Here is a 72,089-nt window from a genome sequence, read left to right as displayed (position 1 = left end):
CAAGCGGTTTTTCGAGGAATCACAAACAGTGAGACGAAGATGTTTGTGACTTCTTTATCTTTCCTATCGGAGAACTCTCACGATCTCAAGCCAATCAATAGATTGTACTCGTACGATAAAAGATGCAAGATCACATCACACAACTATGATAAAAGTAGTATCGGTCTGGCTTCACAATCCCAAAGAAGTCTTTAAGTCGTTAACCTGGTTTTAGAGAAGAAAACCAAAGGTTAAAGGAGAATCGACTCTAGCGAGCGCACTAGTATCACACAGACGTGTGGGGATTAGTTTTGCACAATGCTAGATGTCTCCTTTATATAGCCTTCAAATCATGGTTTTTCCTTAGTTACAAAGCAATCCCTATTCACCGTTAGATGGAAACCTGATTTAGATTCAAGCTAATATTTCTCAACCGTTAGATCGAAAACTTAGCTTGTCACACACACTTGGGTAGACGTTTACTGGGTTTGTGAAAACCATGCCCAAACGTGTACGTGTATGTTGGTTCAACATAGTAACCCAAAAGGTTAACCATATGATCAATTCATATTAACCTAGTTCTTCTTCACCATAACTAGTTCAATTGACTCAAATGAACTAGTTAGAGAGTTGTTCAATTGCTATGAGATCTTATGTAACTACACAAGACACAATTGAAACAAAGATGATTCGATTCGATGAATCGGATCATGAACTTTATAGCCAAGGTTTGCATAAAGCATTCCTTAGTAATTTAAGTTTCATGTTTAGAGCACATCTTTAGATCATAACCAGTTAAGCTCACAAACAAGTTCGCGGACTTAAGGCAACCGGCAGTGTTTTCCAAACTCAGCAGAAAATCTCGGCAAAGAGACCTTCGCCAGTTCGCGGACTAAACACGCAAACGAGTTTTTGGAAAATCCCAGTAGAAATTCTCGACAAGAGAACTTCCGTCAGTTCGCGGACTGGATTCGCGGACTTGGAAAAGCCAATTCCTCCGGTTTCTCTCAATCAACAAAGTTCGAAAACTTCGGATTAAGGAATACATGGTTATGTAATCTAAACTCTCATTCCAATCATTGAGACATTCTCAGAGGAAGTTATATAGCCGTTATTCACAAACCGTTTCACGTCAGAGCATTTATCAAAGTAATTGAAACTTTTCATGACTTTCGTTACTAGGTGAAGATAAACTTGATCAAAGCGAAACGCTTTACCAACACACAATTTCGAGAAAAAGATAAGTAGTGAATACTCATCTCGAAATGTCAAATGTGTATGATCTAGTCTATATAGCATACAACTTTTTGTCTCATAAGAAGTAGGAGATAGAATAGATAGACTTTTGAGTGATAGATAAGTTCAAGTCTCCACATACTTTTTTGTTGATGAAGTTCCACGGTTCCTTGAGTAGATCTTCGTCGTTGTATGATGAATCTCCATGAAGTCCTTGAGATCAACTACACTTTTCTATCCTAGTCCGAGACTTAGCTATAATAGACTAGAAATCAAGACTCATAGTTTTGATCACTAACATTGACAAACATGCTTGATATCGCAACGCATGCGAGGTCGACCGAGCGAATCCCATCTAGAACATCCACAACGCTTCGAACGATTGACCCTAATGTGGGTGATCGTGTTGTTGGCAAAACATACTCAAACGAACTAAGACCGGAAAAAACGGTCTCAAAACCCATTACATCCGTCCAACTTAGCCAGCCTAGTTGGACGGCGTAGATCGCATCTCGAACGATCAAAGAAGTATTGGCGTGTTCATTGGAGGCTTAATTTATCCCTTAGTCCATCGACCTTCCCACGGCAAGTCCCGGGAGTGTTAAAACGTTTGCCCAAACTAGAGCAAACGCGCTATTCTAAAACCCTAGTATGGGTTGCGACATCATACAACTGCGGGAAGTTGATCGTGTCCGACCATCTTCGCCCGCTTGGTCGGACGACCTAGATCCAGTTTCAGATGGCCAATGAGGTGTCGTCGCGTTCGCCGTCGACCCAACTCAACCCTTGGTCGATCGACTTGCTCATGGCAAGCCAAGAGCGTATAGAATCGTTCACCAAAAGTAGGGTGAACGCGCTGCTTTGAAACCCTAATTGGTGTTTGCGGCAGTATGTTACTGCCGTAAATCGATCACGACCATCCATCTTCACCAGCCGAATCGAGTGGTTTGGATCTAATTTTAGATGGCCCAGGAGATGTTAGCATATTCATCAACGGCTCGTTTTGCACATGGCCAATCGGCCTGTTCGAATAAGTGCCTAACGCTTTGATTCGACTAGCCAAAACAGGGTTGGCGGCGCGACCCCTAAACTTTAAAATTAAATCAATGGCAGTATGATACTGTCGCAAATCATCTCCACCGTCAAACTTCGCCATACAAGTTGACCGGCCTAGATGTTATTTCAGGTGACCAACAAGATATCGTTGTGATCACCATCCACTCTTCTTTCATGAGGGACAATCAGCCAAGCAACAACTAGCTCATAAGGATCCCAAACGATCGCCCAAAGGTAACTAGTTGTGCTGCTTGCATGTTATTCAACAACATCCATTAACTGCCACAAATCGCCTCAGCCACTCAACTTGGCTAGCCGATTTAAGCGGTCCTTTTGAGACGCTCAATCCGTGACTGATTCGATCGAGCTCTAAAACAACGATGCTCCATGCACATCGATTATTTGGAGCTGCTTGTTTAAAAGCGATGCTTTATGTGCATCGAATACATACGATATTTTATGAATATCAGCTTCACAAATAACTTAGTTATTTAACCTAAAGCGCTACGTGTTGCTTTCATCGGCAAGTCCCACGACTTGACCCATTTACTCGAGACATCAAACATGTCACAAACTGGGGGATACTCACTGGGGTATTGGTCTGGCGGTTTACAGCGTGCGGCATGCAACGTGCCCATTACGAGAAAGTGTCAGGAAATAAGAACGGTTAACGACAATGGGAGTAGTGGGTGAAAGTGTGATCAATTCTCCCTCATAATGGAAACGTGGTGATCACCACTCTTTACACAACCCCACTTCTCCACTGCTTAATCATCTCCACTTCCTACGAGATCAGGGCATGCGCTCAATGACTTGTATAAATAGGATTTCAACCTATTTCAATAACAAGACAAGTGTTATCAACACAAGTATCCAGAAAACACCAAGAACTGATAGCTTACGTTCTGCAAGCCAATTCCAAATTCTGATACAAGTCATAAAACATCCACACCTTCATAATTCAACATTCTGATCTCAAACACGTTCTTCGCTTCCCTCCTTAAGATCAAACCTTCTCCTTCACTTTGTGACCGAATTGAATCTGGAACGGCAATTTCTTAGTTTAGGCCAGAGTCTTACATATTGATCTCTCGAACTCAAAAGTACTCTTGTGCAGTACATTTGTTTAGATTTTGAATTCGTTTCTCATCAACACACCCAAATTTACCAAAAACAGCAGAATCAGTTTTTGCTCTCAAACACCTTCTTTCTTATGAAAGTAAGGTCGCTCTTGTTGTTCTTTCAGGAATGATATTTTATGGGGGAAAGTTCTTAATTAAACTTGTGCTTAATTTCCAAATATTTGTGGGGAGTGCGGATGTGGAATATTATAGGGGCTATCTTGTTTCTTTATAAACTCCTTGATGAAAGCATTTGGCTTCGGCTATATGATTGCATCTAAAAAGTTGATATGTACTTTCTTTTGGTCATGAAGTGTCTCTATGGAAATTTCATTAGGATCTCACTAGTTTTAGTACCTTCGCCAATTTTATTGACAAAAAGGGGGAGAATTAATGTGTAGTTCACACTACAAATACATATGGTTTTCGGATCATTATGTAAGGGGGAGTGGTTTCATGTGAGATGAAGTATTGACTAAGGGGGAGTGATACATATCACCATAGTATTTTGTCAAAGTTGTGATGCAATTGAACTTTGATGTTGTGTAATGATACAATGACACCGTGTAACAATGATTGAGAGCTTTTGTTTTCTCATTATTATGGCTACGGATCTTCAACAACGATGATGTTGCATTGAATATCTTTGGAATCATTGGAATACTTGGAAGTGACGAAGATTTCGTGTAATGTTTAAGAACCAAGGAGATCATGCATGTGGAAGAGAAGCTGCAAAGTTTATTTATTTTTTATTCCATATGTATTGATAGTTGTCACTAAAATTGACAAAGGGGGAGATTGTTAGAGCACTGCTCGGTCGAACTCGCAACCGTTGCTATCTCAAGCTTGTTGTCAAGTTTATTTGCCAAAACTATAAGTCTTGATTTCTAGTCTACTCATAGCTAAGTCTCGGACTAGGATATAAAGTGTAGTTGAGCTCTAGACTCCACGTCGTTCATCATGCAAAGACGAAGAACTACTCAAGGAACTGGTGGAACTTCATCAACAAAAAGGTATGTGGAGACTTGAACTTATCTATCACTCAAAAGTCTACTTTATCTTCTATCTTGAGACAAAAGTCGTATTGCTATATAGACTATGATTATACACATGTACTATTTCGAGCTGAGTTTATCTCTCTTATCTATTTCTCGAAATATGTGTTGGTAAGCTTTCTCTTTGGCCAAGTTCATCTTTACTAGTGACGAAAGTCATATTTGTTTCAATTACTTGAAAATTGCTTTGACGAAAAATACTTTGTGAAAAACAACTATAAAACGTCCTCTAAGAATGTTTCAATGATTCAAATGAGAGTTTAGAATATATAACCACGATTAGATATAAGCATTGTGTGATAACTCATACTTGTATAAGTCCAATATCCTTGAACCAAAGTATGCGTACTTTGTTGCTCTGGATAACCGGAACTAAAGTCCGCCTACCAGTACGCGCATTGTCGAAAGTTCACATCCCGTGAATTTCGGCTGGAGTTTATGAACTGAAAACAAAATTATTTCGGGTACTTAAGTATGCGTACCAAGTATGCATACTTAAGTGGGTTATTCTCTAAAAACAGTTTAATTCGTGAACTAAGACATTTACATATTAAGGAATGCAATCTTTGCAAACCGTGGCTATAATGTTCATGAATCGATTCGAGCGAATCAAAACTGTTTTTGTTTCGATTGTGTCTTGTATACTTCTATGATATCTAAGCAATTGAAAAACTCTCTAACTAGTTCGTTTGAGTCATTTGAACTTGTTATGGTAAAGAAGAATAAGGTTGATATGAAAATGCTCATATGGCTAACCTATGGTTAACTACTGTTGAACCAACGACTTGTACACGTTTAGGTATGGTTACTCAAACCTAAATGAAGCTACATTTCATGTGTGTATATGATCGAATTTTAATAGTGGTAAGAAGAGTTGTCGTTCACTCGGACTTTGATGGAATTGATTTTAGGCTTAAATATAAAACGTACTCAAAAATAAGAAAATATATCTACAAATATTGACACAGGATGAAGAGACACTAGGACGCAGGATTTCACTACTTTTCATATTCTTGTGGTTCAATCATTAACTCTAGACAATATATCTCAAACAAAAGAAGTTGTGACTCTAATTCTTTGCCAACAATAGATTTCATAAAACATCAATTGTAAATTACAAGCATAGTGTATCTAAAACGCCTAAGACTAAGCATACACTATCTAACAAGATAACAATTGATTAATAGAAATCATAAAGCAATTAAATCTATGCAAAAAGTCATATAAAGAATTAATTCATTTACCACAATCATGAAAAGTTGCTTCCTCCGTTGTCCCAGTGATGGGTTCTATCTCCGCATGATGAAAACACGCTCAAAGGAATTTTTCATTTCTCAAAAAGGTGTTCACAATAATGAAATGGGAGAAAAATAATAAAACCGGGTTTGTAACAATTATATTTGTTACAAACCGAACTGTTACAGAGTACGATAAATGATAACTATCACTGTTACTGTAGCTTATAAGACTGCTCTCTGTATGTCGTTTCCACTGTAGCAAATACGACAGTTGTGGGTGGGTCTTATGTTCTTCGTTCCTTCTTCAGCAACAACAATGGCAGTTTCCTGCAACTCGATTGTTTGCGTCTCTGTAGTGTCCTAAACTATCCCAAACTCTCCATCCCTCTTCTAATACATCCCACGGACCTTTTTATACCTCACCAGCATCAAATCTTCCGTATTAACTCCATATAATCCTCTCTTCAATTATGTGCAGATACGAGAATATTTCTTTCCCTTTTTCTTTTCTTCACGCGTTCTCCTGTGTTATCTTGCAACTGGCACACTCCAACATTCTGCTACTCATCTCGGACAGATTTAAACTCATTGCAGGGAACAACTCTGCACGTAACTTTCTCAGAATAAACCCAAGAATCCTGTGAATACCTCCTCTTTCTGTTATCCAACTTGACACGCATACAACCCAAGTTTTACGATTCAAAAACACATACTAATCCTGTTGTGACTCAACTGGACCATACAAGTCCGAATCCGTGAAAATATCCAAGTAAATCTCTTCCCAATCTTTCCCAGAAAATCCGAGAAAACTAGCTTCTCCTATTTTGCATCCCAACGGATTATCCAACCCAAATAAATTCATTCGAACACCCCTACCAACATTGTTTGGGCCTATCAAGATCATCCCAATTGAAATCAGTGATTTAATCTCACCGTAATCCCTCCGAAAATCCAACATAATAGTACACAACAAACTGAAATATGTTCCCGCCATTTTGCACTGTTTAAACGATGAAGAAGGGTGCCCCTTATCCAGAGTTTGGGTGCCCTAAGCAGGTGACGTCCTGGGGTGTGAATCATAAAGACGGTGGCCCTTATCGAAAGAGGTGCCCCTTAGTAATTGAGTACCCCATATCCAAATGTGAGAGTCCAAATAACACATGTCCTCCAGGTGCTTTAGATAGCTTTTCGAGCCCATTTTTCCAAAAATATTTATTTCCAAAAAATACATACAAACACACAAAATACCATAATAAGTACGAAATCGAGTACTAACAATGCGGAACATTGAGGACAAATTAGACACATAAATGCGTCCATCAAATACCCCCAAACTTATTATTTGCTAGTCCTCGAACAAAATTAATCTAGAAAATAAAACCGAGTTAATCTCGGGAGGGTTTACCAGAGGTGTACCCACAAAACCATGACTTCTAATTGGTCACAAGTATCCAAAGATCTATGAGGACATACAAATTCTCAACCTATCTCCAAGTAACTAGAATGCCATAGAAATTAAAGGTGCCATCTCTAAAGATGACTAAAGAAAAGGGGGGACACATCCGCAACACTGCTAGATAAAGAGATATCCGCTACACAGCTAGATAAACACTGTAAGATGCGTCCGTTGATTTACAGCTGGATAAGATTAGGAGAGAGATAAATATGAGAGGGACATCTGCTACACAGCTGGACTAATTACGTGTGATGAGTTGAACCAGTGCTGGAAAGATCTTGTGCCAAATTGAAAGCGGACTAACAAAGCAACCAATATGCATCTCTCTTCGACTCTCTCATAGTAATCAGTAGAAACAACGTCTTCTTCGGCTTCAACTGTTGATGATAAACTCTCGAACCTCGTAGAACCTTGAAAATTTAACTTTTCTCCTTAATTTCATGCTTAAAACTTCCTTATAGATTTCTACTTCCCTATGGCCTTATTGAACAAAACGTAACGATGATTTTTTTCATTTTTTTTTTCTTTCATTTTTTTTTTATTTTTTTTTTCAACACAAAAATAACAAGACAAAAATTTAAATGACCATGAGAGAAGGACTTTAGAACTAAGATCTTCGCAACTTGTGATGTCTTGGTATCATGAACTTCAACAACTTATATCATTTTCTCTTATAACTTTTTGTAACTAAGTCTTCAGCTTTGATTTTTGAATTATTCTTTTCTATTGTTGCTTCTAAACCTTAAACGTTTTCAACTTTGTTCATAGATTTTGATGTCGCCCCGCTTGTTGATGATGATAAGTTTCTACTGAGAGAAAGTCGTAATCCAGTAACTAAGACTACATTGTGAGGTTGCTTTGTCTTTCTGGCATTTCCTTCTGACCTACTTGCCTTTCCATCATGGATGGTTAGGTCCATCACGTTTACCCTCTAAAAGGAACAAGTTCTATCCTAAATTTCAAAGATCTCAATGTCTTTTTCTATAATGTCTCAAAAGATTGTTATCTCTAGCATTCCAGTTTATATCTTTTCGGTGAGAAACAATATGTAAACTTAGCTAACCGGATACTATGTGACGCTAGAAGTTTCAAAAAATGCGACTAAAAAGTTTCTCCCATACCCCCAAACTTAAATCTAACATTGTCCTCAATGTTCTATAGATGAAATTAAAAGCATGAACAAGGAGAAACTGTTACCAATAGAAGCAAAAGAGATAAGGAAAGATATTACTGTGTCGCATGAATATTGGGTTACCTCCCAAGAAGTGCTAAGTTTAAAGTCTTCAGCCAGACTAAGAAAGGATTAGTTACCTTATAAAATCATAAAGTAATAGCCGGAATAACTGCGGATCACCAAAACCAAAAAGGGCTATCACAAGTAAAAGTAATCTGCAACATGCCAAGAAAATTAACAGATAAAGCACACCCTTGTCTAGTTTCCTGTTTAAGACAACTACATCTAGTTTTGGTTCAGGTTCAGTTCTATAACTGGGTATAGATAAAATATTTTCATGGACTGCATTTCCTCGTAGCTAAGGTCCGATTCAGGTATTAGAGTCTGTAAAAACTCAAGTAAAAACTTGGAAGCACATAATAATAACCTAAATAATTGCGGATCCTTTAAGTCAATCAGTTGACCACGATGAAAGTAGTGGTCTTCCTTAAACAAATGTGTCGACCCTAATCTCCTAAAGTAATTAGGTTTAGTCTCAAAACTTAATAACCGACACATCTGAAAATCGTATGTTGCCACAATTGGAAGAAAGTTTTTGGTGGGAAAACAAAGTCGATCTTGGTATCATAGCCTGGCTAACCACATCAACTAGAGGATGGGTTTCTAGCAACTGAACTTCTTCCTGGACATTATTAGGTTCGGGAGAGCCATGAAGGTAATCTGGAACAATGGTTAAGGTACATATATCAAGTCCCAAGTGAGGGACCTTTCTAAGAGTTAAAGCATATGGAGAATGATAATCACCCCCAAACTTAGAGTTTTCAGTGTCTCTAGAAAGACTAGTCACAACTTCCCTAATTTCAAGGTCATTAGATTCCTGAAAATGGTCAATTGATTTTTCTAAGTCTGGTTCATCCTCACTCATCTCTACAAGTTCATTTTCTTTGTCTAAGACTAATGTTTCTAAATCGCTAGACTCTAAAACAATATTCTCAAAAGAAACTCGTTCCTCTAAACCATTATTAGCATCGTAATCAAAAGGAAAAACTACATCGTCTAAAACGGGGGTATCTCTAGTCAAATCCTCGTCCTTTGAATAGGTGAATAATTATTAAAATTATTTGGATTTGAACTAGAAATAATATTATCGTTATAAAGCTCAATTGGAGTAACAAATTCCTGATCACTATGCCTATATGTGTCTGATTCTTCATCAACACTATCCTCATCATAATCATCATTATAATAACATGAAAATGGTTGAACCTTATCTAAACAAGTAGTGTTACCAATTATAACCTCGTCATCTTGATTATGTGAATATTTATCTTCATGTTCAAGGGTACTACCGGAAACACTATATTGGAAATTAAGATTATTTCGAGCAGTTCTTTTCTGGGCCTCTAACAAAATTTTCTGAGTCGACTCACATGACTTACTGATTTTATCTAGAAAAGAAGGTTCACAAGTTGCATTGCTTTTGTCCATGACTAAGTTATTTATTTCTGCTAACTTACGTGTCGACTCAGCTAACTTACGTGTTGACTCTAGTAAAGAGGAATTATCATAATTTTGCTCGTATGACCGGTGGGTATGTGGATAGTAATTGGGCTCACAATGGTATGGACCATAACCTTCAAAAGTTTCGCGTTCCCAATCACTATTCACACTATGGTCATAAAAAGGTTAATGTCCAAGCTGCTCAGTCGGATACTCATTGTATTGGCTATTATAATAGCAGTTCGACATCCTAACTGCAAGGGAATTCTAAAAAAACACAAAGAAGGCTGACTCGACCACAACAAGCCTATTTTATCTAGCAAACAAAAAGCATGAAGACTCCACTTAGATTGTTTCTAGACCAGCTTCTAATCCTTCGAAAGGGAATTCGTTACAATTTAAACAAACCCCTCTGGAATCAATCCGAGTCAAAGTAAGTTGAATAGAGGCGAGGGAAGCTCGGTGGAGCTTTGATACCCAAGGCCTCACCGGTATTACAAGGCCGCGCAGTCACGCATTCAACTCAAAGAAACCATCATGAACTTTGAAGTATGCTTAAAAGAGTAACCAATATTTTTCGAATGACTTTCCTATTAAGCTCGTTACCCTATCAGTCTCGTTCTAGTCAGTATTTTAAGCTTAGGTTCGCGTAGGTCACGTGTTCCTAAGGCGGGCAAGAAGGAAACGGTGATGAAATCCGAGTCCTTATCTTGATTTGGCCAGGCCTTGCCCTTTACTAGAAAATTAGATCTGATTTCAGGTCCTCAATATATATGCATACAAAATCATCCAGTAAACCCGCTGACAGGGGATTCGCGGGTGTTTAGAATTCTTACCTCCCGTTCTAGACGGGGGATGAACCGTTGAAGTCGACTTGGGACACGACTCCTATGTCATGTACGAACCCGAGGGGACGAGGTGATATCATAATCGCCGTCCTTCTCTGCAAACAGTTTATTTAAAACTACCCTTCCGTAGGGGTTTTAAAAATAGAATAAAGTCCAATGTCCAAAAAAAAATTACAAAAATATAACCCTAATTACAGTTTCTAAAAAAATAAAATAAAATTATTTACAAAATCTTCTTCTTCACTCCTTTTAGTTTTCTCTTTTCTTTCCTTTTTGGAATTTTCCTTTCTTTTCAGCACTTTCTTTTTTTCTTAAACTTAGCTCCAAATATGAAAGCAAACAAAAATACCAAAACGCGTAAAAAAGAACAATTAAATAAAACCTAAAAACAAATCTATAAACAAATCCGCGTCGGCGGCGCCAAAAATTGATCGAATTTTAATAGTACTCAAAAATAAGAGTTGTCGTTCACTCGGACTTTGTTGGAATTGATTTTAGGCTTAAATATAAAACGTACTCAAAAATAAGAAAATATATCAACAAATATTTCCACAGGATGAAGAGACACTAGGACGCAGGATTTCACTACTTTTCATATTCTTGTGTTTCAGTCATTAACTCTAGACAATATAACTCAAACAAAAGAAGTTGTGACTCTAATTCTTTGCCAACAATAGATTTCATAAAACATCAATTGTAAATTGCAAGCATAGTGTATCTAAAGCGCCTAAGACTAAGCATGCACTATCTAACAAGATAACAATTGATTAATAGAAATCATAAAGCAATTAAATCTATGAAAAAAGTCATATAAAAAATTAATTCATTTACCACAATCATGAAAAGTTGCTTCCTCCGTTGTCCCAGTGATGGGTTCTGTAGGATCAGAATTTCGCGACAACGATACGCTCGCGAAATTCTTAACAACGCATTACAAAAATGTCGGAATGCACTTTGAGAAATGACACAATAGGTGATATTATCTTAAACATAAGAAAAATTTAATAACTTTGCGAAGATTAGAAGATCTGCGAAATTCACATTTGTAAGCTTGCGATATCATCGCAAGCCAGATCCGAAATTAGGGGAAATCTTAGTTGTATATGAGCTGTCATCCACTAGGTAGCATCCTATATAAAGAGAAAGGTATGAGAGAGAAAAGTAACTGGTATTATTATTATCTTCTTATTCTTCCCCAAAAACCAGAGAGAGAGAGAGCTCCAAATACTCATTAATGGAGTCTCAATGTAATTCATATGTAATTCAATGATCATAGTGAAACCTAACCCCGTGGATGTAGATCATATTGATCGAACCACGTAAATCTTGTGTCTTATTTTCTATTTTCATTATCTTTATCTTTATTTTCATATCAAATAAGTTTATATCTAGAAATCATAGTCATGATAATATAAGGGGTGTGTTGTAGGATTTCCTACAACTACATTTTTGGCGCTAGAAACAGGGACAGTAAAGGATTTATCCGCCCGCAACTTGTTAAATTCAAAGAAAAAATCCAGAGATTTTCATGAAATTTGGTCGAGCAAGATCCAGCAAAGTTAGTTGAAGCAGCAGAGAAATCTCGTTGTCTCAGCCAGCATATCCACTTAGTTAAAGAAACAGCAGCAAAGAATCAAGACAATCTCCTCTCCTAAACCTCTCTATCTCTTCAATTTTGTTGTCAAAAATTCAGATCTGGATATTTACAAACAAATTTTTGGGAAAGAGTTTCATAAAATCCTTAATTGTTCTTCATCAAAAATTGATTTCATATTAAAAACAAAATTCAAAAGGAGTTTTCAAAGCATTCTTGATACAATCAAGCTCCATTTTACAAACCCATGTGATTGATTTCAAAAACACTGTGTATCAGAAATTTATAGTTGATTTGGGGTTTTCCCAGTTACGAAGTTGTAGGGACTATCAGTGATATATTATAACTCACGACCTGAATTGCTAATTGAATTAACTTAGTTGATTGCAGCGAAGAAGGATAGTCTACGAAGACAATCCCAAACATAACCTTGACGAAGCAAAGCAAGTATACAAATGTGAAGATGAGATTTGGATGAAGATCGTATTCCAGCTGAATTTACAACAGAGATCAATTCGAGGGTTCAGGCAAAGTGATATCAAGTTTACAACGTGCGAAAATTGCTTCAGCAAAGATAAGTCCTGCGAAATTATCTTCGTGACAAACCACCACCTCGTCAAAGGGAATAGAAGTTCTGAGAAATTCTCTTCGTCGCCAACCATTACCTGCGAGATTCAAATATATCATTTCGTCCAATCTTTACCTCGTCAAGTACGGGATCATCGCTTCCATACGGAGAGACAAACTCCTGTCACTGCAAATTGAGACAACCCCAATCGAAGTAAAACAGCTCAAAGCAAATTAATTTGGAAAGGTCATCTCACAGAAGTTAACAGTAATCTGAACAATGTCTTAACTCAAGTTTGAATCGTCACTAGTAAATACAAAGGAACACGTACAGTTATCATACAATGTTCTCCATCAGATCAATTCCGGGGAGATGATCTTCATCAGCAATTCTTCAACCAACTTCGTAAACAATCAGTAAGAAACAAGATAACTCGCAGATACGTAGTATCTCAGGTTTAACTCGCCGGTTTGGACAATCAAGGATCAGCAATAATCACTTCGTCAGTTAGATATGGAAACATTACTTCGACAGAGGCTCCAGCAAAGAACAACTTTGTGATCACCCGCGAAGAACAAGATCATCACTTCGACAGTTCACCATTTGCGAGATGATCAGTTATAGTCCAACCAAAATTCAACTTTACCCAACGAAGAAGCAAACTTACTTCGTCATCAACGTCGAGAGCAACCAAATAAGAATGATAACTCGCAGAAACAATCAACAAAAGAAGAAGCAGTTAGACACCGGACAAAGAAAATCGAAGAGGAGAAAATGACATCTTCGTAACAAGGCAACGAGATTGAAATGAATCCGCGAAGATGAAATCTTAAGTTAGATTGCCAGGCAAATCAATTCGAGGGCAAAATGCACAAAACCCAACAAAAAACGAACCTCAACCAGTTCCAAGAGATTACGATTAAAAGAAACTACTAATCTATGAATATCGTTGCTAAAGGAAAAGCAATCAACACAGAATGGAGAAATAAGATCCTGCGAAGAGATAAGACCTTGCGAAGTGACAATGTTATCCAAACTAGAAGGACAGTGAACAAAGACAGAAGTTCGGAAACAAAACTTTCTTCGTCAACAAACAACTTTGGCGAAAATAAAATCGGAACTAACCAGCGAAGAAAAGAAATAAAACATTCAAAATTTACTTCACAAGACAGACTCAACGAATCAGCTCGCACAATGATATGATCAGTGTACTTCGCTAGAATGCTTTTCTTCATCATTTATCCAGTTCGGAACATCTATCAATTCAGAGAAGAAAATCCATTCAAATCATTAGATTTACTTGCATACGTAGCTGGTTCACTAGCAAAGATCAACCACAAATCCGAAGGAAACGAGTAGAACGACTGAGAGGGATGAGCATGCATATATCAATAGGAGATGAAAGAAAAGCTGAACAATCATATGGTTCAATAACGGAAACAATTAAAGAGGACATGCAAGTCCAAATGGAGATAGTTGAAAGCTAAAAGTAACAAAGATAAGTAGAGCAGAAGTATATTAACTCGCACCAAAACAACCATATCACCAGCGAAACATCAAGAGAAACACAACTTGGTCAAGTAGTAGACAAAGTTCACCGTCAGCTCAGTAAAGATTAATTGGCAAGAAAAGGATTATTTTTGAAGAAATAAACTTGCGAAATAAGCACACGGAACAGCTCATCTCGCAAAGAGGGACAACTTATAAAAGGAGTCAGCCAAATGAGCTATGCGAATTTCACAAAACAAAATGCAGTAGATTTCTTCCATGAACAATCACGCAAAACAAGATGCAATAGATGCTCTTATTTCATCATCACATAGACTTATACCATGAACAGATAAGGGAGGAAGAGTTTCAGCAAAGAAAGTTCATCAAGGAAGCACGGGAAGTTAAGGGAGAGAAAGCAAAAGAGTAAACAACTAATGGAGAAATATCACCCACACAGGAGAAGAACAGAAAGACGAAGACAAAATTTATACAAAGAGCGATTAAATAAGAATAAGCTAGGCGAATTGTACCTTCCAATCACAACCAGAAATTCGCACAGATGGTTTGAGTTGGAGAAAGGAAGCAACAAGTCACGAGTTCGAGTCCCTTCATCAAGATTAATTTTTCGCACATTTTTTAAATCATAAAGGCGAAGAAGTACAATACAGTTATAGCATTGTGTGTTTCTTTCGCAAGCAACAAGTAGCGCAGATGGTCAGAAAAGGAGTATGCAAACTAGAGGGCATGGGTTCGATTCTCCCTGCGACCAAATAATTTTTGCTTCATACATATTCATTTCGCAGAGTTGGTATTTGATTACTTCGCAAGAGAGGCTTAGCACAGTTAGTATGGTGCGAGAAAATCCAAGACGTAGGACAAGGGTTCAAGTCTCACTTCTCACACTTCTTTTTGCTGCGCGAAATTCATACATTCCAAAGCATTTATTCACTTCTTTGACAACAACATCGACTCACATGAAAGATAAGTACCACTTCCTTGCACATTTTACTTTATACTAAGAATGAATAAAAATATTTTTGATTTGATTTAAAAAAAAACGATTCAATCGCACGATTACAAAGATTTCAAAATTACAAAAAACCGAGAAAATCCAATTTATATAATTCTCTAGGATATTTCTTTTACAGAAAATAAAAGATTTTTGATTTGATTTACAAAACGCGATACAATCGCAGAATTACAAAGATTTCACAACTACAAAGATTTCAGAATTATAATATATTAGAATTTCTCTTGAATATTTACTTTGCTTCAAATGATATGATATTATGAAAATGAAAGAGTGGATAAAAGAAATGACAGAACTGAAAGAATGAATCAAAGAACAAAAGAACAAAGAAACGCGAAAATTTCGCAAGAGACAATCTAAGATCCATAAAAATCTAAGATTAGAATGGGGCGAACCTTTATGGCGTACACCCTAGTTCCCGAATAAAATTTCGCAAGATGCAAATGTAAGACCTAAAGTACGTCATAGAAGGGGGTACCTGTAGCATGACTCAGGGAAAAGGTTACACCGCCCCTGGAACCTGAGTCATGGAGATTTGGGGTCAATAAAGCCCATCCGGGAGAGGCACCTTGGATTCTCAGCTTAAGCATATGACTTAGGTTGGGCGACTAAGGTAATAAGGACTCTCCCAAGGAGTGCGAAATCTGATCAAGGCGCCGAGGTACACGGTTGAGTCAAGAGTTCCAGGGGCTTCTGGAGCGTACCTTGCCATTCTTGACAAGTCTTGGCTTATACTGCACTCGGCCCGAAGAAAACCCCACTTAGGGTGCAGTCTCGTAACCATAAGCCCTATAGGCAAAAGGGATAAGAGGCTGCGAAAACAACTGGTTGTTGTTAAGACCGGATGGGAGGAGCTAACCTTGTATGGTAGAAGTACGCCTCCTTGAAGGGGCAACCAGGGGGGAGATAAGGGCGGCACCCTCCATTAGGGAGCTGATAAGTGTCTTAAGACGCAAATGTCATGAGGCTTTTTACTCGCAAGGGTATTAAGGCTTGTCATATTTGTGCAACAATCCTGAAGAGGCAATAATACTAGAGAAAAATATAAGATGAGATCAATGGGTCATTACATGAAAGTGTAAAGACGTCCTGCGATTTCGTCGCAAGACGACAATGTCATGGGGATTTATTTTCGCAAGAATATTTAGGCCTGTCATATTTTCGCAACAATCCTGAAGAGGCAATAATACAAAAGAAAAAGTTAAGGCAAGATCAATGGGTTTTTGCATGAAAGTGCAAAAACGTCCTGCGATTTTGCCGCAATTACAAGAGGTGGCATAATAAGACCTTTAACTTGGAAGGCAAAATAAGACCACAGAAGAGGGTGCGCAAATAAACTTGCGAAGATGATTATATGTAAGCAAATAAGCTTGCGAATATGTATATGGAAATGAAACTGAGGCAGTGAAAATGCCGCAGACTTGATACTATGATCATACTGTTATGAGATACTAATAGTGCAGGAAAAAGGAAAGATGAAACACAAGTAAGAACTTGTGAGGAACAATAACTACACGAAGAGGAATGCGTATACTAAAGAAAAAGCCATAGAAATGGAGAATGGAGGCAATTTAAAGCTACATCAATTTTAGCGTGCAAAATGAGCTAAGTAACACAAACATTATCTATACATTGCAATCGATAAGCATTCTCATCATACAAGCATCATACTCGCATCATAAAAGCATTGCATAAGCATTTCATAGCATAAACATCGCATACACATTTCATAACATAATCATCACATAAGCATTATATTCGCACAAGTACTTTACAAAACTATACGGAATAATATTGCAGAATTTCGCAATAATATCGCAGAATTTAGCATAATTATTCAGGATTACTCAGAATTTCACAAGATTATTCAGAATTTCGCAAGATTACTCAGAATTTCGTAGAATGATTCAGAACTTCGCATAATGATTCGAAATTTCGTAGAATGTGTCATAATTTCGCAGAATGTGATTATTTCGAATGATGTGATTATCTCGCTCAATTATTTCGCACAATTATAAGCAACTTGAAGAGATTATACTATCGCATGAGCACAAAACATGAGACAGAGGCAAGATAAGAATGAAGAAACAATTCGCACATTCAACATTTTCTCAAGGATTCTACCCTCATAGATAAATAACAGGGGCAACTATGGATTACCAAGAAAACATTTTATGTTCTTTATCTTCTCGGCAAGAATCACCAAAAATGGAGTAATAATTTCGCATGAATAGAGGCAATACTTATCATTCTCATTCAAGGACGGATACTTCTTATATTTCGAGGATTGAATACTTCTTATACTTCATCAAGGATACTTCATACTTCTTATACTTCATCAAGGATACTTCATACTTCTTATACTTCATCAAGGATACTTCATGCTTCTTATACTTCTTCAAAAATACTTCATACTTCGCATACTTCAAAAGATGATACTTCTTATTTACTTCGTATCATTCCGGAACTTCACAAAAGAATAGAGGCAAGTACGTACTTTTCAAGTCCAGTATTCTTTCGCTCGTTCTTTCATCAACAAAGATCAAAGACTACTCCAACAACACGTATCTCTCTCTCCAAAAAATACAACAATGGATTTTTTCCTGAAGATCGCTCTTCAAGCAATATTCAAGAAAAAAGAGGCAAGATGTAGGATCAGAATTCCGCGACAACGATACGCTCGCGAAATTCTTAACACCGCATTACAAAAATGTCGCAGAGCACTTTGAGAAACGACACAATAGGTGATATTATCTTAAACATAAGAAAAATGTAATAACTTTGCGAAGATTAGAAGATCTGTGAAATTCACATTTGTAAGCTTGCGATATCATCGCAAGCCAGATCCGAAATTAGGGGAAATCTTAGTTGTATATGAGCTGTCATCCACTAGGTAGCATCCTATATAAAGAGAAAGGTAGGAGAGATAAAAGTAACTGGTATTATTATTATCTTCTTATTCTTCCCCAAAAACCAGAGAGAGAGAGAGAGCTCCAAATACTCATTAATGGAGTCTCAATGTAATTCATATGTAATTCAATGATCATAGTGAAACCTAACCCCGTGGATGTAGATCATATTGATCGAACCACGTAAATCTTGTGTCTTATTTTCTATTTTCATTATCTTTATTTTCATATCAAATAAGTTTAGATCTAGAAATCATAGTCATGATAATACAAGGGGTGTGTTGTAGGATTTCCTGCAACTACAGGTTCTATCTCCGCATGATGAAAACACGCTCAAAGGAATTATTCATTGCTCAAAAAGGTGTTTACAATAATGAAATGGGAGAAAAATAATAAAACCGGGTTTGTAACAATTATATTTTTTACAAACCGAACTGTTACGGAGTACGGTAAATGATAACTATCACTGTTACTGTAGCTTATAAGACTGCTCTCTGTATGTCGTTTCCATTGTAGCAAATACGACAGTTGTGGGTGGGTCTTATTTTCTTCGTTCCTTCTTCAGCAGCAGCAATGGCAGTTTCCTGAAACTCGATTGTTTGCATCTCTGTAGTGTTCTAAACTATCCCAAACTCTCCATCCCTCTTCTAAGACATCCCAGGGACCTTTTTATACCTCACCAGCATCAAATCTTCCGTATTAACTCCATATAATCCTCTCTTCAATTATGTGCAGATACGAGAATATTTCTTTCCCTTTTTCTTTTCTTCACGCGTTCTCCTGTGTTATCTTGCAACTGGCACACTCCAACATTCTGCTACTCATCTCGGACAGATTTAAACTCACTGCAGGGAACAACTCTGCACGTAACTTTCTCAGAATAAACCCAAGAATCTTGTGAATACCTCCTCTTTCTGTTATCCAACTTGACACGCATACGACCCAAGTTTTACGATTCAAAAACACATACCAATCCTGTTGTGACTCAAATGGACAATACAAGTCCGAATCCGTGAAAATATCCAAGTAAATCTTTGCCCAATCTTTCCCAGAAAACCCGAGAAAACTAGCTTCTCCTGTTTTGCATCCCAACGGATTATCCAACCCAAATAAATTCATTTGAACACCCATAACAACATTGTTTGGGACTATCAAGATCATCCCAATTGAAATCAGTGATTTAATCTCACTGTAATCCCTCCTAAAATCTAACATAATAGTACACAGCAAACTGAAATATGTTCCCGCCATTTTGCACTGTTTAAACGATGAAGAAGGGTGCCCCTTATCTAGAGTAGGGGTGCCCTTAGTAGGTGACGTCCTGGGGTGTGAATAGTAAATATGGTGGCCCTTATCGGGAGAGGTGCCCCTTAGTAATTGAGTACCCCATATCCAAATGTGAGAGTCCAAATAACACATGTCCTCCAGGTGCTTTAGACAGCTTTTCGAGCCCATTTTTCCAAAAATATTTATTTCCAAAAAGTACCTACAAACACACAAAATACCATAATAAGTACGAAATCGAGTACTAACAATACGGAACATTGAGGACAAATTAGACATATAAATGCGTCCATCAGTATAACAAGCTAAGTTCGATCTAACGGTTGAAAGATATTAGCTTGAATCTAATCAGGTTTTCATCTAACGGTGAATATTGAATGCTTTGTATTGCAAACCCTGATTTGAAGACTATATAAAGGAGAACCCTAGGAACTAGGAAACCTAATCCCCATACCTCCTGTGTGATACTAGTTGTATGCTAGAGTCGATTCTCCTTTAAGCTTAGGTTTCTATCGAGACCTTGTAGGTTAACGACTTAAAGACTTCATTGGGATTGTGAAGCCAGACCCAACTATCTTCTATATAGTTGTGTGATCTGATCTTGTTGTTTCTATCGTATTTGAGTACAATTGTAAGGATTGGCTTGAGATTAATTTCTCCGATATGCAAGATAGAAAAGTAGTCACAAACATCTTCGTCTCATCGTTTGTGGTTCCACAATATCTTGTTTCGCTAGTCGATTAAGATTATTGTGAGGTGATTGATATTTCTAGGCTGTTCTTCGGGAATATAAGTCCGGTATATCAATTGATTCCTATTCACCTTGATTATCAAAAGACGGAACAAAACTCGTAGGTATTTCTGTGGGAGACAAATTTATCTATTCCTGTAGACTTTTCTGTGTGATACAGATTTGTTTATTAAAATCTTCGACTTTGGGTCGTAGCAACTCTTAGTTGTGGGTGAGATCAGCTAAGGAAATCAAGTGCGTAGTATCCTGTTGGGATCAGAGACGTAGGGAGTGCAACTGTACCTTGGATTAGTGTGAGATTGATTGGGGTTCAACTACAGTCCAGACCAAAGTTAGTTTGTAGTAGGCTAGTATATGTAGTGGCTTAATACAGTGTGTGTTCAATCTGGACTAGGTCCCGGGGTTTTTATGCATTTGCGGTTTCCTCGTTAACAAAACTTATAGTGTCTGTGTTATTTCTTTTCTGCATTATATTTTGTTATATAATTGAAATATCACAGGTTGTGCGTTGAATCGATCAATTGGGAAATCCAACCTTTGGTTGTTTATTGATCATTGAACATCGGTCTTTGGTACCGTTCAAGTGATTTCTCTTGTATTCAATTAGACTCGCAGATTTATATTTGCTTGAGTAAGTATTGAATCGAAAAATTGAGATATAACTCTTTGATATACTTTTTATTAAGATCGAGTCTGTCTGTCTAGTTGATTCTCTTAAAAGTATATTGGAGTTTGTCCATACAAATTGCTAAGAGAAATATTGGGTGTGGTTGTTAGACCCCCGCTTTTTCACTTAGGTTAACTACTGTTGAGCCAACCTAGAGTACACGTTTAGGTACGGTTACTCAAACCTAAATGAATGTACATTTCATTTGTGTATAACAAGCTAAGTTTGATATAACGGTTGAAAGATATTAGCTTGAATCTAATCAGGTTTTCATCTAACGATGAATATTGAATAATTTGTTACCAAAGTAACTTAGATTCCAAACCCTGATTTGAAAACTATATAAGGGAGAACTCTGGCAAATGGGAAACCTAATCCCCACACCTTATGTGTGATACTAGTTACGACTAGATTCGATTCTCCTTTAACCTTAGGTTTTTCACGAAACCCTGTAGGTTAACGACTTGAAGACTTCATTGGGTTTGTGAAGCCATACCCAACTATTTTCTCTGTAGTTGCGTGTTCTGATCTTACTTTTACTATCGTGATTGAGTATTATCTTTGCTAAGATTTGCTTGAGATTTATCTCTGATAGGTAAAATTAAAAGTGGTCACAAACATCTTGGTCTCATCGTTTGTGATTCCACAATATCTTGTTTTGTTTCCATACGATTAAGATTATTGTGAGGTGATTGATAATACTAGGCTGTTATTCGGGAATATAAGTCCGGTTTATCAATTGGTTCCTGTGCACCTTGATTTATCAAAAGACGGAACAAAACTCATAGGTATTTCTGTGGGAGACAGATTTATCTATTCCAATAGACTTTTCTGTGTGACACGGATTTGTTTATCAAGTCTTTGACTTTGGGTCGTAGCAACTCTTGGTTGTGGGTGAGATCAACTAAGAGAATCAAGTTCGTAGAATCCTGCTGGGGTTCAGAGACGTAAGGAGCGAAATTATACCTTGATGAGTGTGAAATTGATTAGGGCTCAACTGCATTCTAGTCCGAAGTTCATTGGTAGTAGGCTAGTGTGTGTAGCGGCTTAATATAGTGTGGTGTTAAAATCTGGACTAGGTCCCGGGGTTTTTCTGCATTTGCGGTTTCCTCGTTAACAAAATTTCTGGTGTCTGTGTTATTTCTTTTCCGCACTATATTTTGTTATATAATAGAAATATCACAGGTTGTGCGTTATGTTCAATCAGTTCTTGAATCCAACCTTTGGGTTGTTTATTCAATTGATTGACATGTGGATATTGGTTTGTTATACTGTCCAAGTTATTTCTCTTATTCAATCGGGCTCGCAAATTCCTATTTGTTTGATTGCAGATTGAATCGAGAAATTGATGTTATAGCATAGCTCGGTCGACCTCGCATGCGTTGCTATATCAAGCATGTTTGTCAATGTTAGTGATCAAAACTATGAGTCTTGATTTCTAGTCTACATAGCTAAGTCTCGGACTAGGATAGAAAAGTGTAGTTGAGCTCAAGGACTTCATGACGATTCATCATACAATGACGAAGATCTACTTAAGGAACCGTGGAACTTCATCAACAAAAAGGTATGTGGATACTTGAACTTATCTATCACTCAAAAGTATATCTCTTCTATCTCATACTTCTTATGAGACAAAAGTCGTATGCTATATAGACTGGATCATACAAATTTGATATTTCGAGCCGAGTATATCTCTCTTATCTATATCTCGAAATCATGTGTTGGTAAATCGTTTCGCTTTGATCGGGTTTATCTTCACCTAATGACGAAAATCATAATGTTTCAATCACTTTGAAAATCGCTTTGACGAGAAATAGTGTAATAACTATATAACGTCCTCTAAGAATGTTTCAATGGTTGGAATGAGAGTTTAGGTATATACAACCAATGATGGATATAAGCATTGTATGGAAACACATATGTGCATAAGTCCTATTCCTTAATCCGAAGTTTGCGAACTTTGTTGATTGAGAGAAACCGGAGGAATTGGCATTGCCAAGTCCGCGAACCTAGTCCGTAAACTGACGGAAGTCTCCTTGCCGAGATTTTCTGCTGAGTTTGGAAAACTCTGCCGTTTGTCTTAAGTTCGCGAACTTGTTTGCGTACTTGAGTAGGTTATGATCTAAAGATGTTCTCTAAACATGAAACTTAAATTACTAAGGAATGCAGTATGCAAACCGTGGCTATAAAGTTCATGAGCCGATTCAATCGAATCGAATCATCTTTGTTTCAATTATGTCTTGTGTAGTTACATAAGATCTCATAGCAATTGAACAACTCTCTAACTAGTTCATTTGAGTCAATTGAACTAGTTATGGTGAAGAAGAACAAGGTTAATATGAAATGCGCATATGGTTGACCTTTTGGGTTACTATGTTGAACCAACATACACGTACACGTTTGGGCACGGTTTTCGCAAACCCAGTAAACGTATATCTCAAGTGTGTGTGACAACCTAAGTTTTCGATCTAATGGTTGAGAAATATTAGCTTGAATCTAATCATGTTTTCATCTAACAGTGAATACTGATTGCTTTGTAACTAAGGCAAAACCCTGATTTGAAGACTATATATAGGAGACATCTAGCATTGGGCAAAATCAATCCCCACACGTCTGTGTAATACTAGTGCACTCGCTAGAGTCGATTCTCCTCTAACCTTTGGTTTTCTTCTCTAAAACCAGGTTAACGACTTAAAGACTTCATTGGGATTGTAAAGCCAGACCGATACTACTTTTATCGTAGTTGTGTGATCTGATCTTGCATCTTCTATCGTACGAGTACAATCTTATTGATTGGCTTGAGATCGTGAGAGTTCTCCGATAGGCAAGATAAAGAAGTAACAAACATCTTCGTCTCACTGTTTGTGATTCCTCGACGTCCTCTTGTGTATTCAAGTAAGACTGTTGAGAGGTGATTGATTAATATAGGCTGTTCTTCGGGAATATAAGACCGGATTATCAATTGGTTCCTATTCACCTTGATTTCATATCTTAAGACGGAACAAAAACCTAGGGTTTTTTCTGTGGGAGACAAATTTATCCTTTGATAGACTTTTCTGTGTAAGACAGATTTGTTTATTATCAAGTCTGCGATTTTGGGTTGCAACAACTCTTGGTTGTGGGTGAGATCAGCTAAGGGAATCAAGTGCGCAGTATCCTGCTGGGATCAGAGGCGTAGGAGTACAACTGTACCTTGAATTAGTGGAAGACTGATTGGGGTTCAACTATAGTCCAGTCCGAAGTTAGCTTGTAGTAGGATAGTGTCTGTAGCGGCTTAATACAGTGTGTAATCAATCTGGACTAGGTCCCGGGGTTTTTCTGCATTTGCGGTTTCCTCGTTAACAAAATTTCCGGTGTCTGTGTTATTTCATTTTCCTCATTATATTGTTTATCTTTATAATTGAAATAATACAGGTTGTGCGTTAAAGGTTAATCGATTGGAGATCCGACCTTGTGGTTGTCGATTTCATTGATAACACTTGGACATTGGTCTTTGGTACTGTCCAAGTTATTCCTTGTATTTGATAAAGACTTGCTATTGTTTTTAGCTTGAGTAAAAATCAAATCAAGAGAGAGATATTAACTCCTTGAGATACTTTTATCTAGATTGAGTCTGAATGTCTAGTTGATTCTCTAGCAAAGTATTTAGGAGTTAGTCCATACAGATTGCTAAGCGAAATATTGGGTGTTTTTGTTAGACCCCCACTTTTTCAATTGGTATGAGAGCATGCAAACACGTAAAAGACCTTATAAGTATGTGTTTGTGGCAATCTGATTCTGTGGACGGAATCTCATACGCATACCAAAATGCCTCCTAAAGCTGTCAACTTTGTCAAGTGTCTTAAAAATACCTCAAAGGATCACTCCTTAGCTGATTCTTCCGAATCCTGAGGTAGGAAGACTGTGTCATCTTGTGTCAGCCACTCTTCCTCCAATGAGACATTGGACATAATGGCTAAAACTGAAATGGAGCTCACCAGAATTTCAAAAAATTCTACAGAGTTTGTTGATCTCAAGGATCATGTACAGTTCTTTGATGAATTCGAGAAGTCTATTGATCGTGAACAGGTACTCTACAACATTATAGGGTCATTCTCTAAGGAAATTGAGAAACTTCTTCAAGAAAACAATCAACAACGTGAAAAGATTTGTGATCTTGAAAAGCTGGTTAAAGAAGTCTCAATCAGAGAAAAATGTTTGATCAAGACGCATTCATCTGATCTAGACAAACTTCGTGTTGATAAAGAGAAACTTGAAGCATCACTTGCTCTAGCCCATGGACGGTGTAAATCCTTGGAAAATGAAAACTCTGTCTTAAGAAGAAATTCTTTTGCACAAACTAATTCTCACGAGTTACCGTACAGAATGAAATCTTCTCCAGATGAAGATTGTGTTAAAAAGGGTTTTAGTAACTTACAATCTTCTCTGACTGCTATGAAGTCTAAACAAGTGTCTGATGTTGCTTCTCCTCCACGAAACTGTACCTTCTGTGGAAAAGGAAATCACTATGCTATTCGTTGTTTTGCCAGAAAGAAACAAGTATTTAAACTTCACAAATTGCTTCTTTCTACTGTCAATGGAGTAAATAGTCAGATGACTGCTGTAGTGAACCTCGCTTCAACACGGAACCAGGCATCTTATAAGAGTGATCTCTCTCCTAGAAATCATTACAGGACATTGGTAAATCCTAGTGGTATAAATCGTACTACCTATGAAAGCATGTCTTGTGCTTATAAGAACAACTCTGGTAAATTTAAGTCTAGTGTATGGAGATTTTCGGAAAATCCCCTAGAACCCATTTCTAGAGGTCCTAGACTTTGTTATGAGAAAGATTCCTCACCTGTGATTCCCAGAGGGACTGTGAGACGTTCTCCCGTATCTGGAAACTGCCAAGGAAGGACAAGAAATACTAAGTTCAGATATCCTGGAGGAAATAACTGTTATTCTCTCAGAACCTATGGTGAGACTGTGTCTCCCTCTGCTACCTAGTAGCAGAAAGTTTATTCTTGTGTCTAACTTGAGAGATACAAGAATGAGGATTTGTGAGATGCTCAAGTATTGTGCTGTTTTTCTCCAGTTTGTATATCTTATGATGTTATGTTGTTAGTACTTCTTTCCTTTGTCACTATGATCTTTTGGAGATAGAGAATCTTTGAAAGCATGGTATCCAATTTTCCTAATTTGGGCCATTTGTACTTTGGCTGGTCCACGAACGTCCGTGTCTCCTCAAGAAACTTTAGGGTTTCCATCTAGGGTACTCACGAACATATATATAAGTCTTATATGTGTTTCTTTATTCTTTAGAAAGGAACTATATGGAATATGTTCCCAAAGAAGAAGTTAACCCTATGGTTGAGGATGATCTCAAAGGATGTGTTTCTGGTCAAGATTTTATTTTGAAGAAGATGGTTGAAAGAAAAGAGTATAACTCTTGGATTCGAGAATCTGTCAAGGATCTGATTCGTGTTCAAAATGAAGTCAAGAACGAACTTGCTAACCTTCAACTGCAGATGAACCATCTTTTTGATGGACAAGTAAAAATCCTTAGTACTCAGAATATCTTGATCAGGAATCAAAAAAAAAAGTTATCCTTGACTGCGCAAAGGCTCGCCATTATGCTCGCACTATTGATCGAAAAGTCAACATTCTAACTTTTGAACATGGTGTTTCTACAATCAACAAGATCAAGGATATCAGTGACTCCTATTTTGATGGACCATTTCAGAGGTATGAAATCATCAAGGAAAACTGAGGTTACCTAGTAAGTCTTCTTTTTGGATTAGTTGGAAGAATAACCACCGTTTTGAATAGCGAAGATAGCTATTTTGTTTTCATCTTCTTATGTTTATTTTTTAGGTTTATTGGTTTTAAATTCTAAAAATATTTGGAGGATGATGTTATTGCAGTATTAATCTTTATGATTTTGTGATATTGCAATATTTTTATGGGATATGTATTGTTTGCGTCCGTGAACTTGAAGGTCCCATATGTTGTCAAAAGTAAAGTCGTTCATGAATTGGTTTTCGTATTGATGAAAGGACGAATAGAATTTTGACAAATACAAAAGTTATGCCTATGCAGTCATTTATTTGATGGAAAATAGGATAAAATCTTTTGTGTGACAAGGATAAAATCTATTATGTCACTATGCATATAGTGATGGAAAGATAGAATAGATCCTTGTATGTATTCCACGGTATTGATCTTCATTGATCCATTCTTTTTGTATTACCGTGAAGGCTCCATTGTGTGTCTTATGTTGAGCACGATACAACTCAGTTGATTATTCTTATTGGCTTTGTTGGTTGTTCCATAAGATGCTATATGTTGAGCATTATGAACTAAATTAATCATCTTGGTTGGTTATTTAGTTATTTGCTCCGAAAGTCTTCTTTTGTCGAGCAAAACTTTTGACAATAAAATTGATTACCTTCATGATTAGTTTGGTTGTTTGTATTCCAATTAGATTAATTATGGGTTCTCTTGTAATTAGTCTAGTTGAGTTTTCATATATTCTACAAGTTCTTGTGTTGAGTATATGAACGGCTATACTAACTATGTTCTATTGGTTGATGTAGTCGTATATTCCGTAAGGTTTTCCTTATGTTGAGTATGTGAACGATTAAGTTAGTCATCTCCGTATGATTACCTTAGTCGTAGCTCCGTAAGTTTACTTATGTTGAGCACAATCAATTAAATTGATCACTTTTGTGGTTTGATTTAGTTGCGTATTCCAATTAAATTAATCATGGGTTTACTTGTGATTAATTTGATTGAGCTTTAGATATAGAAAATCATGATAATTAATGCTCCTAGACAGCTTGCTCTGCTAGTATAGAGCCACAAAGTTAATTATTCCTAATTACAATTGCTCCTATTCCATGGTCGAATCCACGACTGGTCCCATGGAATGGCAATAACAATTGTTCTGATTCTATGATCGAATCCACGACTTGATCTCATAGAATAGCAATAACTATATTATCTCATTACTCCGATTTCATGATCGAATCCACAACTGGTCTCATAAATGGTAATAGATAAATCTTAATTACTCTCTATTCTATGGTCGAATCTACGATCCCATGGAATGGTAATGCTCACTTTATTATTCTGAATTCGTAGTCGAATCCTCAGCTGATCCTATGAATTAATAATAAACATCTTATTACTCAGTTTTGTGAATTATTCTCCACTGAATTCCACAATTAGTAATAAATAATCAACAACCGGGCGTCTGAGCTACCTCTAAGTAAGCCCCGATTCAAATGGTGAAGTGTATTCAACGACGATACACTAACAGTCACCACACCGAGTATTTCAAAATACAACGAAACGATGAACCTATGCAAAATAGGAAGAAAATAATAAATAATTAAAAATATTGACCAGGGTGCTGGGAGCACGGACACACCGACCGACCGTGTCGTGGTCAATCCCACGCCAGTTTTATATTTTTAATGCATTTTTATTATTTTCCATGATTTGATGAAAATTCTCTCATTTTATCAAATCTCCTTCGTCTCGAGGAAACTCCTCGGTTTCATGGTACTTCCATAAATCCATAAAAATAATATAAAATTAAGGAAAGGAGTGTGGGGTGACCATTGGCCAACCGGCCATGCCTTGGTCCCAACCGGCCCCACACCCACGGTTCCTTTTATTATTTTATTATTTTATTATTTTCTAATTTCATGAAAAAACTCCTTGATTTCATGGTATTTTGCACAAATCATCAAATAATAATAAAATAAAATAAATTATGAAAACTTGTGGGACCGGCGGCCGGCCGGCCATGCCCTAGCCGGTCCCACACGCCCCTTTGTTTTATTATTTTTATTATTTTTCCTTGAATTCATCAAATTCCTTGATTTATGGTATTTCTCTCAAATTAGGAAAAATTCCCTCAAATCATCAAAAATACCTAAAAATATTAAAAAATTATGAAAACTCGTGGGACCGGGCCATAGCCGGCCGGCCATGCCTCCATGGTCCCACACGCCCTTGTTTTTATTATTTTAATATTTTTGCTTCCCTGAACTCATGGAAACTCCTAAATTCATCAAATTTCTCAAAATTCATGAATTTTTCATAAAATCATCAAAATATTATAAAATTAAGGAAAAGGCACCACGGGACCGTGGTCACGACCGCCGACCATGCCTTGACCACGGCGGTCCCACGCCTCCTCATTCCTTATTTTATAATTATTTTTCATCATCTCATGGTGTTTTCCTCAGTTTCGTCGAAACCCTAATTTTGGCATATTTTCTCGAATGGATGCTCAATTGCACGCCAGAAAATATCAAAATTCTCAGGACTGAGACGCGGACGCCTTGGGGACACGAGCACGCTATCTTGACCGACCAAGATTGGCTCTTTGGCTCACGGAAGCCGGTCCCATCAATTTTCACAATTTGCGCGTATTAGGTCCAAAACTCTTCCAAACACTTTGGATTTTCATGAAGTGATCGTCAGGCGGTCACGTGACAACCCAGGGCCGGTTTCATGACTCCATGGTCGGTCCCTCGCCTCGTCATAATTAATTAGGTTTTCTCACCTAAGGCTCAGACGATTTTGAATAAATGATTAAGCCAGCATTTAATCATTCTTCCACCAACAAATCGTCAACTCTTCAGGAGTTCTTCGTATTTGCTCACGTGAGCATATGGACACTACATGGTTGATCCACGGTCCCATGTAGTCGCTCCCTCCTTCGTCCCATGGTTAAATTCTGACGAACCATGAATTGATCATCAATTGATCAAATTAGGGTTTCTGAATCCAAGGATCATCATTCCAGATTCCAACCTTAATAATTTTACGACGACCTCATGGTCATTAATTTTATTAATTATGCTCGGTTCAACGACCAGTATTCTAATTAATATTTTGGTACGCTGCCAATAATCCATCAGATGAGCAACACATGCTCAGACGATCAAATATTCAACAATTCATCACATGAGCAACACTTGCTCAGATGATAAATATTTCTCAAACCAAGGAATATTGGTTCAACAATCAATATTCAACGATCCATCGAATGAGCAATACTTGCTCACTTCATCGTAAGAACTATACCTCTGTCTCATGACATGTTCAATTCATGAGTTTCAGAACATCATGTTCAACTCAGCAACTACATGGACTCATCGTCCCATCAAACCACGAAGTCATCAATTGACTAACAAACCACGAGACGTCAATCGTGTCACTTGGGGGATATCACTTAGGGTTTTGGTCTGGCGGTCTACGACGTGTGTTCAAACACACGATGGAATGTGAGCAAGTCGTGCAATCAGTTGAAGGAATTCACGAGGTAGTGGGTGGAAAATCGACCAAGTCTCCACACGTTGAGCAACTGGTTTCAAACACGATCTCCACTTCCCCACTCCTTGATTCCATCAACTGTCACACTTCATGGAATCATGGTGTCTAAAATTCCAGCAATATAAATAAGTCTCTGAATCATGATTGAATCATCACATCACAGTATCATCAATCTCACGTCTCATCGACAACACGAGATCATCAACTCATCAATTGAGCAACTACTCTCAATTGAGCAATTTCAATCATCAGAGCTTATCATATTCAGAATTCACACACCCAATCTTTGATTACCATTGATTCCACACATTTCTCAGCTTCCCTCCTACAGATCAACCCATCCTCTCTTGTGACCGAATTTACTCTGGAACGGTCATTGTCTTGATTTAGGCCGGAGTACTACAGATTGATCTCTCGAATCTAAAGCACCCCCTTTGCAGCGGTGCATCTGTGTGAGGTTTAACATTTCGCTCGGTTCGAGGAGTCTCCTCCGTACGGTCGTCTCCTCAATTCCTTAAAAACCAGCAAATCGTTTTTCCCCATCTACAGATTGGCGACCACAGTGGGAGATCATTCTCTCGGTTGCAATCTCACAATTTCACAAGATGGTTGATCTCAGGTCGGTTCAGTTACGAATCCTAACACAAACCGTGCTAGCACTAGCAACAACAACAATCAGAATATCCCGGAGACAATTCCGACCTCCAACACTGATGGTGGTGACATTACTCCTCCTCACGCAAGGTCATCCACTGTCCGGACGACACCCTGAAGAAGTCAGAGGAGATCCACCACCTACCATTGCTGATCTTATCAAAGCGCAGAGACTCTTGCAAAGAATCAGACTGACATGGCTGCTACACAGAAGGAGCTGTGTAATTATCTCAAAACTCTTACTGACAAGATGTCAGAGAAGACTCAAGAAAGGGAAAGGAGAAGGAGAAATCCTCAGACGACGATCCTGAAGTAATTCCAATCCATACAGTAGAAGACGACGAAGTCCACAAAACTGCTGCAGACAACTCATCAGCGAAGGGATCATCGAATTTCATCACTCGCGAGGATCTGGAGCACCTTTGGAGAACCGTGGAAAAGACAAACATCGCATGACCATCGTCATCAACCTCCTTATCCTGCCGCTACGCAGAGGATTCCACTCCCCAAAGGTTACGTTTCTCCAACCTTCACCTTTATGATGGAACTGGCAATGCTCGGGAACATGTCTCTCGTTTTCTCGAAGCCCTGGGAGAACATGAACATAATCATGTCGTTCGTCTCAAGGAATTCTCAAAATCTCTGAAAGGCAGAGCATACACCTGGTATAACAACATCGCACCAGGGACTCAACAATTGGGGAGAAATGGTTAACGCATTCTACAGGAAATACTTCTTCGTGTCAGAACAAGTCACCCTCTCCGACCTTGGAAGGATGTTTCAGAGGGTCAGTGAAAATCCCAATGATTATGTGAAAAGGTTCAGAGTCCAAGCCCTGGATTGTCATGACCCAAACGTCACGGAGCAACAACTTGTGCATCAATGGCATGCTCCCGGTCTACAGGGCCTTGCTAGAAAACCTTCGATTCCAGACTTTCTCAGAGCTTCACGAAGCTGCGAAGAGGTCGGCAACCACTGCACCCGCTCTTTTGGAAAGAGCAAAGTCTACAAAGACTGAGGATTCAAAAGACACTCGAGGAAGCAGGCGTTTGATCAACAAGCAGTACAACCTGCAACCTTCAACAAATGCTGTCGCGGAAGGGAGTAAGCGAAAAGCAGAACCACACACAAGCAGACTTCCTCCACCCCTTCAAAGGCACACAAGAAGGAGAATTCGAAAATCCCTCCTCAGCATACGGAAGATCCAGAAGCACCTGATTTTCCCTGTTCAATGGAAGAAGTTAATGAACTACTCGATGCCTGGATTCAAGATGGTGCAATCAAATTGCCTTATGTCAAGAAGGAACCAACTGAAGAGGCCATGGAAAATCCTCGGTATTGCCGTTCCATAGATACGTCAGCCATCCCACAAGTGATTGCAAAATTTTGAAGCGCATATTCAAAGAAAAGGTCGAATCAGGAGAGCTCAACCTGGGGACTGAGGGAGTGCACAAAAACCCCCTCCCAGTCAGAACTTTTACCATCTCTGAACCTCCTGTCAAGGAAGCGGTCCAATCTCTGATCGAACATGTCTGCGAGTTGTTGTATCTTTCGAAAGCTCAAAGGAAAGACATGTTTGCTGCACTGAACCACATCGTGTCCGGAAAACGTCTGCTGATCCAAGAAACCACCACCGAACCTTCAGCCACCGACAAGAAATGTATGACTGGGGACTGCTCACCACAGTGCACATTAAAGGAAATGAGTTCAAAAGGGCGTTCGTCGATGTTGGTACCGCTGTCAACATCATCCCTTTGAAAACTCTCAGAGCTGCCGGTATTACTCGACAAAGCCACCCACGCTCCCATAGCAATTAGGGACCACGAAGGAATCTCCAGAGACGCATACGGCTTCATCACTCTCAAAGTTACGGAAAGATTGATCTGCACTGAGGCCAAGTTTTTCATAATCCGGGAAGACCCTGGATACGACATGGTCCTTGGAAGAACTTGGATTCATGCCGGAAGGATAACGATGCCTTCAACACATCCTGTCATCGACAAGGATTCCGAGTCGGAAGACGAAGCAGAGGACGCACCACCGTTTGAGCATCTGGAAGAAGTAAAAACTCTGATGGGACTTACGCAAACTTGGAGAAAATCCGCACACCTTTGTCAGAAGGTTTCGAGCTCAGGCAAGTCTTATTCCTCCTCATGCTCCAATATTACCAATGTTCAAATACGCTACTATGGTCCAGGGACTTCTCCCATGAACAATTTAGCAGTCATCAAAAGCTACGAGTGGGTAACTTCACCTCAGCAATATTACACTCAATGGTTGGGTTCAGAACTTCTTCAAATCGGTCACTCCATCGAGAGGTTTATTGCTGAAGACTGGCTAAGCATGATCAACACTATGCTGGATACTCTCTTCCGCGCGAGTGTCCATATGTGACAATCGTGGAATTCCATCAAACAGGGAATTCCGAATCAGCGGAAGATATTCAAGGCACGATCGACCAAGCCTAACAAGTTTCATGAAGGGGACCTGGTTCTCAAAGCAGTTCAGCGCGGTCTTCATTCTACAAGGAACTCCAATTGGGAAGGACCATTCATGGTCGCTAGTCCGTGGCCGGAGGATACTACAAATTGACAACACAGATGGCAGAACCCTACCAGTAATTCACGAAAATTGGCTCAAGGCGTTTATCTGAAATTATTGGACATTTAAGGTATTGGGCGTTTGAAGCATCATGGCGTTGGATTTAACATTTAGGATTTTCTTTCATTTGTATTTCAATTCCTCCAAAACATTTGCAATACTTGCAATCAGTATTTGAATTCAGCAATTTATCAAAATTCAGTTCATATTTCGTAAAAAAAATCTCTATCAAATCTACAAGAAAATCCTTAACCATCAGTCAATCCAAAACCATCTAAATATCAAAACCCAAGTATAAACCTCACATCTCTCAGAAGTTCAGAAGTTCAAGAGATCACAGAAAGCTTCGCCTCATCATCATCCTTCAAGATTTGCAAAGCCGCCTCTCCTTGTTCAACTCCTCGGTCAGCTTGGCAATCTTGTCCTCCTTCTCCTTCACAGCATCATTGGGAAAGGGTATGTTCTTCTCACATGAATCCTTGATAACGTTTATTTGCTTACGAAGCCATTTCACGTTGAGGCCAAGTCTTTCTGAATTCTCCAAGTTAAACTCCCAATCAAAGAGTATATCTGGAGTCACGGTATTCCTGGGTCTCGTATGCATATCACTCACGACACGCAAGATAACGCCTACTTGCATGGTTAAAGCATAAGCACGCCCAGGGTTCCTGTCAACGATCATGTGGCCAAACTTCTTCCATATCGTCTCGTACAAGCGTGCATATCCAATGGGAACGCTGAATCCACCGACCAGTTCATGATACGGGAGTGAAGTGTTAAAGGGAGGATCGAAAGCAACCCCTGCAGTTGGATATTCATACACTATTATACGGTTCTCAGTCACTGGAGCGGCTTCCACGACCAAAGCAACAGTTCCTTCGGTATTCTCCGCTGCTATCTCGGTTTCTTCTATCACTGAGGCAACAACCATCTGGTTTTCCATAACATCAGCAGCGACCTTCTCATGGCCTCGAAGTGCAGGGATGGCTGTCTCTTCATCAATAACTTCGGAAGGGTTAGAGTTGTCATCATTGGCTCCAGTATCCTCAACTTCGGTATTTAGCACCTAATACGAAGATTACATGAGGTTAGAGTCACGAAGCCAAAGGAGATTATTAAACACAGTATACCATCAAGGAAATATCATCAAAGTTCAACATACTACATTCAAGACACGATCAAATAACATGAAAGCCATGAAAACACATTTTACGATGAGTCCGTCAGAAGAAACTGAACTCTTCCCGGTACTAAGAGACGAACTGGGAGCAATCTACAAGGAATCTGAGGATGGGTCATATGCCTTTCTCATCGTATGGATGTCCTCTATGACATGTCAAAATTTCATGACAATCCGATGAACAAGCGAGTAGATGTGGCCAAAATATCAAGTGATGCGCAATGTGAAAAAGTTCTGGAAGTCTCCTGGAAGTTTACTATTTCGCCCTTTTCAGGCTCTGAACGTGCTCAAAACTTAAAAAGCTTCTTTTCTAAAGCTTGGAAATTTTCCGGGATTGAATTTGCACATGCAGATCATCAAAATCCGACTCCGGACGAAGATTCTACAGCGTTTTTACTAAAAGCTGGGTTCTGAATTTTCTGACGACGAAATTCGACTAAGTTTTTATATATTCACATGGGTTCTCATTCATTCATTCACAATTCAGCACTTTTATACTTCTATGAAGAATATACAGGATATCTACTTACTTGAGGAGTCTCCAAAGTGTCCAAGGGGTTGGAATTGTCCACATCAATGACAAGAGGAACATCACTTCCATCCGGCTCCGAATCTTGGGAATTACCTCCATTCCCATTCTCCATCTCCATGACGACATCCTCCTGTACACGTCATTTACAATCAATATTTTCATCTATGAAACACCACATTTGAACATGTGAAGAAATACTTACAGTTTCTTCGTCACTCAAATCAGCAATTGCTTGTTCAGTAGCAGAAAATTGAAGACCTTCAAGACTTGATGGAGTAAAATTATGCAACAAAATTAACAACATTGGCTTCATGATTCTAATGTTAATAGCAATGAAAGTCACGGTGAGAAATATTGGGAACTCACCAAAGAACGAACTGGGTACTTCACGGTATTAGGTAACAACTTATAACTTTTGTTCCTTCCTTCTCCGCCGTGAACAACTTCTCCAATATCTGAAAATCTGCATGGATTCGAGGTCTTACGCTACGACCGTCCTGTAAAGAATTCAATAACATGATCAGAATACAGTTACCATGGTTTCATAAAAGACATGTGGGGAATCTTACTTGAGAACATCCTGGAGATAATTTTCGTTTATCACCAGAAAGGTACTTCAGTCTTGGTCGACCAGATATCATCTCAGCAGACGGAGGAATCTTCACTGGAGGCTGACTAACTGTCACGAATTCATGCAACCTCTCAAATTGTTGATGCCAGAATTCTATATAACCTGGGGTTACATATGCATATCTATCAGAACCAGGAAACCAGTAACTACTCCATTCCACGTGAGTGTGATCTAAACGAGACGCAAGCTGATCAACTGATGGTTTCCTTCTCCGGGTAGTTGGAACACATTGATCTATACCTATTTGTCGATCCGCCCTATCAATGTTGTATTCGTCTATGACCCACTCTCCATGCATAACGGATAGCAAGTGACCAGGAGTACATCTCAACATGAAGGATCTCTCACCATCATTCGGGTTAGCACCAGATTTCAGAGTCGTGCTCTCTCCAGTATTGAAAGTCATTGGTTGAGAAATATAATCAGGAACCGACACCCACTGATGAAAGTCGAACTCCGATTCTTCATCCAACACATCAATGAGGCGTGCTTTAGACCGAGGCTGCTTTGTAGACCAACTCATGATTCAGGAATTATCTTTCTCGGTGAAGATGTGACGGGCATCAGTATTTGGTCCTTGCAGGATATTACGTGGGATAGGCGCATAATTATTGAAGTGCTCCCACATCAAAGCTTGAAGAAACATCGTGTTAACATAACACTCAATCTTCATGAAGCCATTTGTCATGCTGGAATTTAACACCAAGGAGTCTAAGTTAGAATACAAGGAACCCAGGAATAAGCTACCTATTGGGAGTTTCTCACTTTGAGCCATCTTAATAGAAAAAGGGATTACGAAATGCTTCAACAAATGTCCATTGTCTTCGAATATGTCTCTGGATAACCATAAGCATAAGAAAGCGGCAGTAGGTAACATACCGGTGATGGGACTATCAGAAACTTCATCTCTTGGCCACCAACGTGTCAACCAATGGGCATAACAACCTTTACTACCAGACGCCTTGTTCACTTCTTCCATCGTAGCTGTCAGAGTGTCAAAAACCACTTTTTCCTCATCCGAAAGACCTCCAGAGAAATTACCTGTAATCGGGAGGTGTATCAAAGCAGCCACATCTTCTAAGGTAACAGTAAATTCTCCCCATCTACATATGAAGGTGTGAGTGGGAATACACCAACGAGCCAACAAAGTCACGATACTTTTCACATCATGATTAATAGACAAGTCTCCAGAAGCTTGAATAGCTCTCGTCACTTGTTCCTGGTTGAGCATAGCCCTGACATGAGGGAAACCCAACATATGCCTCGCCCATCCAGAAATTTTTTCCAAAGGGCGTCGAGAAATCTTAAACTCTATGGTCGATGCAAGGAAAAGCCCTCGTTCGAGACAAAGCCGTATTACCATCTTCGGGGTCACCAATTTCTTCTGAGTCACAGTCCTAGGGTTGATCAGAAGACGATATACTGGGGACTTGAGATATGCTTCAGCTCCTTTTGGATCCTCCTCAAAGAATGCGTCGTCTATATTCAGAATGTTCTTCACGCCAGTGTCATCCTCCTCTTCTTCACCAATGGAGGTATCGTCCGTGCATGCATCATCCCTGGAGATGTCATCATCAGTATGCGAGTCGTCCCTTTAAGTATCGTTGGCTGGGGAGTTGGTCATTTTTGCTAAAACAACTGCAAAGTCCACATTATATTCTACTTCAGTATGCTGTCCAGACACGAATCAAGGGAATACGGCAAGAATGGTAACTCTTAACTCTTACCTTTTGTACTTCCACTAACAATAGTGATAATAATGGTAGAGTTAACACCTAAAAATCGTTCGTCTCTTCGAAAACTGCAAAAAACGAACGAAACTTTATTTAGTTTTCGAAACTGATTTTTCATAAAATCTCGGACACAATTTTCATAATGTGAACATTCACACAACTGACCTATGAAGTTCATAACAATACAATATTCTATCATAAATATATTGTCTATCTTTGAAGAATCCTCAAAACCCACGTTTTGATTTTTTGAAAAAAAACAACAATTAATGCAACTTGCATACGTAAATTCTCAAGGATTTTATCTAACGAAAACAAACTCATGCAAAAAAAATATATCATCATATTTTGCACAATATATGTCACGGCTGCATATATATATATATATATATATATATAAACTATTTTTCCTTCGTATCGTCATTATTTGTCTTTAAAACGAAGGTTTATTTCAAAAAAAATATTGTGAAAGCTCACATCTCATACATATGAGAAAGTTTTGTATTTACATGAAAGCTCATAAGCAAAATTTTATCACTGGACACAAGTTCATCATACATATTTTCCTTCGTGTCATCGTTATTTGTCTTTAAAACGAAGGGTTATTCCGATTTCATGAAAATTCACTTCTTTTATGATAAAATCTTGGTACACATGAAAACTCATAAACTAAGTTTTATCACTGGACCTAGGTTCATATATAAAAAAAAAATCTCTCCTAAATCAGGGATTATAGTTAGTTTTCAAAACTAACGATTGAACGAATATACGTTTTCAAAAACGAGGGTTTTTCATAAAACTCACATTAATATACACACATGTATATAACTTCATAATGATCAAAGCATGAACAACTCATGAGTATCATAAACATCAGCAAACAAAAAAAAAATTACCTAACGTGCGGCAGCCGGAATTTGGCCGGACGACGATCGGACGGCGTCGGCGATCGGTGGCGGCTGGCGGCTCCGGCTTGAAGGTGATTAAGGTGCTGGTTGTGTGTGAGGTTAAAAAAAAGGATTAATCCCTTTTATATCAATTTTATTTCCAAAACCAAATTTTCTAAGGATTTCCTTATTGGGCCCGACCCGCGAATCCTAACCGACCACGGACTCGTCGTCCAAACCAGCGGTTCAACACCAATTTGTGCTCATCAAACGGTGCTCCAATCATGACATTGAAGCTTTCATCAAGTCGTGGTTTGATCATGCTCTCTAAATCCGGTAACGTCTCAACTTACGACTAAGTTCAATTATCGGTATTATTATTTATGGCCGGAAAATCACCATTTAATGCTGACTGAAGAACAAAGCTTTCCTCAGTACGCAGGGGACTTAATGTAGATGGTGGATTTTCGACAAAGGCTAAATTCGTAAACTCATAATTATACGAAGCTCTGATTCAGCAATCAGAGGTGAGTATCGAGACACGGGTCTCTCATCGAATTCTCAACGGAGAGTACTTTCTCTCAGAGTACATGTAGATATGTAGTCTCACGACTGGACAACGGCATATCTCATGAATACTGAATACTTTCAGTGATTATTTCTATATAGTATCACGAGATGTACGGCTCCTAGACATCTTGCTCTGCTAGTATAGAGCGATAACGTCTTCAGGAACAAACAACGAGTTTACCCTGACTATATAAAGGATATGACTTACCGACAAGCTCATATCGGGATAATTAATGCTCCTAGACAGCTTGCTCTTCTAGTATAGAGCCACAAAGTTAATTATTCCTAATTGCTCCTATTCCATGGCCGAATCCACGACTGGTCCCATGGAATGGCAATAACAATTGTTCTGATTCTATGATCGAATACACGACTTGATCTCATAGAATAGCAATAACTATATTATCTCATTACTCCGATTTCATGATCGAATCCACAACTGGTCTCATAAATGGTAATAGATAAATCTTAATTACTCCGATTCTATGGTCGAATCTACGATCCCATGGAATAGTAATGCTCACTTTATTATTCCGAATTCGTAGTCGAATTCTCAGCTGATCCTATGAATTAATAATAAACATCTTATTACTCAGTTTTGTGAATTATTCTCCACTGAATTCCACAATTAGTAATAAATAATCAAAAACCGGGCGTCTGAGCTACCTCTAAGTAAGCCCCGATTCAAATGGTGAAGGTGTATTCAACGACGATACACTAATAGTCACCACACGAACGAGTATTTCAAAAATACAACGAAACGATGAGCCTATGCAAAATAGAGAAGAAAATAATAAATAATTAAAAATATTGACCAGGATGCTGGGAGCACGGACACACGACCGACCGACCATGTCGTGGTCAATCCCACACCAGTTTTATATTTTTAATGCATTTTATTATTTTCCATGATTTGATGAAAATTCTCTCATTTTATCAAATCTCCTTCGTCTCGAGGAAACTCCTCGGTTTCATGGTACTTCCATAAATCCATAAAAAATAATATAAAATTAAGAAAAGGAGTGTGGGGAGTGACCATTGTCCAACCGTCCATGCCTTGGTCCCAACCGCCCCCACACCTCACTATTTCTTATTATTTTATTATTATTATTATTTCTCTAATTTCATGAAAAAACTCCTTGATTTCATGGTATTTTGCACAAATCATCAAATAATAATAAAATAAAATAAATTATGAAAACCTGTGGGACCGGGCCTTGGCCGGCCGGCCATGCCCTAGCCGGTCCCACACGCCCCTTTTTTTTATTATTTTATTATTAGTTTTCCTTGACTTCATCAAATTCCTTGATTTCATGGTATTTCTCTCAAATTAGGAAAAATTCTCTCAAATCATCAAAAATACCTAAAAAATATTAAAAAATTATGAAAACTCGTGGGACCGGTCCATAGCCGGCCGGCCATGCCTCCACGGTCCCACATGCCCTTGTTTTTATTATTTTAATATTTTTTGCTTCCCTGAACTCATGAAAACTCCTTCAATTCATGAAAACTCCCTAAATTCATCAAATTTCTCAAAATTCATGAATTTTTCATAAAATCATCAAAATATTATAAAATTAAGGAAAAGGAACCACTGGACCATGGTCACGACCGGCCGACCATGCCTTGACCACGGCGGTCCTACGCCTCCTCATTCCTTATTTTATAATTATTTTTCATCATCTCATGGTGTTTTCCTCAGTTTCGTTGAAACCCTAATTTTAGCATATTTTCTCGAATGGATGCTCAATTGCACGCCAGAAAATATCAAAATTCTCAGGACTGAGACGCGGACGCCTTGGGTACACGAGCACACTATCTTGACCGACTAAGATTGGCTCGTTGGCTCATGGAAGCCGGTCCCATTAATTTTCTCAGTTTTGACCTAATTTGCACAATTGCTCGTATTAGGTCAAAAACTCTTCCAAACACTTTGGATTTTCATGAAGTGATCGTCAGGAGGTCATGTGACAACCCAGGGCCGGTTTCATGACTCCATGGTTGGTCCCTTGCCTCGTCATAATTAATTAGGTTTTCTCACCTAAGACTCAGACGAGTATTTTGAATAAATGATTAAGCCAGCATTTGATCATTCTTCCACCAACAAATCGTCAACTCTTCAGAAGTCCTTCGTATTTTCTCACGTGAGCATATGTACATTACATGGTTGATCCACGGTCCCATGTAGTCGCTCCCTCCTTCGTCCCATGGTTAAACTTCTGACGAACCATGAATTGATCATCAATTGATCAAATTAGGGTTTCTGAATCCAAGGATCATCATTCCAGATTCCAACCTTAATAATTTTACGATGGCCTCATGGTCATTAATTTTATTAATTATGCTCGGTTCAACGACTAGTATTCTAATTAATATTTTTGGTACGCTGCCAATAACCCATCAGATGAGCAACACATGCTCAGACGATCAAATATTCAACAATTCATCACATGATCAACACTTGCTCAGATGATAAATATTTGCTCAAACCAAGGAATATTGGTTCAACAATCAATATTCAACGATCCATAGAATGAGCAATACTTTCTCACTTCATCGTAAGAACTATATCTCTGTCTCATGACATGTTCAATTCATGAGTTTCAGAACACAATGTTCAACTCAGCAACTACATGGACTCATCGTCCCATCAAACCACGAAGTCATCAATTGACTAACAAACCACGAGACGTCAATCGTGTCACTTTGGGGGGATATCACTTAGGGTTTTGGTCTGGCGGTCTACGAGACCTGTATTCAAACACACGATGGAATGTGAGCAAGTCGTGCAATCAGTTGAAGGAATTCACGAGGTAGTGGGTGGAAAATCGACCAAGTCTCCACATGTTGAGCAACTGGTTTCAAACACGATATCCACTTTCCCACACCTTGATTCCATCAACTGTCACACTTCATGGGATCATGGTGTCTAAAATTCCAGCAATATAAATAAGTCTCTGAATCATGATTGAATCATCAACATCAACAGTATCATCAATCTCACGTCTCATCGACAACACGAGATCATAAACTCATCAATTGAGCAACTACTCTCAATTGAGCAATTTCAATCATTCATATCTTATCATATTCAGAATTCATACACCCACAATCTTTGATTACCATTGATTCAACACATTTCCCATCTTCCCTCCTACAGATCAACCCATCCTCTCTTATGACCGAATTTACTCTGGAACGGTCATTGTCTTGATTTAGGTCGGAGTACTACAGATTGGTCTCTCGAATCTAAAGCACCCCCTTTGCAGCGGTGCATCTGTGTGAGGTTTAACATTTCGCTCGGTTCGAGGAGTCTCCTCCGTACGATCGTCTCCTCAATTCCTTAAAAACCAGCAAATCATTTTTCCCCATCTACACCACTAAAGTTTATCTTTTTTTTATTCCATATGTATTAATAGTTTAGTCACTAAAATTGACAAAGGGGGAGATTGTTAGAGCATAGCTCGGTCGACCTCGCATGCGTTGCTATATCAAGCATGTTTGTCAATGTTAGTGATCAAAACTATGAGTCTTGATTTCTAGTCTACATAGCTAAGTCTCAGACTAGGATAGAAAAGTGTAGTTGAGCTCAAGGACTTCATGGAGACTCATCATACAACAACGAAGATCCACTAAAGGAACCGTAGAACTTCATCAACAAAAAGGTATGTGGAGACTTGAACTTATCTATCACTCAAAAGTCTATCTCTTCTATCTCCTACTTCTTTTGAGACAAAAGTCGTACGCTATATAGACTGGATCATACACATTTGATATTTCGAGCCGAGTATATGTCGCCTATCTATATCTCGAAATCATGTGTTGGTAAAGCGTTTCACTTTGATCGGATTTATCTTCACCTAATGACGAAAGTCATAATGTTTCAATCACTTTGAAAATCGCTTTGACGAGAAATAGTGTAACAACTATATAACGTCCTCTAAGAATGTTTCAATGGTTGGAATAAGAGTTTACCAATGATGGATATAAGCATTGTGTAGAAACACATATGTGCATAAGTCCTATTCCTTAATCCGAAGTTTGCGAACTTTGTTGATTGAGAGAAACCGGAGGAATTGGCTTTGCCAAGACCGCGAACTGGCGGAATTTTCCTTGCCGAGATTTTCTGCTGAGTTTGGAAAACTCTGCCGATTGTCTTAAGTCCACGAACTTATTTGCGTACTTGAGTAGGTTATGATCTAAAGATGTGCTCTGAACATGAAACTAATATTACTAAGGAATGCATTATGCAAACCGTGACTATAAAGTTCATGAGATGATTCAATCGAATCGAATCATCTTTGTTTCAATTGTGTCTTGTGTAGTTACATAAGATCTCATAGAAATTGAACAACTCTCTAACTTGTTCATTTGAGTCAATTGAACTAGTTATGGTGAAGAAGAACAAGGTTAATATGAAATGCTCATATGGTTGACCTTTTGGGTTACTATGTTGAACCAACATACACGTACACGTTTGGGCACGGTTTTCACAAACCCAGTAAACGTATATCTCAAATGTGTGTGACAATCTAAGTTTTCGATCTAATGGTTGATAAATATTAGCTTGAATCTAAATCAGGTTTTCATCTAACAGTGAATATTGATTGCTTTGTAACTAAGGCAAAACCCTGATTTGAAGACTATATATAGGAGACATCTAGCATTGGGCAAAACCAATCCCCACACGTCTGTGTGATACTAGTGCGCTCGCTAGATTCAATTCTCCTCTAACCTTTGGTTTTCTTATCTAAAACCAGGTTAACGACTTAAAGACTTCATTGGGATTGTGAATCCAGACCGATACTACTTTTATCGTAGTTGTGTGATCTGATCTTGCATCTTCTATCGTACGAGTACAACCTTATTGATTGGCTTGAGATCGTAAGAGTTCTCCTATAGGCAAGATAAAGAAGTCACAAACATCTTCGTCTCACTGTTTGTGATTCCTCGACGTCCTATTGTGTATTCAAGTAAGACTGTTGAGAGGTGATTGATTAATCTAAGATGTTCTTCGGGAATATAAGACCGGATTATCAATTGGTCCATGTTCACCTTGATTTCATATCATAAGAAGGAACAAAAACCTAGGGGTTTTTTTGTGGGAGACAAATTTATCCTTTGATAGACTTTTCTGTGTGAGACAGATTTTTTTATTATCAAGTCTGCGATTTTGGGTTGCAGTAACTCTTGGTTGTGGGTGAGATCAGCTAAGGGAATCAAGTGCGCAGTATCCTGCTGGGATCAGAGGCGTAGGAGTACAACTATACCTTGAATTAGTTTGAGACTGATTGGGGTTCAACTATAGTCCAGTCCGAAGTTAGCTTGGAGTAGGCTAGTGTCTATAACGGCTTAATACAATGTGTATTCAATCTGGACTAGGTCTCGGGGTTTTTCTGCATTTGTGGTTTCCTCGTTAACAAAAAATTTCTGGTGTCTGTGTTATTTCACTTTCCGCATTATATTGTTTATCTTTATAATTGAAATAATACAGGTTGTGCGTTAAAGGTTAATCGATTGGAGATACGACCTTGTGGTTGTCGATTTCATTCATTAGCACTTGGACATTGGTCTTTGGTACCGTCCAAGTTATTCCTTGTATTTGATAAAGACTTGCTATTGTTTTTAGCTTGAGTAAAAATCAAATCAAGAGAGACATACTAACTCCTTGAGATACTTTTATCCAGATTGAGTCTGTCTGTCTAGTTGATTCTCTAGCAAAGTATTTCGGAGTTAGTCCATACAGATTGCTAAGAAAAATATTGGGTGGTGTTGTTAAACACCCGCTTTTTCAATTGAGATATAACTCTTTGATATACTTTTCTATAGACTGAGTCTGACTGTCTAGTTGATTCTCTTGAAAGTATATTGGAGTTTGTCTATTCAGATTGTCGAACGAAATATTAGGTGTGGTTGTTAGACCCCCACTTTTATAGTATTGTTATTCATTGCATATCTTTGGATTACCAATATGTGTGAGTTAGTAGAACCGATCATAACTTGTCATGTATCTTGGTATAACTAATCACAGTGCCTGACTTATGATTTGGCATGACTGGTTTTTATTAATTAGTGTAACCGATCCTAAGTAACCACCTGAGATGGTATGATTGATATTTGTAATTGGTGTGACCGATCCTAGTAATTGGTGTGACCGATCACAAAAGAATTGTGTAATCGATCCTTGTAATTGGTGTAACCGATCCTAGTGACTTGTGTAACCGATCACAAGCAGTACCATGAGAATATGGTAACCGGTCCTGGTAATTGACGTAACCGATCCTGGTAACTGATGTAACCGGTCCTAGTAACTTGTGTGTTCGCTCACAAGTAATCCATATTGAGGTAGAACTGATCCTTGTGATTGATAGAACCGATTGAAACCATGATTGTGATTTAATACTTGATCAGTCACATAGTTGTCTTGGAATACAGATGAACCAATTCTAAACTTGTTTGGAAGTGTGGTATAATCGATTCCAAGATTGTAAATATGAAAGAGGATTTACAAAAGATGTCAACATACTTTGAACACGAACCATAACTCTTATCTTTTATTGTTCAAGGATATTCCTTAATTACTCAAGGAGATCCCGGTCCAAAATAAATTAAAAATCTTTTAATTAAGGTTGTTAGTTTTATATGCTTTAATTACCAGCAATTAAATGCATATCTCTAGAGAATAAAAATTAGTAATGTGCATTTACTAATTGGAGATTTTCTATTGAAAGATTTCGTAAAATATTGGACAAAGCATTTCCAGGAATTATGAAAACCGATTTGGGCATTTATTGCATATCTTGAGAATATTCGGTTTTGTAAATTCCTTGGTGTACAAACATCATTGGTCTATAAATACTTAAGTTTGCATTTCTAGCAAACTATCCTAAGAGCCAAACAAACTTCATCTTTTTGTTGTTTCTGGTGGAGCCGTCTATCCGGAGAGGAAAGTACCATAATTAGGCGAAATCTTTTACGACCGCTCGTTTAAAGACTTTTGTGGGATCAAGAAGCTCTACGAGTACCGTTGGTGGGAAACTAGATAATTGCAGATTATTAGTTTTTGATTGATTTGATTAACTAACGGTTTTTGAACTTTGATTGCACTTAGTTTGTTTATTCTTGAGAATCTTCTCTTCTGACGAACTTTGTTTATCAAGAGAACCGGAATAGTGGCATGAGCTAAGTCCGCGAACTGGCGGAAGTTCTCGACCCGAGAAATTCTGCTGGAGTTTGTGAACTCCGTCCGGGAACTTAAGTCCGCGAACCCAGTCCGCAAACTTGAGTAGGTTATATCTAAAAACAATATTTGTGAACTTGTTCTTATATAAACTAAGGAATGCAAATTGAAAACCGCGGCTATATATATTTCATGAACCGATTCGAGTAAATCAAATCGTTTTTGCTTCGATTATGTCTTGTATAATTACATAAGATTTCCTTGCAATTGAACAACTCTCTAACTAGTTCATTTGAGTCACTTTAACTAGTTATGGTGAAGAAGAATATGGTTGATATGAAAGTGATCATATGGCTAACCATTTAGTCGACTATTGTTGAACCAAAAAATGTACAAGTTTGGGTACGATTACACAATCCTAGAAACGTGCATTTCATTTGTATGTAACAAGCTAGTTTTCGATCTAACGGTTGAAATATATTAGCTTGAATCTAATCAGGTTTTCATCTAACGGTGAATATTGGATGCTTTGTTACCAAGCTAACATTGATTGCAAACCCTGATTTGAAAGACTATATAAGGGAGAACTCTAGCAACTGGGAAACCTAATCCCCACACCTTCTATGTGATACTAGTTGTGCTAATCTAGAGTTGATTCTCCTTTAACCTTTGGTTTCTTCTTCTAAACCAGGTTAACGACTTAAAGACTTCATTGGGATTGTGAAGCCAGACCGATACTACTTTCTTGTAGTTGTATGATATGATCTTGTTGTTTGTATCGTACGAGTACAATTGTAATAATTGTCTTGAGATTGATATCTCCGATAGGCAAGATATAAAAGTAATCACAAACACTTTGTCTCATCGTTTGTGATTCCGCAATATCTTTTCTCGCTGCGTCGATTAATATTATTGTGAGGTGATTGATAATACTAGGTTGTTCTTCGGGAATATAAGTCCGGGTTATCAATTGGTTCCTGTTCACCTTGATTTATCAAAAGACGGAACAAAACTCCTAGGTATATTCTTGGGAGACGGATTTATCTATTACCGTAGACTTTTCTGTGTGATACAGATTTGTTTATTAAAGTCTTCGACTTTGGGTCGTAGCAACTCTTAGTTGTGGGTGAGATCATCTAAGGGAATCAAGTACGTAGCATCCTGCTGGGATCAGAGACGTAGGAGCATAACTGTACCCTGGATCAGTGTGAGATTGATTGGGGTTCAACTACAGTCCAGACCGAAGTTAATTTGGAGTAGGCTAGTGTCTATAGCGGCTTAATACAGTGTGTTCAAACTGGACTAGGTCCCGGGATTTTTCTGCATTTGCGGTTTCCTCGTTAACAAAATTCTGGTGTCTGTGTTATTTCTTTTCCGCATTATATTTTTTTATATAATTGAAATATCACAGGTTGTGCGTTGATCAATCAATTAGAATATCCGACCTTTTGGTTGTTGATTTAAATTGATTGACACTTGGATATTGTTCTTTGGTACCATCCAAGTTATCTCTCTAGTATTTGATAAAGACTCGCAGATTTCTATTTTCTTGAGTATATATCAAATCGAGAGATTGAGATATAAACTCTTTGATATACTTTTTATCTAGATTGAGTCCGACTGTCTAGTTGATTCTCTAGAAAGTATATTGGAGTTTGTCCATACAGATTGCTAAGCGAAATATTAGGTGTGGTTGTTGTACCCCCGCTTTTTCAATTGGTATCAGAGCAGGCAAACACGTTCAAGACCTTACAAGTCTGTGTTTGTACCGATCTGACTCTATGGACGATAAAGTCTCTTGTAACGCTTCACCGGGTTTAAAAACCAATCGTAGAAAAAGTTTTGATAAACTGATTATTTTTCAGAAAAGGTTGGATGAACAAATCTGGATCAATTCTGATCTTATTGCTGAAATTGTGATACTTAAGGATTTGAAACCCATTATAAATCCTTTGATGGATTTGAGTAACTCCAGTTGTTCCTATCTGAAGAACTGTCGTAGATCATGTGATAAACAACGATTAGATGTTGTGAAAACTGATATGACTCAAAACTGCTCTGCCAAACTAAAAGGTGTTGGCCCATGTTTGTTTTGTGATTCCTCCAATCACTTTCAACATGATTGTGTGTCTTTTCAAAAGATTTTAAAAGTTGCAAGTAATCTTCACAAGAGAACTAAAAACTTTTTGCTTCTCTAAAAGGACATACAAAACTATCAGGAAACCCTAAACAGAATAGTACTGATAGTATGAGAGCTTTTTCTTTAAAATCAACATCACCCTTTCAATGGTTTCTTGATAGTGGATGTAGTAGACATATGACAGGCGATCTCACTTGGTTCGTCTCCTCAGACGACTATGAAGGCGGGTCTGTAACATTTGGAGATGGGAGTTGTTGCTACATAAGAAAGAAGGGGTCGATCAAATTACCCGGTGTACCTGAAATCCATGATGTAGTCTACGTAAAAGGTATGACTGCAAATCATCTTTCTGTTAGTCAAATTTGTGACAAAGGCCATCGAGTTGTCTTCAATGCAAATGGATGTGACATTGTAGACAAAACTGGGAAAGTAATTTTTCAAGGAACTCGTGGTAATAACAATTGTTATCTTCTTGATACTCAGTTCAGCAACTTTTGCAATTTGACTAAGGTGGAATCTACACATCTTTAGCATGAGCGTTTTGGTCACATCAACTATCGTCTTCTAAATAAGATCATAAACAAAGAACTTGTTAGAGGCGTTCCCAAAATCAATGCAAAGATTTGAAGGTGTATGTGGTGCCTGTAAAAAGGGTAAACAAACAAAAGTTCACCATAAATCATCTCGAGATATTCTCACTAAAGCTCCACTTGATTTAATTCATATGGATCTCTTCGGACCAATTCAACAACCCACGGTTGCTGGTAAGAAGTATGATTTAGTTATGGTAGATGACTACACCAGATTCACTTGGGTTGCATTTCTGTCTCATAAGAATGAAACCCTTGATGAATTCAAGATTATTGTTAAAAGAATCCAGAACGAACAAGGTCGCAAACTAAAGAAAATTAGGAGAGACCATGGAACTGAATTCAAGGACACCAAAGTATTTGAATTCTGTGACGAACTGGGGATTATTCAACAATACTCACCACCCATTACTCCTCAATCTAATGGAGTTGCAGAAAGAAAAAATAGGAACATTCAGGAAATGGCCATGGTAATGCTCCATAACAAAAACTTACCATTAAGGTTTTGGGGAGAAGCTGTTTTTACAACATGTTATTTGATCAACCGTGTTTACTTACGGTCTAAAACCCTAAACACTCCTTATGAGTTGTGGTATGGAAGAAAACCCAACCTACACTATCTCAGAGTGTTCGTAAGTAAGTGCTACATTCTAAAAGATCGAGAACAGAGAGGGAAATTCGATACCAAAAGTGATGAAGGTATCTTTCTTGGCTATGCTTCTGATAGCCGTGGTTTTCGAGTATTTAATCTCAGAACCCAGGTCATGATGGAATCCGCTAATGTTATCATCGATGATATAAGTGATTTTCATCATGATAATCCTCCTGCTGAATTTCCTCCAACTGAGACAATTCAGAAAGTCAAAGAAATCCCAGATTCAGTTGAAGTCATCCCAACTGTCACTGATCCTGATATTTCTAGTGACGAGGAGAAGAGCACTGATCAAGCTACTCCTGACGAACAAGAACGTGTCCATCCACGACACCTCTGGGTTCAAAGGAATCATGATCCCAACAGTATTATTGGAGGAAGAGATTCTACATCCAAGACAAGAGGACAACTTCAAAATATTTGTAATTTTGGTTGTTATCTTTCACAAGTAGAACCAAGAAATATTGATGAAGATCTGAACGATCCTTTTTGGGTAAATGTGATGCATGAAGAGTTAAATCAATTTCAAAGACAAGACGTATGGGAACTTGTACCTTGTCCTTCCAATATTAATTGTTGGTACTAAATGGATATTCAAGAATAAGTCTGATGAATTCGGCACAATTATCAGAAATAAAGCCAGGCTTGTCGCTCAAGGATATTCACAGATTGAAGGTATTGACTTTGACGAAACCTTTGCTCCTGTGGCACGCCTTGAGTCCATCCGACTTTTATTAGCTCATGCTTGTTTTCTTAAGGTTAATCTGTTTCAAATGGATACTAAATCCGTATTCCTAAACGGGATATTAAAGGAGGAAGTATATGTCGCTCAACCTAAGGGGTTTGAAAACCCTGATTTCCCAAATCATGTTCTTAAACTCAAGAAGGCATTAAGAATTCACAATCCCTGTCTACGTGTGAAGCAGAATATATTTCTGCTGGCTCATGTTGCACTCAACTTCTATGGATGAAACAAATGCTAGATGATTATGGAATTGATACTGGAATAATGAAGATCTTTTGTGATAACTCTAGTGCGATTCGAATCACTGAGAATCCCGTTGAGCACTCAAGAACAAAGCACATTGATATAAGGTACCATTTTATTCGAGATCTTTATGAAAATGGTATCATAAGTATGGAATTTGTGCCTTCCGAGCAACAATTGGCTAATATTCTCACCAAACCATTAGACACTGCTACATTCCAACACTTACGGCAGTCTATTGGTGTTGTTTTTTTTCATTAATTGTTTCTATGACTCTTGCCCCTGTGCTTATCTCGATCTTTTGGGTAATTGAGTTTGAAACTCCAGTAGTGTTTACTTCAATTATGTATTTGTTTCCTTAGGATTGGTTTTTCTGTCAGAATTATTTGTGTGTTGTGTCAAAAGAAATCCTTCTTTTTTTTCGAAATTAAGGTCGCTCTTGTTGTTCTTTCGGGAATGACATATTATGGGGGAGAGTTCTTAATTGAAGTTGTGCTTAATTGCCAAATCTTTGTGGGGAGTGCGGCTGTGGAATATTATAGGGGTTATCTTGTATCTTTATAAACTCCTTGATGAATGCATTTAGCTTCGGCTTTATGATTGCATCTAAATAAGATGATACGTGTTTCTTTCTTTTGGTCATGAAATGTCTCTTTCGGAAATTTCATTAGGATCCCGTTCTTGTACCTTTGCCAATTTTATTGACAAAAAGGGGGAGAATTAATATGTACTGCACACTACAAATACATATGGTTTTCAGATCATTATGTAAGGGGGAGGGGTTTCCATGTGAGATGGAGTATTGGCTAGGAAGAGTAATACATATCACCATAGTATTGTTGTTGAAGTTGTGATACAATTGAACTTTGACGCTGTGTAATGATACTATGAAACTGTATACCAATGATTGAAAACTCTTGTTTTCTCGTTGTTATAGCTTCGGATTTTCAACAACGATGATGTTGAACTTACAACCTTTGGGATCATTGGAGTACTTGGAAGTGACGAAGATTTCAAGTAATGTTGAAGATTAGGCATGTGGAATAGGAGCTACAAAATTAATTTATTTATTTTTTGTATTCCATATGTATTGATAGTTTTGTCACTAAATTGACAAAGGGGGAGATTGTTAGAGCATTGCTCGGTCGAACTTGCATGCGTTACTATCTCAAGCATGTTTGTCAATGTTAGTGATCAAAACTATAAGTCTTGATTTCTAGTCTACTATAGCTAAGGTCTCGGACTAGGATATAAAGTGTAGTTAAGCTCAAGAACTCCATGGCAATCATCATACAAGACGAAGGACTACTCAAGGAACCGATGGATCTTCATCGACTAAAAGGTATGTGGAGACTTGAACTTATCTATCACTCAAAAGTCTATTTATCTCCTATCTTGAGACAAAAGTCGTTTTGCTATATAGAGTTAGATTATACACATTTGCTATTTCGATCCGAGTTTATCTCACCTATCTATTTCTCGAAATATGTGTTGGTAAGCTTTCGCTTTAGCCAAGTTCATCTTTACCTAGTGATGAAAGTCATGACAAGTTTCAATCACTTTGAAAATTGCTTACTTTGACGAAAAATAGTTTGTGAATAACAACTATAGAATATCAACGTCCTCTAAGAATGTTTCAATGATTGAAATGAGAGTTTAGATTATATAACCATTGGAGGATACAAGCATTGTTGTGGAAACACATATATGTATAAGTCCTTATTCCTTGAACCGAAGTTTGCGAACTTTATTGATCAAGAGAACCGGAATAGTGGCGTGAGCTAAGTCCGCGAACTGGCGGAAGTTCTCGACCCGAGGAATTCTGCTAGAGTTTGTGAACTCCTTCCGGGAACTTAAGTCCGCGAACCCAGTCCGCGAACTTGAGTAGGTTATATCTAAAAACGATGTTTGTGAACTTATTTTTATATAAACTAAGGAATGCAAATTGCAAACCGTGGCTATATATTTCATGAACCGATTCGAGTGAATCAAATCGTTTTTTCTTAGATTGTGTCTTGTGTAGTTACATAAGATTTCCTTGCAATTGAACAACTCTCTAACTAGTTCATTTGAGTTACTTGAACTAGTTATGGTGAAGAAGAATATGGTTGATATGAAAGTGATCATATGGCTAACCATTTGGTTGACTATTGTTGAACCAACAAATGTACAAGTTTGGGTACGGTTACACAAGCCTAGAAACGTGCATTTCATTTGTGTGTAACAATCTAGTTTTCGATCTAACGGTTGAAAGATATTAGCTTTAATCTAATCAGGTTTTCATCTAACGGTGAATATTGAATGCTTTGTTACCAAGATAACATTGATTGCAAACCCTGATTTGAAAGACTATATAAGGGAGAACTCTAGCAACTGGGAAACCTAATCCCCACACCTTCTGTGTGATACTAGTTGTGCTAAGCTAGGATTCTCCTTTAACCTTTGGTTTCTTCTTCTAAACCAGGTTAACGACTTAAATACTTCATTGGGATTGTGAATCCATACCAATACTACTTTCTTGTAGTTGTGTGATCTGATCTTGCTGTTTCTATCGTACGAGTACAATTGTAATAATTGGCTTGACCCCGATAGGCAAGATATAAAAGTAATCACAAACACTTCGTCTCATTGTTTGTGATTCCGCAATATCTTTTTTTGCTGCGTCGATTAAGATTATTGTGAGGTGATTGATAATACTAGGATGTTCTTCGGGAATATAAGTCCGGGTTATCAATTGGTTCTTGTTCACCTTGATTTATCAAAAGAAGGAACAAAACTCGTAGGTATATTCGTGGGAGATGGATTTATCTATTACAGTAGACTTTTCTGTGTGATACAGATTTGTTTATTAAAGTCTTGGACTTTGGGTCGTAGCAACTCTTAGTTGTGGGTGAGATCAGCTAAGGGAATCAAGTACGTAGCATCCTGTTGGGTTCAGAGACGCAGGAGCATAAATGTAACTTGGATCAGTGTGAGATTGATTGGGGTTCAACTACAGTTCAGACCGAAATTAATTTGGAGTAGGCTAGTGTCTGTAGCGGCTTAATACAGTGTGTGTTCAAACTGGACTAGGTCCTTGTGTCTGTGTTATTTCTTTTCCACATTATATTTTGTTATATAATTGAAATATCACAGGTTGTGCATTGATCAATCAATTAGAATATCCGACCTTTTGGTTGTTGATTTAAATTTATTGACACTTGGATATTGGTCTTTGGTACCATCCAAGTCATCTCTCTAATATTTGATAAAGACATGTAGATTTCTATTTGCTTGAGTATATATCAAATCGAGAGATTGAGATATAAACTCTTTGATATACTTTTATCTAGATTGAGTCTGACTGTCTAGTTGATTCTCTAGAAAGTATATTGGAGTTTGTCCATACAGATTGCTAAGCGAAATATTGGGTGTGGTTGTTGTACCCCCGCTTTTTCAAAAAGTCTATTTCTACTCTATCTCCTATTTGAGACAAAAGTCGTATAGCTATATAGACTTCAATTATACACATTTGATATTTCGAGCTGATTTTAACCCGCTTACATATTTTTCGAAATATGTGTTGGTAAGCTTTCACTTTAACCAAGTTCATCTTATATTCGTGACTAAAGTCAAAACATGATCGTATGAAAATCGCCTGGTAACATCTTATATGTTTTGTGTGAGACAGTCATTTGGTGTAGACTCGGAATGTTTCGTATTGATCATTTGATCACCTGAAAATTGCTTTGAAGCTAATAGTTTGTGTGAGACAGCTACTGTTGTCTTCTAAGAATGTTTCAATGATTGAAATGAGAGGTTACAACAATTAACCATTAATTGGATATAGCATAGTATGCGTACTTGTATGCTAAATGTTCCAAGTTATTCCAAGTCTGGGAACTATAGTATGCATACCCGTATGCGTACTGGTTTGATAGTTGAAGTCCAGGAACTTAGTATGCATACCCATATGCGTACCGGCGTAAGTTCAAATCCGGGAATTCAACTGAGTTTGGTGGTGTACGACAGTATGCATACCTGTTCGCATATTGGCGAACCCAGACCAAATCCGGTTACTTAGGTATGCGTAGCCATTTGCGTACTTGAGTGGATTAAGTTCTAAAATCGGTTAGTTCATGAACTAATACATTTATAAAATAAGGAATACAATCTTTTGTAAACCGTGGCTATAATTTTCATGAATTGATTCGAGTGAATAAAAATCGATTTTGCTTCAATTGTGTCTTGTATACTTCTATGAGAATATAAACAATTGAACAACTCTATAACTAGTTTCATTTGAGTCATTTGAACTAGTTGTGTTAAGATTAACAAGGTTGATATGAAAGTGTTCATATGAACAACTTCGGTTAACTATTGTTGAACCAACCAAGTGTACACGTTTAGGTACGGTTACCCATATCTAAATGAAGTCACATTTCATTTGTGTATAACAAGCTAAATTCGATCTAACGGTTGAAAGATATTAGCTTGAGTCTAATAAGGTTTTCATCTATCGGTGAATATTGAATGCTTTGTTACCAAGGTAACATTGATTGCAAACCCAGATTTGAAGACTATATAAGGGAGAACTCTAGCAACTGGGAAACCTAATCCCCACACCTCATGTGTGATACTAGTTGCGACTAGAGTCGATTCTCCTTTAACCTAGGTTTTTCCTAAAGCCATTATAGGTTAACGACTTAAATACTTCATTGGGATTGTGAAGCCAGGCCCAACTATTTTCTCTGTAGTTGCGTGTTCTGATCTTACTTTGTTCAATCGTATTGAGTACTATCTTCTCTAAGATTTGCTCGAGATTTAATCTCCGATAGGTAAGATAAAAAGTAGTCACAAACATCTTCGTCTCATCGTTTGTGATTCCACAATATCTTGTTTCGCTACCATACGATTAAGATTATTGTGAGGTGATTCATATTACTAGGCTGTTCTTCGAGAATATAAGTTCGGTATATCAATTGGTTCCTGTTCACCTTAATTTATCAAAAGACGGAACAAAAATCATATGTATTTTTGTGGGAGACAGATTTAGCTATTCAATAGACTTTTCTGTGTGAGACAGATTTGTTTATCAAGTCTTCGACTCTGGGTCGTAGCAACTCTTAGTTGTGGGTGAGATCATCTAAGGGAATCAAGTGCGTAGAATCCTGCTGGGATTCAGAGGCGTAAGGAACGCGATTGTACATTGATCAGTGTGAGATTGGTTAGGGCTCAACTACATTTTAGTCCGAAGTTAACTTGCAGTAGGCTAGTGTTTGTAGCGGATTAATACAACGTGGTGTTCAAATCTGGACTAGGTTTCGGGGTTTTCTGCATTTACGGTTTCCTCGTTAACAAAATTTCTTGTGTCTGTGTTATTTCTTTTCCGCATTATATTTGTTTATATGATTGAAATATCACAGGTTGTGCGTAGTTCAATCAATTAGATAACCCAACCTTTGGTTGTTGATATAAATTGATTGACATTTGAACATTGGTATTTGGTACCGTTCAAGTTGTTTCTCATAATAATCAAGCTCACGGATGCTATCTATTCGATTTGCTGATTACATTGGGAAACAGAGATACAACTCATGGATGTATTTCCATTGATTAGTCTGACTGACTAGTTGATTCTCTTGGAAATTATATTGGAGTTTGTCCATTCTGATTGCATAAAGGAAATATGGGTGTGGTTGTTATACCCCTGCTTTTTCGTCTTTTAAGAATGTTTCAATGATTGAAATGGGAGTTTAGAACAATTAACCATGATTGGATATAGCACAGTATGCATACTTGTATGCTAACTGTTGCATGTGTATTCCAAGTCCGGGAACTTGGTATGCATACCCGTATGCGTACTGGTTAAACAGTTGAAGCCCGAGAACTATAGCTAGCATACCCGTATGCGTACTGATTTCAACTGAGTTTGTCCACGAACGACAGTATCCGTAGCCGTTTGCATACTGGCGAACATACCAAGTCCGGAACTCTAAGTATGCATACCCATTTGCATACTTGAGTGGGTTAAGTTATAAAATCGGTTGTTCATGAAGAAATACACTTATATAATAAGGAATGCAATCTTTGCAAACCGTGGCTATAATGCTCATGAGTAGATTCGAGTGAATCAAAACCGATTTTGCTTCAACTGTGTCTTGTATACTTCTATGAGGATATAAATAATTGAACAACTCTATAACTAATTTCGTTTGAGTCATTTGAACTAGTTGTGATTAAGATGAACAAGCTTGATATGAAAGTGCTCATATGGCTAACTTCGGTTAACTATTATTGAGCCAACTAAGTGTACACGTTTAGGTACGGTTACCCATATCTAAATGAAGGTACATTTCATTTGTGTGTAACAAGCTAAGAAAATATAACAGTTGAAAGATATTAGCTTGAATCTAATCTGGTTTTCATCTAACGGTGAATATTGAATATTTTGTTACCAATGTAACACTGATTTCAAACCCTGATTTGAAGACTATATCAGGGAGAACTCTGGAAACTGGGAAACCTAATCCCCACACCTCCTGTGTGATACTAGTTGCGACTAGAGTCGATCCTCCTTTAACCTAGGTTTTTCCTAAAACCATTATAGGTTAACGACTTAAAGACTTCATTGGGATTCTGAAGCCATACCCAACTATTTTTTTCAGTACTTGCTTGTTCTGATCTTACTCTGTTCTATCGTATTGAGTATTATCTTCTCTAAGATTTGCTCGATATTTATCTGTATCCCACAGAAAAGAAACATATTTTTGTAGAAATATTGGTTGTTTTAATTGGTTATATTTTTATCTTTGATAATTTTGGAAACATGATTTATTCAAACAATTAATACGCTAAACACGTGTCAACATCTCATTTGAAATATCACAGGTTGTGCATAGTTCAATCAATTAGATAATCCAACCTTTGATTGTTGATATAAATGGATTCACACTTGAACATTGGTCTTTGGTACCATTCAAGTTGTTTCTCATAATAATCAAGCTTGCGGAATTCTATCTTTTTGATTTGCTGATTACATTGAGAAACAAAGATATAACTCTTGGATGTATTTTCCTTGATTGAGTCTGACTGTCTAGTTGATTCTCTTGGAAATATATTGGAGCTAGTCCATATAGATTTTCTAAATGAAATATTGGGTGTGGTTGTTAGATCCCCGCTTTTTCACCATGTAATTGGTGTAACCGATCCTAGTGACTGGTATGACCGATCACAAGTAGATACCATGTGTAGATGGAACCAATCTTTGTAATTGGTGTGACCGATCCTAGTGACTGGTGTGAACGATCACAAGTAGGTATCATGTTTTGGTAGAACCGATCCTAGTGATTGGTATAGCTGATTTGAACCCATATATGTGACTTGGAAGGACCGATCACAACTAACTATTGTGACTTGGTATAACCGGTCACATAGTAGTCTTGGAATACTGGTAAACCAATTCTAAACTTGTTTGGAAGTGTGGTAGAACCGATTCCAAGAAGCAAATCCATGTAAATACGAAATAAGGATTTGCAGTGAAAAGATGTCAACATACTTTGAACACGAGCAGTAACTCTTATCATTTATTGCTCAAAGATATTACTTGGTACTCAAGGTGACCCCATGCCGAAATAAATTAAAAATCTTTTAATTAAGGTTTTTGGTTTTATATGCTTTAATTACCAGCAATTAATGCATAGCTCTAGAGAATAAAAATTAGTATTGTGCATTTACTAATTGGAGATTTTCTATGAGAGATTTCGTAATATTGGACCAACATTTATTGGACTTAAGAAAACTGAATTTGGGAATTCATTGCATATCTTGAGTATATTTTCGGTTTTGGAAATTCCTTGGTGTCCAAACATCCTTGGTTTATAAATACCTAAGTTCGTATTTTTAACAAACTATCCTAAGAGCCAGGAAAACTTCATTTCTTGTTATTTCTGGTGGAGCCGTCTATTCGGAGAGGAAAGTATCCTAATTAGGTGAAATCTCTTACGAACGCTCGTTTGAAGACTTCTGTGAGATCAAGAAGCTCTATGAGTACCGTTGGTGGGAAACTAGACAATTTCAGTGTTATTAATTTCGATTTGATTTGATTGACTTACGGTTGTTGAAACTTTGATTGCACCTTGTTTGTTTATGCTTTAAAATTTTATCTTTTGATATAAGATTCACTCATACTAGATCAAAGTATTGACGAGATCTTTAGAAATGTTGTCAGATCTAAAGACATCTTGTGATAATCCATTGTTAACAAAATCCGTTCTATGTGTGATTGATTACAAGAGACTCAAGTGGTGTTGTCCAGGTATTTTAAGGCGATAGAAGATTTGAAGATGAAGAAGAATTCTTATTAGTTTTCATATCTTGTGGATTTAGTGCACAAACCTTGATTGGCTGGGATCCAACTAGAATCGATTTATCTTTGATAGATATGATTGATTAGTTGGGTGAGATCGTCATCACTTTATATTTTTCTTTGAGATCTATATCGATTGATTGCGGATCTAGACTTGACTATTTCTGTAGTTATTGGATATATTGATCTAACCAGACAAAGGAGTTTATTAGATCAAACATAAGATCCTTTGTCAACAACTCATCATAATCTTGTATCAATATTGATTAGAGTGGTTACCAAACATATTCTTCCTTTGTTGTTTGGAATACGATCCAAAGGACTTTTTATTCGCGTGCGTGACTCTAGAAGTCAAAAGCGCAGGGATACTGAGGGAAGTAAGTATCTAGGGGTAGTCTTCTTGGTCTCAACTATATGAAGTTGGTATTATATTTTGTATAGCGGCTTAATTCTGAGAGTATTCAAAACTGGATTAGGTCCTGGGGTTTTCTGCATTTGCGGTTTACTCGTTAACAAAATCTTGCAGTGTCTTTTACTTTTTTTTTTCCGCATTATAATTGTTATTATAACTAAGTAAAATACACAAGTACGTTAACTCTGTAAAATTTGATAGTGATCATATAGAGTTTCGGTTATTACCGAACCTATTATCAAGTACACACTTTATTGTCGTATCGTCTCGATCTTGTATCCATAGTCAATCACACAAGTGATCTCGTTGTTGTATTGTCTCGATCCCGTATCAATAGACGATCACCTGGAGTGTTGATGTATTGTGGATGTCCCAATATCGATATTGAAGCACCATTTATAGTCCATCCTAGAATTATTTTGAATATGCCAAGTATGCCCTTGGTGCTAGTATAAATTAGAAGACATAAGGCTAAAGGAGGAAGGTTGAGTTTTAGAATATTGTGTGAAGAATGAGAGGTTCTCTTCTTTCGAAACTAATTTTTATATCTAGGGGGAATTAGATCATCTAATTCTAGAGTATCAACTAGATGCCTCTCATAATCTTATAGTTTCCAATTTAATTGGGTAGAAATTGTAAGTTATTTGAGAAGAATCTTCATTATTAGGTTCTTCCTTTATTTAAAGGGTAGAAGAAACTAAATTGGTTGGTTATTTATCCCTTTCAAGTTATCAATTTCAATTTATTTTCATTGTAAGCTTCCGCTTCTCATCATTTTGTATCAAGAGCTTTGTTTGATTCTCAAGGGGAAAAGGTGGTGATTGGTGAAGATACTTGTTCTTGAGGTGAATACTACTGTTTATGGGTGAAAACTATTCCTTCCGAATTTGGTAATTTGGGGTGTGTGGATGAGGAATGAATCAATCTGTACAATTCTGTCCTAAACCAAGAAATGTCCGTTCCAGACTTGCTTCGATCACAAAGCGAAGGAGATGGGGTTGATCTTAGGGAGGGAAGCGAAGAAGGTGTTGAGATTCTGAAGGTGTTGGCTATGTATGACTTGTATCAGAAAGCTGAACTGGCTTACAGAATGAAAGATATTAGTTCTGGTGTTGGAATACGATTGTATCAACACTTGGTTTCTGTTGTCTTGTCTTGTTTGAAAATAGGGAGGATAACCTATTTATACAAGTCATTGAGCCTAACCCACGTCTCTCATGGGAAGTGGAGAAAGTGGAGTCATGGAGTAGTGGAGTTGCGTGTGTTAGTGTTACACGATCAGTCTTGCCCACTTCTCCCATCATCACTAACCGTCCATGACTTCCTGACACGTTATTGTGATGGCGCGTTGTGCGCTGCATGCTGTAAACCGCTAGACTAATACCCCAGTATGTATCCCCCAATTTGTGACATGATTGATGTCTCGAATGTGAGGATCGTGGGACCCACAAAAGGTAGCATGTAATGCTAGGTTAAATAACTAAGTTATTTGGGAATTTGATACTTGTAAAATATCACATGAATTCTATGCGTGTAATGCATCGAATATATTCAGCATGTATGAAGCATCGTTGTTGAGCGTCTTAGAATAGCATCATGTCCATCCTACTTCATGTGATGGGTTGGAGGCTGCGCAAGCAAGTCCTCTCTTGGACGACCACATGGTGTAGTAGAGTGGCGGGTGGTAATCACCTAGACACCTCGTTGACCAACTAACTCCTGACCAAGGCTGTATAACCAAGCAGGTGAAGTTGAATGGACGAGATGATCTTTGAGACACTCATCTGCGACCGTTAGTGGAATTATAGTTTATGAAGAGGTGCGAAAGCATCACTCTTCATCTTGGTCGAATCCAAGCTTGGGACACGATTTTGGCAAGGCCGATTGGGCATGCGTGTAGACAGCATGCCGGTGTACATGCCCATACCTCATTGTCTCGTGAAAGTGTAATCTAGATCGCTCAATTTTTCTGACAAAGAGGAGAGGCTAGGATTGATTTGCGACGGAGATTTTGTGCCGCAAAGTCCGCGCGTCATGCCAATTTTGGGTGCGCGTTTCGAGGCGACCAAGCCTGGTCGGTCTTGGACGATCAGTCTGGTGTGCAGAAGACAGGCTGATGTACACGCCTGTATTTCATTGTCCCACAGAAACGTGATCTAAGCCACTCAACTTGTCTGGCAAAGTTGAGTGGTCGAGATTAGTTTGCAATTGGGAGGTGTGACCACGCCTAGTTTGGGCGTGCGAATTGAGGCAACCAGGCATGATATGCCTTGGCCGATCGGGTGTGGAGATAGATGGGCCCACGGTGATCATGTTGATGCGCACCGGATCCGCCTAGTCTATTCCTGGACCCTTCATTCGTGCAGGAGAAAATGGACGCTCGTGATGTTCAAACCCTAATTAGGGTTTCACCGGCCGTGCGTCATGCTTTGTTTGGGCGCACGAACTGGAACGACCAACTATAGTTGGTCCTGAACGATAAGTCATGTGTGTAGGAGGGCCCACGGTGATTGTGTTGACATGCTCTGGGCCCTTTGAATCTACATCTACACCCTCCATCTATGCCTGCGAAGATGGATGGTTGAGACTGCTTTGCGACACATGTAATGTGCCGCAGACCCTAAATTAGGGTTTCACGTCCGCGTTGCTCTGGCTGGACGATTTGGCAAGCCATGCTACCCTTTTGGGGAGGCCGACCATGTGGGTCCGCATTGGGCCGGTGGTGAATACTCCAATACCTGCTTGAGGGTTATGGATTCGATCTGAGCCATCCAATCATGCTGGTGAATTTGGATGGTCGTGATCGTTTCTGAGACTGATATGGACAGTACAGATGCTCAATCGGGCTAGTATAACACTCCGAGAGTTATAGCATGTACGGGTATTTCGTACATGCTTCATTATTAATGCTTGGAGATCGTGTTGCTCTGCTGAGAGCAAAACTCAGTCGCCATGCCGCACCAATGATAAGAGTGGAGCAGTACAGGAAATACAAGGCTGGTCATAGATTAATAATGTTAGAAATTCACAAGGTATATGGGATTGTTGCTACATACTCAATTTTAGGTGAATTAGTAAAGTGAAGAAGTATTCATCACTTATCAGTGGCTTTATCCTTTGCAGGATGTCACCGCATAAATTTGGTTTTACAATTTTAGCCCTGAACTAAAATCCACCATCAACATTAAGTCTCCTGCCTAGCGCATAATGGTTGCATTATTGTGGGGTAGGCATGAGATGGTGACAGTTAAAGATAAAACTTATGAGACAAATTTAGATGTTACCAGGAGAGACGGGTCGTCTTGCCCTTGGAGCATGTCACGTTCAAGAGGCGTCCAGGAGAGCGTTTCCCTAGCATGATGTTGGTCTTGCCTGCTTCGATCGACCTTGTTATGCCTGCTTCGATCGAGGGGCTATTGCGCCTGCTTGATCGAACGTGGGCTTGATGTGCCTAATCGACGGACTGTTGCGCCTGCTTCGTTCGTGGGAGTACGCCAGGTGTGACGACGACCTTGGTGGGACCGGTTTCCTCCTTCAGATATTTGAGCCAAGAAGGGAATAGAACTTGTATGCTCCTCTTCCCATAGACAACCGTGTATGTAACCCTGAACGGATGTGGACCCCACCATGTATATGCTTCGACCAAACGTTACCCTGTTGCACCTGTTTGAAAGGCATGTGGGCCCGCCTACTTCGCTCAACCGTGGGACTCATCATGCGTCTGCTTGATCGAACGTGGTCTTGTTGTGCGTGCTTCGGTTAAACGTGGGTCCACTGTGTGCCTGCTTTGGTCGAACGTGGGACCCATTGTAAGCATGCTTGCTTCGAACACGGGCAGATGTGCATGCTTCACTTAAACGCGGGTCCACCGTGTACATGCTTCAAACGTCGGTCCTGTGCTTCGACTGAAAACCGGCCCTGCTGTGTGCGCCTATTTCATTCGAATACCAGCGTTATGACCTTGATCAACTCCGGCTTCATGGACTCGACCAACAACGGCCTTGTTTGCTGACGTGGCCCAATACCAGCCTTACTTGCTGACGTGGCCCAATACCAGCCTTGTGAACTTGATCGGCCTTGACCAATACCGGCCTGACGTGACCCCAGCCTACTTGCGTGACGTGATATCAGTCTTGCTTGCATGACGGGATATTAGCCTTGTGATCTCGACCAATACCAGCTTCGCGGACTTGGGCAACACCGGCCTCGTTTGCCGACGTGGCTCAATACCAGCCTTACTTGCTTTGCCCGAACGTGGGACCCGCCGCGTGCCTGCTTTGCTTGGGGCCGACTGTTGCCTCACCCAACACCAGACTTACTCCTTGACCAACACCGGCCTTTCCTTGACGAACACCGGCCTTGCTGACGGACATCGCTGCCTCGACCGACACCGGCCTTGCTGTCTTATTTCGTTCGAACACCGGACTTGTCCTGTATACCAGCTTTGTTACTTCTACCAACACCGGCCTTTCTGTTGTGACCAACACAGGTCTTGATGACTAACACCGGTCTTGCTAGCCAACATCGGTCTTCCCTTTGCTCGAACGTGGCACCCAGGCGTGATTGCTTTGCCCAAACGTGAACCTTGTATGTTCGAACGTGGTGTGGGTGCCGCTGAGAGCGTTGAAGAGGCTTCTGGAGCAATCAGGTCCTGGAGAGCGTTGAAGCAGCTTCTGGTGGAGGGAGTGCTGAAGCGGCTTCTGCTGGAGAGAGTGTTGAAGCGGCTTCTGTTGGAGAGAGTGTTGAAGCATCTTCTTTAGGAGAGAGCGTTGAAGCAAGCTTCTTGTGGAAGAGTGGTGAAGCAGCTTCCTCTTCAGTTTGATTTACACTTGCGAATTACATGCTTATTGATTGACCGTGTTGAAGAAGTCTCTGACTGACAGTGAAGGAACTTCATGCTGAGCCTCAGTCCCCAAGCGTGATTTACATGGTTCTATCTTGCATGGTCGGTGGGTTTACCATAATAAAGATATCGCCATCTCTCCTCCGTGACTCTACTACTTCTCCGTGGGAAAATAAAATATGCAGAAGTTCGGATTACCTCTGTCCATAGTGGTTGTTGCTACGGTGAAGCTTGAACAACGGTTCTCAACCGCAGCTGCGATCAGAAGAGACTGAGAGGAAGATGGCGTGAACTTGGTGGTTTTCATATAGTGGTAGAGCTCGTCTCGTTATTAGAGGGAGAAGCTAATGATGGAACTGATGTCTTCTTGATGTTGCCTCATGGAATGAAGAAGAGGGGGACAGTCCCCTTCCCACGAGTATCCATTGAGCCTTCGACTTGATAGATGTTGCCACACTGGGTTTATGAGACCATCTTTACGCATACGTTGCGCTTCACAGACGTCCAGGAATATCACCGACCTTTGACAATACTTCTGCACTCTTGAGTATATATTCGTCGTTGGACATCTTGGAACCATAGCGTGCTTGCATCTCTCTAAATTCACCATCTTTGAGATGGGCAGTGCTAAGTGTCATACTCCTTTACCATTATCATCTTCGGATAGTGTCTTTGAGGAGTAGGGAAGTTCCTTCATGCAAATGACTTAACTAATGATGAAGCTCTTGACATGGAGAATCTGTATGTACCTCTTAAAACCCAGGTGCAATCTCCTTTGGTAATGCAGTTACTTCTTCTATGGGAGACGAAATTCTGAAGCGTCTCTCATTGATGTTGCTGTCGTCGATCCAGACATGGAATATCTTGGACGTTGTTTCATCATTGTGGCGGTCGTGCATGTGCTATTGGAGTTGGAGTTGGCGATCTTGGACGCGCAGGATGTTGTATCCCGGTGGTTTTACTCTTACTGCTTCAGCAGAACTTCTTACAAATTCTGAAGATTGTATTTACCGTTGGTGAAATATATGTTTCCACGAACATTGTGAGGCTCTTCATTACTGGCAGGCTTGCTGTTTCCAGCAGAGCAGGTGCTGTCGTAATTGCATCATGCTCATACATTCTTATCTGGTTGTAGCCGCTACATCCATCCATGGAGGAGAACATGTCGTGTTCGCTGGTAGCATCTACCAACATGTCGATGTTAGGTAGAGGAAATCGGCATTGGGGAGGCATTCATTCAAGTCTCTGGAATCCATGTAACACCTGATCTCGCGCCTGAATTGCCTCGGAGATTGTTTGACCGGATTGGATCGGAGATTGTATGAATGCTTACACAAGGTCGAGCTGATGGAGATAGGACTAGGAGATTCCTCATCGTCGAGCTCATCAGTTGTGGAGTTGGTACCATCTTGCAGCTGTCGTGGAGCATCCAGCACCTCTTCCTGTGGATCTTTGTTGTTGTAGCATTCCGTTGGGCGAAGAGACTGGGTAATAGTCTCCCCTGCCGATTGCTAACAGAGGCGTCAGTATACAGTTTTCCCTTTCTGGTCACGGCTTGCCACGAAACATGGGTTGTGGATTCACCGGATGAAGATGAATGCCTTGTCAGCAAAGGTGCATCGTGGGGATTAGCCCTCAATGATGCAAGTCGGTCCTCCTCCTGGATTGACGCCCACGTGGAGAGTGGGATGCAATGGACTTTGTCGGATCCTTCCCGCGGAGCTTCCCTCAGTTCGAAGAGTTCTACTCCGCATATTGGTGCGTAAGGAGACAATGATGCAGGAATACGAACGACTTCTTTATCCAGCATAGTCTTCAGGCATTGGTGATATGTTGAAGGGACGATCCCGTATGTGTTGGTCTGGTTTCCTTCAAAGTCTGTCATTGTGGTAGGATGCCATACGATCTTGCCTGAGCGAACCTTGGCCATCCTGAGGGTCTTAAGAGTAATCACATTCGAAGACGCTCCCGTGTCGATGAGGGCCCTCTTGAACTCTGAATCCTTGATGCGTGCAGTAACGTGTAGGGCCCGGTTGTGACCTTCTTCTGGTTGATTGCAGCAAAACGTCTCTGCCCGTTGATTCTTCGAGAGGTGTAAAAGTTCGCATAAACTTTCCACTAGAAAAACCGCTTCCTGATCCACCGGCCTCCGGCTCATAGTGAGACTATTGACTTGAGGAGGATCATTGTGAGGATCAGTCCCCAGTGTAGGAATCTACATGACAGGACCGTTCATATCTGATGTCGCTTCTTTGATCAGGTCCATGTAGGTCCGCGCCGCTGAAGTACCTTCTCCGGATGCGTTGAATGCATTCCTTGTTGGCTTCAGGGGATTTCACGGCTCTTGTGGAAATCTATCAGTTAATATCTTAAGAAAAGTGAGTACCTCTTTCTGAGTTGCAGCCATATCCGTTTGAGTCTTAGCAAGGACTGCCTGCCTATCCATGCGATGGTATTGGGAGATGGTCCTCCTCTTTCTCCTCCAGCTCCTCGTTATGATGAAGGGGTGGAAGTTGTTTCTCTGGTGACCGTCGGAGGCGTTACACTTTGAGGAGATGCCGGGATTTGCTGCTGCTATGGATCTGGTGATGGGAGGTGTTACACTTACTGGAACATCTCCTGCTCCGCTGGTGCGGGTAGTAAAGGAAGAAATTCCACGAGATACATTGATGGTATTGACTAGCTGCACGGTGACACCTGAGATATCAACACCGAGAGTGTTGTCAACGCTAGTCCCGTCAGGATTGGTCGCTGATCCAGACCTAAGATCCACCATTTTCGAAATCAGTAAAATTGAATTGGTATTGAAGAAATTGACTTCACAAACGAGTTATTAATCTCCCACTGTGGTCGCCAATTGTTTATGGGTAAAAACTATTCCTGTCGAATTTGGTAATTTGGGGTGTGTGGATGAGGAATGAATCTAAACACTAAACAAATACACTGCACGGGAGTGCTTTGTGATTCGAGAAATCAATCTGTACAATTCTGGACTAAACCAAGAAATGGACGTTCCAGACTTGCTTCGGTCACAAAGTGAAGGAGATGGGGTTGATCTTAGGGAGGGAAGCGAAAAAGGTGTTGAGATTGTGAAGGTGTTGGCTATGTATGACTTGTATCAGAAAGCTGAACTGGCTTACAGAATGAAAGCTATCAGTTCTGGTGTTGGAATACGATTGTATCAACACTTGGTTTCTGTTGTCTTGTCTTGTTTGAAAATAGGGAGGAGAACCTATTTATACAAGTCATTGAGCCTAACCCACGCCTCTCATGGGAAGTTGAGAAAATGGAGTAATGGAGTAGTGGAGTTGCGTGTGTTAGTGTTACACGATCAGTCTTGCCCACTTCTCTCACCATCACTAACCGTCCATGACTTCCTGACACGTTCTTGTGATGGCGCGTTGTGCGCTGCACGCTATAAACCGCCATACCAATACCCCAGTATGTATCCCCCAGTTTGTGACATGATTGATGTCTCGAATGTGCGGATCGTGGGACCCACAAAAGGTAGCATGTAATGCTAGGTTAAATAACTAAGTTATTTGGGAATTTGATACTTGTAAAATATCACGTGAACTTTATGCGTGTAATGCATCGAATATATTCAGCATGTATGAAGCATCGATGTTGAGCGTCTTAAAATAACATCATGTCCAACCTACTTCATGTGATGGTTTGGAGGCTGCGCAAGCAAGTCCTCTCTTGTCCGACCACATGGTGTGGTAGAGTGGAGGGTGGTAATCACCACGACACCTCATCGACCAACTAACTCCTGACCAGGGCTGTATAACCAAGCAGGTGAAGTTGAACGGACGAGATGATCTTTGAGACACTCATCTGCGACCGTTAGTGGAATTAGAGTTTATGAAGAAGTGCGCAAGCATCACTCTTCAGCTTGGTCGAATCCAAGATTGGGACACGATTTTGGAAAGTCCGATTGGGTATGCGTGTAGACAGCATGCCGGTGTACATGCCCATACCTCATTGTCTCATGAAAGTGTAATCTAGATCGCTCAATTTGTCCGGCAAAGAGGAGCGACTAGGATTGATTTGCGACATAGATTTTGTGCCGCAAAGGCCGCGCGTCATGCCAACTTTGGGCGCGCGTTTCGAGGCGACCAAGTCTGGTCGGTCTTGGCCGATTAGTATGGTGTTCAGACGACGGGCTGATGTACACGCCTGTATTTCATTGTCCCACAGAAACGTGTTCTAATCCACTCAATTTGTCCGGAAAAGTTGAGTGGTCGAGATTAGTTTGCAATTGGGAGGTGTGACCACGCCTAGTTTGGGCGTGCGAATCGAGGCAACTATGCATGATATGCCTTGGACGATCGGGTGTGGAGATAGATGGGACCACGGTGATCATGTTGATGCGCACTGGATCCGCCTAGTCTATTCCTGGACCCTTCATTCGTGCAGGAGAAAATGGACGCTCGTGATGTTCAAACCCTAATTAGGGTTTCACCGGCCGTGCGTCATGCTTTGTTTGGGCGCACGAACTGGAACGACCAACTATAGTTGGTCCTGAACGATAAGTCATGTGTGTAGGAGGGCCCACGGTGATTGTGTTGACATGCTCTGGGCCCTTTGAATCTACATCTACACCCTCCATCTATGCCTGCGAAGATGGATGGTTGAGACTGCTTTGCGACACATGTAATGTGCCGCAGACCCTAAATTAGGGTTTCACGTCCGCGTTGCTCTGGCTGGACGATTTGGCAAGCCATGCTACCCTTTTGGGGAGGCCGACCATGTGGGTCCGCATTGGGGCGGTGGTGAATACTCCAATACCTGCTTGAGGGTTATGGATTCGATCTGAGCTATCCAATCATGATGGTGAAGTTGGATGGTCGTGATCGTTTTTGAGACTGATATGGACAGTCCAGATGCTCAATCGGGCTAGTGTAACACTCCGAGAGTTATATCATGTACGGGTATTTCGTACATGCTTCATTATTAATGCTTGGAGATTCGTGTTGCTCTGCTGAGAGCAAAACTCAGTCGTCATGCCGCACCAATGATAAGAGTGGAGCAGTACATGAAATACAAGGATGGTCATACATTAATAATGTTATAAATCCACAAGGTATATGGGATTGTTGCTACATGCTCCATTTTAGGTGAATTAGTAAAGTGGAGAAGTATTCATCACTTATCAGTGGCTTTATCCTTTGCAGGATGTCAGCGCATAAATTTGGTTTTGCAATTTTAGCCCTGAACTAAAATGCACCATCAACAACTACTAATCTCTTTATCAAGTATTTTGGGTTGATTTTAATGTTCTGTGATAGTATTTTCAAATTGGGTTTTTCAATCTTATATTGATTTCACTATGGCTTACAAAAGAGAAGTTAATTTGGGTAGGATTCATTCAAAGGATGTGTTAATGAATATTGTACATGAAGTGTTTGATGATATGTATCTAAGAATGGGAGAAATTTGTGAAGAATATTATTGGAAACTTGAAAGTCTCCATAACCAAGAAAGGATTCTACCTAATGATTGTGATGATGTAAGTGAACTAGATGTATCAATTTTGGTTGGTGGATATAAGGATGTTAAAATTTCCCACAAGATGTTTGATGAAATGTCTCCACCAAAATTTGATAGTTATTTGAGTCATAGGGAAAGTGAAATAGTGGGAAATCTTCTAATCTATCAAGATGGCATGAATGTGGATCAAATCTTTGATTATTTCACTACTATGGAGCAAGTGCTATCTAGTATAAGTAAAGAGAAAGAATAAGAACATAAATCATTATTGTGTCCCACATTTGGCAAGGTACTTGGTGACGAAATAGAAGATGGGAAACCATTGTATGATATCAAATTGGAAGATACCATATCGAGGAGATCTCGGGAAAAATTTCAAGTATGCGAACAAACAATTATTGGAAGCAAGCCTTCACTCAAGCTAAAACAAAATAGAAAGTCAATATATATTGATCTAATTTGGGATTTCATTAAAGACAAGTTCCATGGATTTGTTCACCGTGCAAGGTTGAGAGAACTACTTCATGTTTCATTAGTTATTTGGTATGCTCTCAACTATGACCACAAAGTACTACATTTGGTGAGTAATTATAATGGAAGGTGTAGAGGTAGAATTGTCTTCAAAAAAGGAAGAAGTTCAAGCACTAATGGAGAATATGCTTTGAAGAATTCGTGGACGAATTTGTTCAAACAAGGGGAGGATGATGTATTTACAAACGAAGAAATACTTGGTGTGTCATTACTACTTGGTGATGCTCTCTACTATTACCACAAAGTGCTAAATTTGGTGAGTAACTACAATGGAAGGTGTAGAGGTAGAATTGTCTTCAAGCAGGGAAGAAGTTCAAGCACAAATGGAGAATACGCTTTGAAGAATTCGAGGACGAATTTGTTTAAAGAAGGGGAGGATGACGTATTGTGGATGTCCCATATCGATATTGAAGCACCATTTATAGTTCATCGTAGAATTACTTTGAATATGCCAAGTATGCCCTTGGTGCTAGTATAAATTAGAATACATAAGGCTAAAGGAGGAAGGTTGAGTTCTAGAATATTGTGTGAAAAATGAGAGGTTCTCTTCTTTCAAACCTAATTGTTATCTCTAGGTGGAATTAGATCATCTAATTCTAGAGTATCAACTAGATGCCTCTCATAATCTTATAGTTTCCAATTTAATTGGGTAGAAATTGTAAGTTATTTGAGAAGAATCTCCATTATTAGGTTCTTCCTTTATTTAAAGGGTAGAAGAAACTAAATTGGTTGATTATTTATCCTTTTCAAGTTATCAATTTCAATTTATTTTCATTGTAAGCTTCCGCTTCTCATCAAGTGTGAACCGAATTTTCATATTTCCTCAAATTTGTCAATTAACGATGACATTCGGTAGAGGACTTATAGGTTGAAATAAAAAAGATTGTGGTGTATTCGGGTATCCTCATCTTTTCTACGTGAACTTGAAAAGTTCTATCGACTCCGGAACTTTGATTTGTTTCAAAGTTTGCAAACCGGTTTATGAACTGAAAAGTTCTGTTGTGAATATCAATATTCGGCGGAGCACGTGTCACAGTCTCAGTGGTCGTGTGCTAGATAACTGTATAGCCCTCGCTATACAAAGGAACCTGAGTAGCAGAAGACATCTTCGTAGATCTAATTTATCTTATCCCAAGAAGGTATACCTCGACGACCAAGATATAAAAGTAAAGCCTAGTCTAGAGGGAGGCAGTTGGCGAAGGGAAAGAGGTAGATGACATATCTAATCAGCATTAAATGCACAAATCTCTTATCTACACGCATAATCAAAGCACGTGGAGACAGATGATGTGGAAGAGTCTGACTGGAAAAGGTTAGCGGTGAATGAAGGTACAATCTGTACTGAGGCTGGGAAGTTCCCGAAGGAACGTGGGTCAGCTGAGGTGGCAGAGTCCGACTGGAGAAAGCATGCGGTGAACGAAGGTACCATTTGTATGGAAGGTATATCAGGGAACGATGGATCCGGAGACAAAAAATATATACCTGGAGCAGAAAGGGATATAAATACCAAGCTTCACCAACAAACCAAGGGCATTCAATTTCTAGGAGAGAAGATCTAGTCTTAAGCTTATACCTCTTTAATGTTTAAAACTTAAGTATTTACATCAACTTAAGTTCTCTCTATTACTTTGGGAAGCATTTAAGATCTTTGTAACCACCACAACTTAATAAAAACAATCACTCATTACCCCGTGGATGTAGACAAAATTCGAACCACGTAATCTCTTGTGTCTCATGATAACTTAGCACCATTTGCGTTATATTTGTGTTCTTTGTTGTTATTGTGATCTTGAATATCTTTTATAACTAAGCATTATCAGTTCAACAGAGGCATC

Source organism: Papaver somniferum, chromosome 9 (genome assembly GCF_003573695.1).
Source record: "Papaver somniferum cultivar HN1 chromosome 9, ASM357369v1, whole genome shotgun sequence".
NCBI lineage: Eukaryota > Viridiplantae > Streptophyta > Magnoliopsida > Ranunculales > Papaveraceae > Papaver > Papaver somniferum.
Note: the sequence above shows the minus strand (reverse complement) of the source record.